This window comes from Schistocerca cancellata, unplaced genomic scaffold (assembly GCF_023864275.1).
Source record: "Schistocerca cancellata isolate TAMUIC-IGC-003103 unplaced genomic scaffold, iqSchCanc2.1 HiC_scaffold_718, whole genome shotgun sequence".
In the NCBI taxonomy this organism is placed as follows: domain Eukaryota; kingdom Metazoa; phylum Arthropoda; class Insecta; order Orthoptera; family Acrididae; genus Schistocerca; species Schistocerca cancellata.
The window spans coordinates 22,382,169-22,454,257 of NW_026046729.1; positions in this window are offsets into that span (position 1 = coordinate 22,382,169).

Below are 72,089 nucleotides of genomic sequence, written 5' to 3' on the forward strand. Positions count from 1 at the left end.
TGACCTCAGAAGTTAAGTCGCATAGTGCTCAGAGCCATTTGAACTTTCACCCGAGTGCCTGTCCGCTCCGGTGTGGAGCCCCAATCACTGCATCAAACCAGTCTCAGGACTGAAGACCACAACAACAACAACAACAACCTCTTCATATACTATGTTAGTAATTTACCAAGTTCTCTACAGCATGAGCATCATATCTTTATGTATGCCGATGACACCTCTGGTGTGTGCTCTGCAGTTCAGCATAACTTAAGATATTCAAAACTTTATTGAAAATTCTGATCCCAGTTTGAAAGAGACAAATAAAAAGTAATCTCACTTGAAACTTCCTGGCAGATTTAAACTGTGTGCTGGACCGAGGCTCTAACTCGGGATCTTTGCCTTTTGTGGGCAAGTGCTCTACCAGCTGAGCTGCCCAAGCACGACTCACGCCACGTCTTCACAGCTTCACTCTAAAGAGTAATGTGACCCACTTTTGACTCTGTGGTCCAGACAGACAAAATACTGTAGAAATGCCATTCTGTCAGAGACCTTTTGGGAATGTACATATCCGAATTTATACAAGTATGAGTGGGTTTCATGGAAGCATAAAAATAATGTCAAGTGTATGTGTATTAACAATATCATGACAATTCCGCAAACCACGTACAATAAAGTCTGTGTGTTTCGGATTAGAAAATCCATTATTATCTTATGGAGTAGCAGTGTGGGGCAGGATCTACCGAACTTATATGGCTCTGAGCACTATGGGACTTAACTGCTACGGTCATCAGTCCCCTAGAACTTAGAACTACTTAAACCTAACTAACCTAAGGACAGCACACAACACTCAGCCATCACGAGGCAGAGAAAATCCCTGACCCCGCCGGGAATCGAACCCGGGAACCCGGGCGTGGGAAGCGAGAACGCTACCGCACGACCACGAGATGCGGGTACCGAACTTATATGAAAAGAGTTTTCACTATCCATAAGCTAGCTGTGAGGATTGTACTGAAAGTGAAACAGGGCACATCTTGTGAAAACCTGTTGATATTTTTTTAAAATTCTCACAATTTATGCAATGTGCATACTGCAAACCATTATGTTAGTCAAATAGGATACTAAGGTCACAAACAGTAACATGTAACTCACAATAATGATGTGAGGCATAAAACAGATTTTCGCATGGTTAACAGAAAAAATGCCTGTACGTCAAAAGAGCTGTGTTTCATAATTTGTTAGAAAGAGTTTTAAACAGCGTCTTGAGAAGTTACTTATCCATAAATGCCGCTATAACTTGGATATAACACGAATAATAATGTAAGCAGTAATCCCCAGAAAGAATAGTCCTAAACTGCGTTAAAATCAATTGTTCGCTATGAAGTGAACTTTTGTCTTATTATTTGAATTCCTTAACTGTGGAATACTTCGTACTTTGGTGACATTGTCTATGGTGAAAAATGACGAGTGACTAGACGAAAAATAGTCGAAAATCTTAAAATTCCGACAGCTAGGAACATCATTGTATGAAGGTGACACCTTCATACGAATCTGACGTTGAAACTACAGATTAAAAAGAAAACAATGTTCTAAATTGCGACAAATATTTAACGGCAGTTCGCCTCTTTTCCTCCGAGGATGTCTCCCGCAGTCGGAGACGAAACGTCAGGAGAGAGTTTTATACTTCGACCACGGCCTATCAGCCCGGAAGTTTTAAGTGAAGACAATACCGGCCGTGAAAGCTCTCGTACATTGTATGATCAAATATTTAACAGTTTTACAACATCCCAAGAATGGTAACATGCCATTAAATCGACTTCGCTCATAAAACCATTAAACACAATAATATAAAAGTAATATTCATCGCGAATGAGAAACTGTAGGGTGATCATAACCCTCCGTGCGCCTCCATTGGTACTGCATGTTGTTCACAAAGACATCTGATGAAGGAGTTTCTGTGGCTCTAACCATGAGAAGAAAGAGACATACGAGCACTCACAGTGTAACGGAATGCACGTCCCACCACGACTGTGATTAAGCGTCTGTCATGGCTGCGAGCAACACGTCCATCATCCCACCTAGGAAACACCTGTACTCTTCGTATATCAGGCGTGAGATATTGCTTCCAGGCACACACATCGTTGATGAAAAATGAGTTCTGGAGCTCTCTACTTCTTCAAATCCACATCTGCGATATTCCCTCCAGGCCGGGCACCCAATGAGTTTTACTTGACGTAGTGGAATACGCTACATCCAACGTCGATTGCAGTATTAAGGAAAGGTTTTGAGTTATTGTTAAATGTAATCCTATTAGCTCTACAGCTTGTTCAAGATAATAGCGGAATCTTAGATTTGCTGTGTATGTTTACTGTTGATTTACCTCTCCGTCTAGCATTTCTACTGAAAGATTCTAATTTTAGTAGAGTGTCAATGTATTATTTTGGTCATTTGTACCTCTCATTATGACTACATATGAGTCTATTCTTTGAGTCGTCTTAAATATGTACATAGGTAGCAGAAGTATTATAACTTTTATACTCGCCACTGTACTGCTTCCTATTCAGTCTAATATACACTTTCTTGTTTTTGTTTCGTATGTTAAGTCCCCAAGGGTAGCGCTGGTACTGCTACCTTTTGCCGCATTACAGCGATTAATTTACCGTTGAGTATCCGCTACAACCTGTAGAGAAAGCTAGTAACTTGGTGATGGTACACGAAACATTCTCTGAATTAAAATACAGAATTGAGGGATGATGGAGAAACGTAAATAAATGTATCATTTTGAAGTAAGGAACCCTGGACCTGAAGCTGCTGAGACAGAAATTACTACCAAAAATGGTTTAGTTACCTCGTACAGTGGACCTCTTCTTTGCCTAACATATTTTGTGAGGAGACAGTACAGACCAAAACAAGAAAGTATCTAGGAAACATGGCTCTAAAATTTATACTTTAGGAGCTACGAACACTTGTTGAGAACCGGCGTGTCTCACAGTATCAAGGAAACAAGTGGTCATAGGATTTGAGGAAAGCACTTCATATCCTTTGGATTCGAAACCCTGGGTCTGCCCTTTTTGTTTCATATTTCATTAGAATGTCGGATTAACTACTCATCTCCTGTGGCGATTATATATATAGAGACACAGTAGTTGACTTAGAAACGCCATTGATATTCAATACATTTCACAAGATATATATATATATATATATATATATATATATATATATATATATATATATGACTCTGAGCACTATGGGACTTATCAGCTGAGGTCATTACTTTACTTAAAGTTTTCTTAATGGCTTGCAGTAGGAGTAGTACTCCAACCAGTAGTTTTATTCATATGTAGTTCTTTTTTACAAGGAAACTGAACATTCTTGGTACTACAATTTAAGAACCAGCAAAATAAATTAATTCACTTATACAGACATTTACACGCTTACAGGTCTAGTATGTCAAGGATCGGACAGGTTGTCGTCCGTGGCCTTATAGTAGGAATCAACTCTCCATTCGCCTGAAGTAATTTAGGGAAATGACGGAAAACCTACATGAGACTGGTCGGATGAAAACTGAATCCTTCACCCTTCCAAAGACAAGTCTGCTCTGCAAAAAACAGTGTTATCTCATATAGCTTATCCCCAGTGCGCAATACTGTTTTACAAATAAGTTACTTAATAATGGGAAAGGCCAACGCTACGCTGTCCATTCGTTTCTAACTCCCTGTCACTTTGCATACTACACACATCATACATACATTGTTTCATAACACGAGGTACACCATCAGCTGACGTCAGGACCATTTTGTGTCCTTGACTTCCCACATGTTAGTCTGAAACACTGATAAATAGTGAGATGCTGAGCTCAGAAAGAGGAGAAGGTGTAAGTATTATATACTGCAGAGGTGTGGGAGTAAGTTTTTCCTAAAAATAAAAAACTGTAAAGAAGGACAAAAATATAGTGTGGAAGTGTTATATAGAACGATAGATCATTTATTGTCGTTATTATTATTCATCTGTTTTAATTTCTTTCTACAAAACCCCTACACTGCGTTATATAAGTAATACTTCAATACATGCAGTGCACTGCATAACAGGTACTTTGTAACTGCTATTTTAGATAAGTTTGTTTCAGCGATTTCTTTAATATCTTTTTACAGTTTATTGTACTGATTTATTTCTTGGTAAAAAAATTCTTTTTTAGTTTCATGTTCGTTCTTTCTTGGTAAGTGTAAGTTCCTTCTAGATCTTGTTCCATTGTCTTGCATAGAAGGGTCTGTGTAGTAATTATCAGTAGTAATTTTAATGTCTACAACTGATGTACTCACATGTTGTATGGTATTGTATTCTATGGTGGTGAATATACCAATTCAAAGGTATTGTGAAGATGACAAATAACTATCGTCTAGTACGTATTTCCTTAAATATGTCTGTCTTTACGCAGATTTAATCAACTGAGTCCTAAACGTACGTCCTTGACTGTATTTGATGCTTTTAAAGACAGAGTGAGCTATTAACCGACTCTGAATTAAAAATGCTATACTTAAAGTAAGTGAAACGGCTATAAAACAGATTAAGGTGAAATATATGTAATTTAATATTTGGATGACAACGCTAAAATCAGCTAGTCCTGAATTTAGCTGAGTGCCAGAATAAACATTATCGTTGATTGTGAGAACGTCGAAGACAGTCAACAACTATATTACGACTATTTGTAGCCCTGTATTCCAGTCAAAAGGAATCAAATATCTAAACAAGTGGTTTTGGACTCACAGCAGTCAACTTTTAATTCAAATCTTTCAGTTACTGTGACGATGTAACATAGTCGTACAGCATTAGCAACGAATAACACTGCACTGGACACATTCCAATGGACCTATAACTTACGCAGCAAACTCATTTCAAATTTATAGTTGGTCGTTGTCATCATCAGCGCTTGACATCTATTTCTGGATGACGACCTCCTCCAGACCCCTCTAATCATTATAGGTAACCGCAAGTGTCTTGCTGATCTCAGGTATTTTCGCACGTTCCCTAGCTAGCTTTGTTATTGTTTGGTACGCATCACTGTTCCTTCTTAGTCGACCCCATATTCATCTACTTGCCTGTATGTCCCGTCCACCTCCATTTATTTTAATGACGGACATATTTTAACAGTTACGTGTTCACTTTCAACCACTGCACTGATCAGTTTGTTTTCTTTTCCTGCGTCTCTTAGTAATTCTCAACAAGCATCCCTTTGTTGCTCGTAGAACAAAAAAGGTTTCTAAACAGTTTCGCATTAAAATTTCATGTCTAGTTACCGTAGATCCAAACGTGTGATGTACGTAGTCATAGACATTTTGTTTCAAGCTCGTTATAATCTTATTTTTTATAAAAATAATTAATCTGTTGAAAACACTCCAGCTTCGTTTGGCTTTTTACATTTTCTGTTTGTATATTTCACTGTCCATTGATACTATTTCTTTGCAGTAATTATTTATTACTTTATCTATATGAGAATTGGTTTTCAAATCTACTTGAACATGCTTATTTATCAATGATAGATCAGTTGTTAGTAATACGGTTGCTCCTTTGTGAAGATTGATAGTAGCTGGTTTGAACCAAGTGAGTTCAGGCAGTCTTTCCTGTTTCGTTTCTCAACATATGTTTCATGATTTATGAGGTTGTAGTTCCAACACGTATACCACAAAAGGAAACATGATGCTCTTTATGACAACACAGCGTTTGCGAGAAACGTCCATTTTTCCAATACGCGTATGTGCTACAGAAGCTATACAGTTTTTCACAGGCATGATTTTTATGCGGTATTACTGTTTACTACCAACGTGTATCTAAACGTCTCTTCCACTGCAGTGTTCAAGTTTTCAGTAACGACAATACACAGATTGTGACAGTTATTATAATAGTATCTGTTCCACTAATTTCGAGGGTATGATAGTTCAGCATATACTTTCTCGGTGAATGGCCTAAGGCAAAATTTAGTAACAGACGAGGCTGTTGTTTATTTCCCTTTGTTCATTATTTATATCTGTAACTGACATTTACGTTACGCATAGTGAATATACGAGTACTGCCATATTGGCTTGATAGATCATGGGTAGTGGTTTAGACGATTTTTGTATTTGAACTCAAATCAAATTGATTCCTTGTTACTGATCCCATAATCACAACAAAACAAAGTTAATCCTCTGCACTGTTCGTAGAACAAAGTTCATAAGTGTATGATATTAATTCTATATCGAATAAATAACCTAAAAGGGTAAAGAGTTAAATAAAATTTCTGTTAAGTCTGTACTGATGTTACACTCATGGTCTCCCACATCAGTTAGAGATTATTACTGATGACTGTTGGAATGTTACTACGTGTAGTTATCCTGTTCTTCATATAACGACGTGAGTTCCAAGAATGGGGCTGAACATGTTAAACGTAATAGATATAACTAACCACAACAATTTACTATACAGAGCAACGTCTGAGTTGGAATTTTAGCACTGCCATTATGTCCCAAGTCATTTAACAGGAGTTCAATTTACAATAATACGCCTGAACGTGACTCACTTTTCACGAAAATTTAAATGTAGGAACACCAGAAAAGCATCCATCTTTTTTCTAAAGTCTGTAACCTTGGGGATATAGCGTACCCTGTGTCCTGAATCGAGATCACGAATTCTTCGATTTCTCAGAAACTTTTGGTTTGGGACCTGATAGTTATGTAGAAATAAAATTTTCTCTTCTCCCAGCCATACAACGATTCCACCAAGTCAGAAACTGATCCTGCGCAACTTTTGACCTAAAAAAAGAAAGAACTTTAGAAAAACAGATGCTTTGTGCCGTAATCTCTTTCACAAGAGCTACTTTCGAGTGGTTCCGAACTTGTCGATATCTGTGGGTCTCAGAATGTGACTGCGCCTTGCAAGAGGTGACAGCAACTTATGTATCGAGATTGTTCTGCTATAGACTACTGAAAACTCTTTTACCTCGTCGGTGACGTAGTGAAACGGTGACACAGAACCCTGTGGACATATTTTGACAGCAATCTGTAATTCACATTTCGTATGACCGACATGTTATTAGCTGACGGAATGAAATATCACAGCAATTCCTGTGCACATGAACAGCGTATAAATTTTCCAACCTCATATTTTGCATATCGAACCTCTCTCCGCGCCAACTGCATAGGTATCACAGATATACACTAGTTGTTCGAAAAATATCGTAACTTCACGGTCATGCCTCTACTAGAATAATTTGCAGCCCATATTTTACAAAACGTGTCAGGCGCAGATAATTTTTCGAAAGGTTAGCTGTATTATGTCTCTAGGCAACAATTGGATCATTTTGAATTCTCTCTCTATTCAGAGATGACGAAATTTATGACTGTTTTTATAGCCCTTAACCGTGCCTGATACTATTTAATATTGATAATTGCTTCTATAATATCTAGTAATGTGGTAATTACAAATTTTCTGTTCTCTAAATATGTTTGTTCGGCTGAATAATATCTCATTTCCCTACAAAATTGCCACTAATGTGAATACTTTAATAATTATTATTTCGTTAATGACTAAATTGGTAGCAATGTTTGTGAAACTGAAACTGTTCTTCAAATTATATATTTATGCTCTGGGTTTGTTGGATATTATCAGAAATTTCATTGAAAGAGAAAGTTAATTTCAGTATACGAATTACACGTTTACGCTGTGTGCATGTTGAATATTAGCAGAAATTTCAATAAAACAGTTAATTACAGTGTAAAATTTTCTTTAGATTTCGTTCAAATATTTCGCTAGGAACACTGAGTAGAAAAAACGAATTATGATAATAGTAAAAATATAGAAATAGAACTAAATTTTCCAGATATTTTAAAAAGCTTCGGATTCACTAGTATTAAAAACAATAAATCGATAAAGGACGTAATACCAGTTGCTTTTCCTGAAGTGATAATTGTTTAACAGGCAAGATTCTGAAGGTTATCCTACAAGAATAGGCATGCATAGTCCTAAATGTACACCAGCACGCTGTTTTTCATGCATGAGTCAGTAGTTATGTACAAATAAAACTCTGATGACTCAGAGAATGTCAAGTCATACAGTGACCAGAGCATAACAACACATGAGGATACCAAATAAAACAAGAGCATAGTCTCACTTGAATGTAACGCAAACCGCAGCTATTAAAGATACTTGAAACGGTTACTCTGTAATTCTGCTAAAATATATGGAGCCGTATCAGGTCCCAAGAAAAGGCGTCGTTGCATGTAGATAATGATGGCAGTGCAAATGGGCCTAAGCTTGTTCGTCTATCAGGATAGAATAATAGAAGTATTCAAAAACCTCAACTATCAAACAGTTGAAGATATGCATCTAATAGAAAGTTCCAAAAAACTGTCTTCACGTCAAAAGTACGATTATTCGTAAATTCTATGCACTGTCGTGAAAATAGTATCGAACTGTAAATGCCTGTCACAGATGCATATAAACAGTAAAACAGTAGTTTTCCCTACGTTTTATTCCATTAAGTAATAGGAGGAAACTTTTGATATAAAATACATTCTCTTACTTTATATACAGGGCTATTACAAATGATTGAAGCGATTTCATAAATTCACTGTAGCTCCATTCATTGACATATGGTCACGACACACTACAGATACGTAGAAAAACTCATAAAGTTTTGTTTGGCTGAAGCCGCACTTCAGGTTTCTGCCGCCAGAGCGTTCGAGAGCGCAGTGAGACACAATGGCGACAGGAGCCGAGAAAGCGTATGTCGTGCTTGAAATGCACTCACATCAGTCAGTCATAAAAGTGCAACGACACTTCAGGACGAAGTTCAACACAGATCCACCAACTGCTAACTCCATTCGGCGACGGTATGCGCAGTTTAAAGCTTCTGGATGCCTCTGTAAAGAGAAATCAACGGGTCGGCCTGCAGTGAGCGAAGAAACGGTTGAACGCGTGCGGGCAAGTTTCACGCGTAGCTCGCGGAAGTCGACGAATAAAGCAAGCAGGGAGCTAAACGTACCACAGCCGACGGTTTGGAAAATCTTACGGAAAAGGCTAAAGCAGAAGCCTTACCGTTTACAATTGCTACAAGCCCTGACACCCGATGACAAAGTCCAACGCTTCGAATTTTCGGCGCGTTTGCAACAGCTCATGGAAGAGGATGCGCTCAGTGCGAAACTTGTTTTCAGTGATGAAGCAACATTTTTTCTTAATGGTGAAGTGAACAGACACAATGTGCGAATCTGGGCGGTAGAGAATCCTCACGCATTCGTGCAGCAAATTCGCAATTCACCAAAAGTTAACGTGTTTTGTGCAATCTCACGGTTTAAAGTTTACGGCCCCTTTTTCTTCTGCGAAAAAAACGTTACAGGACACGTGTATCTGGACATGCTGGAAAATTGGCTCATGCCACAACTGGAGACCGACAGCGCCGACTTCATCTTTCAACAGGATGGTGCTCCACCGCACTTCCATCATAATGTTCGGCATTTCTTAAACAGGAGATTGGAAAACCGATGGATCGGTCGTGGTGGAGATCATAATCAGCAATTCATGTCATGGCCTCCACGCTCTCCCGACTTAACCCCATGCGATTTCTTTCTGTGGTGTTATGTGAAAGATTCAGTGTTTAAACCTCCTCTACCAAGAAACGTGCCAGAATTGCGAGCTCGCATCAACGATGCTTTCGAACTCATTGATGGGGACATGCTGCGCCAAGTGTGGGAAGAACTTGATTATCGGCTTGATGTCTGCCGAATCGCTAAAGGGGCACATATCGAACATTTGTGAATGCCTTAAAAAACTTTTTGAGTTTTTGTATGTGTGTGCAAAGCACTGTGAAAATATCTCAAATAATAAAGTTATTGTAGAGCTGTGAAATCGCTTCAATCATTTGTAATAACCCTGTATATATAAGCGAGGTTTCTACGGCTGCTGCCGCCTCTCGCATCCCAATCTCCATCGTTCACGGTCATTCCAGTCTCTTTCACTAAGACCTTTCGCCGTCATTGCTTCATTGACGTCGCCTTTCCAGCATCTCGCAGGTCTACCGCGCTTTCTTATTAGATGTGGAGCGCATTGCAATACGCGGTTTGGCCATCTTGTGTCTGCCATACGCTGTAAGTGACCACACCAGAGTAGGCGTTTCCTTTCTATGTAGTCTAGGAATGTGCTTTCGACGTTCATAATCTCTATGATCCTGTCATTTGTAATATGATTAAGCCCGTCTCCAGAAATCCACCTCGACAACCAGCAAGCGATCTTTCTGCCTCTGAGTTAGTTCCCACAACTCTGCACCATATGTTCTGATGGCTCAAATGGCTCTGAGCTCTATGGGACTCAACTTCTGAGGTCATCAGTCCCCTATAACTTAGAACTACTTAAACCTAACTAACCTAAGGACATCACATACATCCATTCCCGAGGCAGGATTCGAACCTGTGACCGTAGTGGCCGCGGGGTTCCAGACTGAAGCACCAAGAACCGCTCGGCCATATGTTGTGGTACTTTCAATATTTGTGTGGTATACGGTATGTTTTGTTCTGCGCGACATGTTTTTGTTCCAGAGAATACCATTTAGTTGTTTTATTTCTTATTTCATCCATACTTCTCCCATTGGACGACAGTGTCGCTCACAGATACTTAAAATACCTTTTAACAGTATCAGCACAGAGTTGTGAGTCTTTAACAGCATTTTCTCCCATTTTCAGGTATTCTGTTGTGATTTGGCAGGAGCCAATTCACGGAGTTTGGAGGAAGCCGTAAGGCACGTGATTAAGATCACGCAGGCTGGCGTGAGGTCTGGAACAGGTCAGAGAAATAAGACTAGCAAAACAAGAGTAACTGGTAGAATACTTAACTTTAATCCACTATTGTAGAATATCTCTCGTTACTGTACAACTGGCTTCACAATAATAATTATCAAATGCTATGGCGCCTTGCTAGGTCGTAGCAAATGACGTAGCTGAAGGCTATGCTAACTATCGTCTCGGCAAATAAGAGCGTAGTTGTCAATGTAGCATCGCTAGCTATGTCTGCTGTACAACTGGGGCGAGTGCTAGTACGTCTCACTAGACCTGCCCTGTGGCGGCTCTCGGTCTGCCATCACTGACAGTGGCGACACGCGGGTCCGTCGTATACTAGCGGACCGCGGCCGATTTAAAAACTACCACCTAGCAAGTGTGGTGTCTGACGGTGACACCATATATTCTGTTTTAGATACGTTTATGACAAGACCCCATTTTTCATATTCTTCTTTTAATTTCCGGAGCATGTAATTTGCATCTTCCTCATCTCCAGCTACTAACACCTTGGTCGTCAGCAAAAAATAAAGCGAACAAGATCTTATCGTCTATGGGGATACCCATTCCTCCGCACTTCCTTGTCCAGGAATTTAGTGCCTCCTCTAGGTAGATGTTAAAGTGTGTAGGGGCGAGTGTGCATCCCTGGCGTAGTCCCTTTGTGAACTCAAACTCTTGAGATAGTTGATTTTTCACTTTTACCAATGCCATACAACCTTGGTAGAGGAGTCTGACAGCTTTCACTTTGCACTGCGGTGCGCCATTATCATTTAGACCTGTCCACACCTTGTTCTGTGGAACTGTGTGACAAGCTTTCTGGAGATGGGTCTTAAGGCCCCTTGCTGTCCTTTTCTCCACTGGGTTTTTGAGGGTAAATACTCCATCAGTACAGGAGCGACAAGACCTGAACCCATTTTGTTCTTCAGATTCAGTTATTTCTTCTCCTATCCTCTTTCTTAGAATACGACCATAGACTCTCTCCATGCATGGCGTCGCACTAATACCACAATAGTTTGCACAATTTCTCCTGTTGTCCTTCTTAAATATTGATGTAATTGTTGCCTTTTTCCACTCCTTTGGGGCTTCGTCACCTCTAAGGCATATGAGACTGCCACAGTCTCAGAGTTTTGCCGATCCTGCTTCAACCAGTTATACATAAATTAATGCTGGACCTGGTAACTTTCTGTTTTTCATGGCATTAATTGCATTTTGGACTTCCTTTCGGGTTATCGGTGGTATATTGGCATTACTGATTTCAATGTCTGGTGGGTTCTCAGTGAATGCCGCTCTGTTCTCAGTTAGTATTCCTTGGTAGTGTTGTACACATTCCTGCATGCTAATGAGGTGTATATCTGCCTTATCTTTATTCTGTGTTCTCATTGTTTCTAATACCTTCCAGGCTTGATTTTCTCGTGTATTCGTCATGCTTTTTTCTATCTCTTCACCGGTTTTTTGTTAGGCTTCGTTTTTTTGCCTTAATTACTGTCTTCTGTGCATCTTTTCTCCGCTCTCTGTATTCCCGCCAATCATTTTCTAATCGCGAGTTCATTTATTTTTAGCTTTCAACCTTCTCTTGTAACGAGTGGTTCCATCACTCTCCACATATTCTATTTTGGATTTCTTTTCTTCCCTTCATAAGTTGCGTTATGGATGGCTTCTTTAACCATCTCATACATCTTACCTGCAGAGGTCTCTTCAACGGCAGCAAGTTTCTCTGCTAGCCTTTGTTGGTATAAGAAACGGGTAGAACTATGGTCAAGCTTTGTGCATTATATTGAATTTTATTGGCTTTTCTGGCTCGGTTTCCACTTGAATTTCTATGTCTGTGATAAACCTGAATAATATCTTAGACATTAGCGAAAAATGGTCTGATCCGCACTCTGCAGCTCTCATAGTCCTCACGTCTTGTACTGCTAGCTTTGTTGTTTGCTTCGTTATGACATAGTCTATAATGGACTTGAGGTTAACGCTTTGTTTCGTCCATGTGTATTTGTCGATGTCCTTATGCTTGAACCATCCATTCAGAATTCTTAAGTTATTTTGGATGCAGAATTCTATCAATCTTTCACCATTATGATTTATGGTTTCTTCACCATATTGTCCCACTATGTTGTCATTAGCTTTCCATCCTGTTCTGGCATTTAGGTCTCCTAGTAAAATAACTTGTTGGCGATTCCCTATATTTTCAAGAGATCTTGTCAATTGAATGTAGAATAAGTCTTTCTTCGCTACATCAGCGTCGTCGTTTGGTGAATAGACCACAATAATCACCACAGGATGGCCCTTTAATATGATTTGTACTTGCAGAACTCTATCAATGACACATTCCCAGCTGGTTGGGTTTATGTTGAGTTTCTTCTTTATGGCAATGGCAACTCCACTTCGGGCTCGTTGTTACTTTGTTATGCCACCATAAATGTATATTTAATCATCTGTCTCTTCTGTACCATCCCCTTTCACTTTGGTTTCTGTTAGGCCCAGTATGTCGACGTCAAGCCGCTTTATTTCTTTAGAGACTTCACATTTCTTTGCAGAAATTCCTTGTATATTTCATGTTGCAATTCTCATTGTCCTTTTTCGTGCCTGTTGTCTTCTTCGGTTTGATCCTTTCCGTTCCAAGGCTAAATTCGGAGGTTTTCCATGTGATTTCTTTTGCTAGGATGGAGTGCAGGTCCAACGCCTAAACCCCCAACTAGGAGGACCAGGTGATTTTTAATCGTGGTTTCCTTCCACTAGACGATTGCCTTCCTGGCCTCTGGGACTCTGTCTATCCCTCCCTTGGGTTCCTCTGGGATTGAGGTGCCACTTATGCCAAGTCCGCCGTACCGAAGTCCTTCTTCTTTGCCCTCCTTGCCGATGTGGACTCCACTCGTAACCCTGGGCATGCGTAACGCACTATAACCCGCGATACTGGGTCCCCAGCAGAGCTTTGCCATCAGCACGACGTGGACGCGCCTGCTGAGAATTACCCAAGTGCGCTTAGAGAATTGGGATCTAAGCAACCTGGACCGGGTTAATGTGCGTGTATGGTTCCACGGACAAAAGCTCTCTTACTTCACTTTGCCATATTTTTTCAGGCGAAAGGCTCTCAGGTGATCGAAAATTTCTGAGTTACCGCTTTTTTCTTATTTGTTTGATCATCAGCTTTCTGATCGTTTTTATTTTTTATATTTCACCTCGATTGCTCCTCCTCTACCCGTCTATTCTACTCAGAGTACACTTTGTATCCGCTGCTGATTAATGTATACAGGGTGGTCCATTGATCGTGACCGAGGTAAATATCTCGCGAAATAAGCGTCAAATGAAAAAACTACATAGAACGAAACTTGTCTAGCTTGAAGGGGGAAACGAGATGGCGCTATGGTTGGCCCTCTAGATGGCGCTGCCACAGATATCAACAGCGGTTTTTTTTTAATAGGAACCCACATTTTAATTACATATTCGTGCAGTACGTGAATAAATATGAATGTTTTAGTTGGACCACTTTTTTCGCTTTGTGATAGATTGCGCTGTAATAGTCACAAACGTATAAGTACGCGGTATCACGTAACATTCGGCCACTGCGGAAACTATTTGCTTCGCGATACATATGCACTTTACCACGTACACAGTTCTGAGTGTGGTGCACCATCTCCACGTAGACCTAACAAAACATGCCCTGTCAGATACCGTGCCATAGTAATTTACAACGGCCAGCCAAAGACCCATTCGGGATGTGGGTAAGAGGGACATATGAGCTCAAGCTGTAAGGAAACGTCGCATCAAGCAACTGCCAGCGGGGGAGGAGAATATGTCGCCCGACCTGATGGTGCTCCCACTGACATACGTGGGGGCCCTTGACACTGTTCCATCTGATCATTCAGTTCAGCCGACACTAAGCAACTTCTTATGCCGCAGCAGGACACCACAGACGGAGATTCTGAACTGCCAGTGCAACCTCCAGCATCAGTTTTGTAGTCCGAAGGGGGAACCGCCATGCAGGAGAGGTAGGCCACAGCAGATTTGGTATTGAGAACAGACTTTTTTCCCTTATGGTAACGATCGCCAGTCGTTGTCAGATACCGACACTCACGTCCAAAAACAATGGGCCCCAAAGCGACGGGAGAAAGGTCGACTGGTTGTTTCGATACCAATGTCAACAGGTGATGAAGTTCTCGACAGCGACGACCATCCCCAGCAGAAAGACATGAACGTCACTTCCCCTGAGGGGATTCGATCAGCAACGCATTCGAAGCAGTGTAATGCTTCTGGATGGTGGACAGCAGATGAATTCAGTATCTGACGCTACCACGGACATACTGCAACATTCAGCCGCCCCATTACTTCCGTAGGATGATCGCAACACAGGGTTGACGGCGTGGGCCGACGATCTAGAGATCGTAACGTCAGATGCAGTAGCTAAAACGGTTTGAATTCTTTCACACCATGACTGTTAAATGCCAGTGGACGTAGGAGGGGACCTGTTGTTGACGGCAGGGCCTTCTTCAGGTCTCCCACTTCCATTTCTCCCAACATGCGCCAGCAATACCGCCTCCCCATGGCAGGCCTATCGGATTGGCACCATCAACCCAAGTAACACCAGATGTTTCGTGACCTGTTGCGGGCGGCAGATCTCGATGGTGCACTTCTCCAAGAAGTGCGCCTCAACTAGTTCCTCTCTATATATGGATACCATGTTTATAGGACGCCATGCACGGATAATGGCAGTGGTACAGCCATTTTTTGTGAATGAAGGCCATATGATCAATGGTGTGATCTACCTTATATCACACATCACGGAGTCGGGATTGTGAATATATATGCCCCCTCCAGTTCGAACAACAAGACAGACCAATAGAGATTTCATGCAGAGGAGGTCGCTCCCTTATTCGAGAGATGCTATGATCATATCATGACAACATCAATTGCGTGCTGTCACCATAGGACCAGTTACAACTCTTAAGCACATGCAGGTAACTTCAACGCCTGGTGCAGTACCTCCACCTCATCGATGCCTGGCGGACTACCCACGGAAATAGACAGGGATACAGATGTGTTACCGCGCATTCTGCAAGTCACCCTGGCCGGATCTACACATCCTATGGACTTACGGCAGCAATACTTGATGCTTAGATACGGCTGGCAGCCTTTACAGATCATGATGCCTAGCTTTGCACCATCTCCCTCCCACTACATGGGGTGTGGCACAGCAAGAGCGTATTAAAACTGAATGTAACACTCCTCGAGGATCCGAGTGTCGGCAAATGATGGCGGAGATTTGGACGAGCAGTGAGAGGCGGCATCGACGCTTCCTTCCACCATCCTATGGTGACTCGATTCCGCAAAACCTGCAGTGCGCCATGTGGTGATGCACTGCGATCGAGAGGCTGTGTGTTGGCCTCTGTTTCTTTTTGTCAAGCTGTCCTGTAATGCCCTTTCTCCACACGTTCGCCCTGTTTCTCCTTAAGGGGCTCCGGAAAGGCTCAAAATCATGAAAAGTTCAATTTTTACTTTTTTGCGTTTTCTGAATCTGCAGACTATTACCTTTTAATATATATATATATAATCTATTCAATTCCGAAGACTACAACTATTTTTAAATTTTTTTTTTGAAATGTGTTCTACATGGGCGTGACCCACTGTGGCGCTGTTAAACTGCTGTCAAATGGTGTTATTATTAACGTCCGTGTTCATCAGGTACATTTTAGTGATGTGAGATAAAGTATGTGTTGTGGCTAACCTGTGATGGATCAATATATATATGGCTGGTGTGATTGTCGATTGTTTCATGTTTATTTACTCTGTCGTTATTTCGAAAATATTCGTAATTAATTCTGTTTCTTGAGTCTCTGTTTTGTTGAAGTATAATAATGAGTAAAAGTAAAGTTGCTGTGGCGACTTTCAATGATGGCAACATTGTAAGGTGCAAGGTATTTAGAAATATGGGAATGAAGATAGGTTCTAACATGGTACGAGCGATGCTTGCTTTAGACAAGGAACGCCTTCGGGCTGCAGACAGGGCTGTAAAGATTCTAGAAATACAAGCAAGAGTAAACAGGAGGAGGAACAACAGGAAGCTGGAGGAGGAGTTTGCAGAGGATGAAGATAATCCATCCTATGGACCTGGAATGCACTAAAAAGTTAATCCAATCTTTGTCGCTCGATTCCCAAAACTTTTATTTTCTCATACTAATTACATGTTTCCTAAGGATCTTCCAAACATATTTGTTTCAAACTTTCAGTAAATGTTACACAGTACCTTCTGCATAATTTAACACAGCCTTTTTCCAAAAAACTGTGTATTTTTGAATATATAAATAAAAAATTGCAAAAAAATGTTGTGAATTTTCATTACAATTGAAAAAAAAATCATCTTTAAAAACTGAACTAAAATTTTGTAAAATCCCTGTGTTAAGTTGTAGCCCATATTCCAATAAACAATCTGTAAAAAGTTCAACTTCCTACCTCAAATACTTTGTGAGGAAAGATGTAATTTATAAGCGTTATTTTAACATTGCAAGTATAGGGCGTTCCGGAGCCCCTTAACAGCATGCGTTGATTAGTTACTGCATCTGCTCATCTAGTCTTTACTATTCTTCTATAGCACCCACATTTAAAAACCTTCTTTCTTCTTTTTTGTACTGTTTCACATTCATAAAAATATACTCCAGACAAATACCTTAGGAAGTAAATTCTCTGAACTAAAATCTATATTCGATAATTATAAATTTCGGTTTCTCAGAGAAACACATTTTCCTGTTACCGTTCTGCATTTTATATAGTCTTTACTGAGACCCTTGTCAGTTATTGTACTGTTCAAATAGCAAAACTAGTTAGTCTACCAGTGTCAGTGTCATAGTTCTTAATCTATTTCCCTCAGTGTCACTTGATTTTATTTGATTACACTTCTTTACCCTAGCTCCTGTGGGCGGCTGGTTTTCTTCCAGCCGTCGTTGCGTCTACACCTGTGGTTCTTGTAAACAAGACTGCCCAAATCATCATTGAACCTACACTGTGTTTCATTCCTGGGACGTAAACTGGGTCACAACTTGGAAACAGTCCGCAGCAAGATTAATCCGACCAAACAACTTTCTTCCATAACTCCACAGTCCAGGATTTATGGCTTCGCCAAGACGTTATCTTTTTACGGGCATTTGCATCACTAATGTGTCGTTTCGGAATCCAGCCCGCGTTGCAGTTATCTGTTTATGAAGCTCACTTCGTGTTCTCATGGTACCGATAGGTTTCCCGAGAGCGACATTCAGTTCTGCAGTGACTTTTGCAGCTGCCATCCTCTTGTTTTTCTTCACAATCCTCTTCAACAGCCGTCTGTCACGATCACTCGACACACTGTCGTCGGCGTTGAGACTCAGCGGACGAGGTTTTTCCGCTTTCCCTGTATGCAGTCAGGGTCTTGGGTGAGGTGCACTTCGGCTCTCACCGTACGACCACCATGTTCGAATTCACTTGGCTCACACATAACACACTCACAGTTACAGCGATGACTGTTCTGACCACAATAGACACTACGTATTGAGGACGTAGCACAGGTGCCGTTCGTGGTAAAATACAACAGTACAACATGCAGGCTTGGCCAGCACCTGCATTCAAGTTGAAGCATCCACTTTGTTGTGTACATAGTTCCGCGTAGTCAGTCGAGTTCGCGATGCCGAAGAGCGAGGACGATGCGCGCGCGGCCGGAGCAGCCGCCTCGGACGCGCCGGAGTCGGCCGCTGGTCGGTCGGTCGGTTGGGCCTGGCCCGCCAGACGCCCCAGCGGCCGCTCCACACAGGACGGATCCCAGGTTGACGACCCAGGCTACGGCACCGGTTCATACGACGATCGACAGGCGCTATTCGACCGCAGAAGACTACACACCGCACGACGAAACCGTATTCGGACGTCGGCCATACATCACATCACGACGGACGCAGCAATGAAGACGACCGCCAGGACTACGCCAGAAGACTCGAAATATGTCGGGAGGAGGACAAAGAAACGCTGAAGGACATACAACGCCTTATCCGCTATTCACGGGAAACGCAAGAGCAGGATAACGACACCTGTCTGGCATCTCTATCTGTGGACTCAGATGTCGAATCACAGCACTCCCACCAAACGGTCGACGACGCGGAGATGGCAGCGGCCTTTCCAGCAGAAAACGACAACGACTCCCCACATGCAGAGGGGGACTTTACGCTCGTACACAACAAACGGCACAGAAGCAACGCATTAGCCAAGGACTTAGCCAACCCAGCTAAGAGACGAACGGAGACCATCCCCACAACGAACCGATTCGCCCCACTGACACCTCAAGCTGCGCCTCCATCAACCACCAACAAGCCGCAGGCACAAACTTCTAATGCCGCAGAAGCCGTGGACAGAGACAAGAATGTGCTTCGCAAAGTGCCCCCAGTCACAATTTATTACACAAAGGATTACGTTCACCTCAATGAAACGCTCAACGGACTTCTAGAGGGCACCCTTAAATCTATATACCAAAAGGACCGCATCAAATACCACTTTGAGTCCTTCGAAGACCAAAGGCGTGCAATAAAATACTTCACGAACCACAGCTTCTCCTATTTTACGCATCAAGCACCAGACGACAGGGAACTGAAAGTAGTTGTCAAACGCCTTCCGGCGGAAGTTACCGAAGAACAACTTTACTATGCCCTCAAGGAAAAAGGCTTCAACGTGCTACAAGTCTACCAATTTAAGGAACGCGACGAGAAGACGAAACAATTGATACCGCAACCTGTGTACCGAGTCACCCTCCCATCCGGAAAAGACAGTGACAAGATATATGATGTCAAATACCTGCTCTACACACGAGTGATAATAGAAACCTATAATAGTAAAGAAGGACCAGTCCAGTGCCGACATTGCCAACGTTTCGAGCATACAGCGAACTACTGCAGCATGCCAGCACGCTGCGTCCGCTGCGGTGGATCCCATAAATCATCGAATTGTACCCATCCTAGGACGGCGCCCCCAAAGTGCGCCAATTGTGAACAAGAACATCCAGCAACCTTCCGTGGCTGCCCAAAATTTCAAGAACTCCTACGGAAATATACTAGAAGGACACCAAAGAAGTCGACCCCACAACGGCCTCTAATTGCTAAGAACTCGGCCATGGCAGCGATTCCGGCAACCCAACAACAAGCGGCACCTCTCCCTGTGGAAACAATCGCCTCTCGACCACAACCGGCACCCAGAGTGACTCTCCGACAGACAAGACAACAGCGCTCGTACTCCGAAGCAATAAGTGCCCATCCACCGACGGCAACACCAGCGGAGACACCATCTGCCTGGTCGACCACTTTTACACCAGCGTTAACAGATATTCTTCAACTACTCACCGCCCTCCAGCAGAAGCTGACGTCTATCCTCTCGCTTGTAGAAAGCGTACTGACAGCTTCTCAAACACCCTAAATGGATAGACGGCATCACACGAGGCATCTTAACTTCTGCATTTGGAATGCCAACGGCCTGAAACTGAAGAAAATAGAATTCGCGGACTTCTTACATCGCCACAAGATAGACGTAGCATTTGTCTCCGAAACACATCTCCGCGAGTCAACCGACCTCCGCTTGAGGAACATGCACATCTACCGGACGAACAGACGGGACCAACGGGGTGGAGGGACCGCAGTTCTGATCAAAAAATGTTTTCGTCACCACCAAGAACGTTTACCCCCGCTCCAGACTTTAGAGGCCACGGCAGTAACAATCCACACGACGCTCGGAAACATTACCTGTATTGCGGCTTACCTTAGCCCAAAGTAGCCTCTCCACCCAGAAGATCTTTACTCCGTTACAGAGGGTTACGACAAGATCCTCCTTGGAGGGGATCTTAATAGTAAACATGTTGCCTGGAATTCCCGTAAGACTAACCCAAAAGGACATATGTTGTCTGCACTGGCTGAGAATTTACATATTTCCGTCCATGGACCACGGGAACCGACGAGGATACCTTACGTCCAGACACAAGACCCTGATGTTCTAGACATCGCCATAATCAAGAACATCAACCCGAATCTCCATCTGCGGACGCTGGATGATCTTTCGTCGGACCACAGACCCGTGTTAGGACTCATAGAGAGGGCTACTTTGCAACTCCCACTGCCGACGACAAGAACTTACGACTGGCAGCAGTTCCAAGCGTACCTCAACAACAATGTGCGACCAACCCAGGTTGTTACTACCAGAGAAGCGATTGATGAGGCAGTCGCAGTACTCACAAAGAAGATTAACAATGCGAAACAACGAGCACTCACGGAGCACCTGCAACCAGAAGTCAATTATGACGAGTTTCCACCACCACTGTAGGAACTTAAGGCAAGGCGCAATCGATTTCGGAAACGATGGGTCCGCTACCGCCATCCGGACGATAGACGGGAGACTCACAGACTAACCCGCGAACTCCGGCGGAAGGTTCAGGACTGGAAGCAACACACGTGGGAACTCAAAATGGACAACTTTCTATTACGCACCAAAGATGAATGGCGAATAGTTAAAGTCCCAGACAACAACAGCCCCCCAAAAGGGAAATTCGAGGACCCCACGGCCTCTTGTACGACTCACTTGTGCAGGCGGAGCTGTATGCGGATACATACCAACAACAGATGACTACGCCCCCCACGGAGGATGGAGATGATGCACTCCACCGTGCAGAGGAGGACACAGCGGCGGAATGGGAAGCTATTCGGGACGCCCCGACTACCGCTATGCCCCGGCTGACAACGCCGGAGGAAATTAGGAGGATTATCAAGTATAGCAAACACACCTCACCTGGAGCAGATAGAATCAGCAATGCGGAGTTGAAACACCTCCCGAGAAAGCCTGTTGTGCTTCTCACCCGGATAGTGAACAGCTGCCTCAGGACTGGATACTTCCCAGAGGCATGGAAGATTGCCAGAATAGTGCCAATACCAAAACCGGGCAAGGATCGCTCACACCCTGACAGCTACAGACCCATCAGTTTACTGCCGACACTGGGAAAGGTACTGGAACGTGTCCTACCGAAACGCATGCTGGACATCCTTGTGGCACACAACATCATCCGGCCGGAGCAGTTTGGCTTCCAGGCGAAGTTATCGGCTGAGTTACAACTACTGCGCATCACGGAATCTATCCAAGACAATTTCAACAAGAAACGACATACTATTGGAGTCTTTCTCGATATAGAGAAGGCTTACGATAAAGTATGGCGACGCAACTTGATCGTCAAGCTCCGACGTACCACTCCCCTATCAGACTGCTATTTAAAACTTCTCGACAATTTTCTTCAGGATCGCAGATTATATGTTCGCATTGATGACAAGAATTCAACAACACGGCCTGTCCTTGAAGGACTTCCACAAGGATCGGTCATATCTCCACTGCTGTTTAATTTATATATTAACGACCTCCCGACGGTGCCACATGTTACTGCCAGTTTCTATGCCGTCGACACAGCGCTCCTGACTGCAGGCACCAGAATGGACCACCTCGTCACACGGATGCAGCGCCAACTAGATTTAGTGGACCACTGGACCCACATGAACAAAATAACGGTCAACGCAGAGAAAACCAAAGTTATTGTCTTCACACCTCGGAGACCCATCGTCAATGAACGCCTACGGATATCAGACCAGCCACTCCCCTGGGCAACAACTGTAAAATACCTGGGAGTGCATCTGGATGCCAAACTGTTGTATAGTCATCACATTATGGAGAAGAAGACGTCTGGTCTCAAAATGCTGGGAGCTCTCCTCCCATTTCTGAAGAGCTCATACCTCAGCCAACGCACGAAACTCCAGTTGTACCATGCCACAGTCGAACCATCTATTTTGTATGGATCGACCTCTTGGGGTACTACGTGTGCCACTAACTACAAGAAGTTACAGGTTGTACAAAGCAGATGCCTACGATGGATCACAGGAGCCCAATGGTGGATCCGAAATCATGACATTCATCGAGACTTAAGCGAATCTTACCTCTCAGACAAGGTCAAGGAGAAGGCACGAACCTTATTTCGGAAGTTGGACATGATACGTGACAGTACACCACAACTCACCACAGTAGGTACGGTAGAACCCTTACGCAACCACAAATATAAAGTACCGAAGGCGATAGTATTTGAGCCTCCGTAAATGATTTCCCTACGTACTTCTCCATAATTTAAGGACATATCGTCCTTTAGCACTTCTCCACACATGTTTTCAAATACACACCAAACGCAGCGAGTTAAAGGACCCTTCTGTGTTTCTGTGTGCCCAAACTAAAGCTGAAAGAAGAATAAATAAATAAAGAGAAAATTTTTACCCCTTCCATTCCCTACAGAAGTAAAAATCAACGAAGTTGATCAGATTTCAGCACCACCACACACACACACCCAAAAAAAAGACGCGTAGTCAGCGCGTACACAACTTTCCCACTAGAGCGCGCCCCGCTAAGCACAACAGCGCAGGCGCAGCGCTCGTCCGTCTCCGCACTACGAGATGGCGCTGCCATAGAGACGAACCAAATTCTGCTTCCGCCAATCCGCGTATTAACATGAGATTGCTGCTAACGTAGAACCTTTTCTCCTCGCAGATCACACTCGCGCAGTGATACATGAATGCTCGAGGTATTATAACGAGTGTACGGACCTCCGATTAGTCAGTCTGCATTTGTCTGTACCAGTCTATAGTCAAGTTTCAGTCTGCGCCTAATAAGATTACCATATTCCTGTGCATAGCCATGAAGATAAAGGTATAGACACTTTTGTCAAGTATCAGACATATATGTGAGAATAAGATTAACGTACCAATACCAAAGGAACTTCAGATTGTCAATAGCATCCAGAACCAAGTTAAGTAATTTTTTTTGCTTGTTATTATTTTAATAAATGTGTGTGAAAATTAATCAAGTTCTGTTTAAAGTTGGTCACCGTCAACCTGCTACTCTAAGCGTGCAAGTGGCATTTCTATCGTCTGACCTAACGGCAGAAGATAAACACGCCATGATAAGACCACGAGACATATTGCTGACACTCGCCTACTTCGTTAGAGCGACAACTGAAATAATCTGATGGTGTGTGTACTGAAGGTCTTACAGTTCGCACACCACACACTTCTCGTGGTGTTTCCATATTTTTGAACCACCCCTGATCTTGTCTTGCTGCAAATAAGTGCCTGTTTAATATTGTCACTTGTAGTTCTATCATCATTACTGTCTTCCTTTGGTGGGGTACTGTAAAATACAGTCAGTGCGCGAACGATACTGCTTACAAAACACTCAAACGATCCATCAAAGAATACAGCTCTAGTCTGTCAGAGCCATACCAAATAAGATTATCAGCAGACAGGGAAAGTATACAAAGAAGGGAAGCACCAAAGATCATGTGTTTGTTTGATCACGAGAGTGTCGCGGAAATGCAGGAAAACCTGAGCTGACAATGCCTGAAGTTAGACGCATTTTTTTTTCTTTATTGTGATTTCATTCCCCTGCCCCATATGGGGCAGGGGAGGGCTGTCAGCAGCACAATCCGCCGCTCTTCAGCCGAGTGACACGACAACTAAAACAAGAATAAAATAATATATACATAAGGAGATAAAAAAGGGGAACATAAAACAGTGTAAGGAGAGAATGGAGGTAAAAAGACATGGACATGTAGACGTTCATGGGGGACAGTTAAAAAAGTCACCAGAAAGTTAAAAAATCACATTTGGCGATTCTTAAAACACAGAGAAGACACTGGATGCTCATGCACAGGTTAAAAGTTGGCCACAGTATTAAAAACACTCCGAAACAACACACTTAAAACCCACTTGGAGGTTAGACGCAAACTATCGAGAGAGTACTTACACCGTTTCAAGTACCACTATCAAGTGAGGAATCAAGGAATATACTGCACTCTTCCCTATGTATCGATCTCTCAGTGATCACGGAGATAAGATTAATCTAATTAGAGATTGCACAATGGTATTTAAGAAGTCCTTTTTCCCCCTCACTCCTTACCTTAAGACAGGGTCCAGTCACATTAATGTGACCACCTTCTATGTTCAACGTTAGCTAGCAATAACCACCCACAGACACCAGATGGCACCACTAACAGTCGACGACACATAAAGCGTGCTGATAGGGCTGGGAGAGGGGGACGCGGAAAAAAGTGCAGTCGTTATCGTTATGCAGAAAAGAAACGATTTGTTTGACGTCCAAACATTGATTATTGTCTTTCCGGACAAGATACGAAGCTTCCGAAAATGGTTAAGGTTGCAAACTGTTTGCGTTACGCTATGCTTAAAGTATACCATACATGGCAAATGACACTATCCAAAACTGGCGCAGAGGCAACTATATTGCATCATGGGCCATGGACGACAGAGGTGAATGACGGCTGCGGAGATGTGTACGGGCGAGTAGACGTGCAGCTGATGAGCGTCTGACCTCCCAGATGGACCAAGGGGTTACCAAGAGTGACTCGTCAACGACCGTTCTGCGAACATTTCTGCGGGTGTGCATCCGCAGCAGGCGCCTGGTTCGTGCGCTCACGGTGATTCCCGTTCATCGGCGACGAAGACTGGAATTTGCACCCAGTACCTAACTGGCAACACCTGGCCCTTACGTATGAATCATGTTTTATGCTCCATTGGACAGATGGTCGCTGGTGCGTGCGGTATGAAACCTCTGAAAGCAACCACCCTGTATGCGTTATGGTCTGGAGAATGTTTCCATGTCATTACACGGGTCGTCATCCTGCAAGGTACAGTGGATCAACAAAAGTATACGTCTACCCTTGGGGAGTCAGCATTGTGAATGCGTATCCCCCTCCAGTATGAAAAAGAGGAGAGACCATTTGAGATTTCATGCAAAGGAAGTCGCGCCTGTATTCGAGGGACGGATCATATCATCCTAGGGGACATCAACTGTGTCCTGTCACAACAGGACCAATTAACACTCTTAAGCACATGCAGGTAACTGTAACGCCTGTTGCAATACCTTCGAATCATCGACACCTGGTGGACTATCCTCGGAAATAGATAGGGATACAAATATGTTACTGGGCATTCTGTGAGTCACTTTGGCCGAGTCTACAAGTCGCTGGGACTTACAGCAGCGACGCATGATGCTTAGACATGGCTGGCAGTCTTTACAGATCATGATGCCTATGTGGTGTCACCGCCAGACACCACACTTGCTAGGTGGTAGCCTTTAAATCGGCCGCGGTCCGTTAGTATACGTCGGACCCGCGTGTCGCCACTGTCAGTGATTGCAGACCGAGCGCCGCCACACGGCAGGTCCAGTCTAGAGAGACTCCCTAGCACTCGCCCCAGTTGTACAGCCGACTTTGCTATCGATGTTTCACTGTCTACATACGCTCTCTTTGGCAGAGACGACAGTTTAGCATAGCCTTCAGCTACGTCATTTGCTACGACCTAGCAAAGCGCCATATTCTTCAAGAATGTATTCTGAACAGATAATATTGTGAATCAGGTACCGTCAAGAGCGACGTTCATCATTAATGGATTAAAGTTAAGTATCAAACTAATTACTTCCGCTTTCTGAATTCTAATTCCTCGTCATGTTCCAGACCTCACGTCAGTATAGTTCTTCCCTCCTCACGCCAGCCTGCGTGATCTAAACCGCGTGCATTTCGGCCTCCACTAGTAACACGGTGTTGGCTCTTCTGCCAACACAACAGCCTAGCTTTGCGGCATCTTCCACCCACAACAGACGGCGTGGCAGAACAACATCACATTAAAGATGACTGTAGCACTCCTCGAGGATCCAAAGTGTCGGCAGAGCATAGCGGAGACTTGGACGAACAGTGGGAGGCGGCGTCCAACGTTCGAGAAGCGCCAGGGTGCGTTTGTCGTATTCCCGTGGCCACCAAACTCCCAGGATTTAAAACCGATCGAGAAACTGTACGACCACTTCGATCAGGCTGTTCGTGCCATAGATCCTCAATCGTGCAACCTGTGTGGCTGGATTGAAGAGTTTTTAGCCAACAGAACACAGCATGTTGTTATCAACGGAGAGACGTCTACAGACATTAAAGTAACCTCTGGCGTGCCACAGGGGAGTGTTATGGGACCATTGCTTTTCACAATATATATAAATGACCTAGTAGATAGTGTCGGAAGTTCCATGCGGCTTTCCGCGGATGATGCTGTAGTATACAGAGAAGTTGCAGCATTAGAAAATTGTAGCGAAATGCAGGAAGATCTGCAGCGGATAGGCACTTGGTGCCGGGAGTGGCAACTGACCCTTAACATAGACAAATGTAATGTATTGCGAATACATAGAAAGAAGGATCCTTTATTGTATGATTATATGATAGCGGAACAAACACTGGTAGCAGTTACTTCTGTAAAATATCAGGGAGTATGCGTGCGGAACGATTTGAAGTGGAATGATCATATAAAATTAATTGTTGGTAAGGCGGGTACCAGGTTGAGATTTATTGGGAGAGTCCTTAGAAAATGTAGTCCATCAACAAAGGAGGTGGCTTACAAAACACTCGTTCGACCTATACATGAGTATTGCTCATCAGTGTGGGATCCGTACCAGATCGGGTTGACGGAGGAGATAGAGAAGATCCAAAGAAGAGCGGCGCGTTTCGTCACAGGGTTATTTGGTAACCGTGATAGCGTTACGGAGATGTTTAACAAACTCAAGTGGCAGACTCTGCAAGAGAGGCGCTCTGCATCGCGGTGTAGCTTGCTCGCCAGGTTTCGAGAGGGTGCGTTTCTGGATGAGGTATCGAATATATTGCTTCCCCCTACTTATACCTCCCGAGGAGATCACGAATGTAAAATTAGAGAGATTAGAGCGCGCACAGAGGCTTTTAGACAGTCGTTCTTCCCGCGAACCATACGCGACTGGAACAGGAAAGGGAGGTAATGACAGTGGCACGTAAAGTGCCCTCCGCCACACACCGTTGGGTGGCTTGCGGAGTATAAATGTAGATGTAGATGCAGCTGGCCACGTCACTGGAGTCAGCGTGGCTCTACATCCCTGTCCGTAACTTACAGAACCTCACAGACTCTCTTCCTGCAATATGTGGTTATTCAGGCTTTCGACAGTTGGTCACACTAATGTGGCTTGGATAGTGTATGTAGCATACTTCAGACCAGTTCGACGTTCGGCGCATGACATGCAGGGCCTATAAGACATTTAAAAAAACCCGGAAACTACACATCGGATCGAAAGAAGTTATAATTCCAGTGTGTGTCTTATAGAGCGTCATCTAGTGATACCACGCTCGAGCCGCCACCCCACCCTAAGTGTCGGTGGAGGCGAGGGGGGTAACATTCAAATCTTCAATGGGCGTTTATTGCTGCAGATTAAGATTGCAAGGCAAAATCTAAATAAGTTGTGTGTGATGTCACTGCCAGACACCACACTTGCTAGGTGGTAGTTTTAAATCGGCCGCGGTCCATTAGTACATGTCGGCCCCGCGTGTCGCCACTGTCAGTAATTGCAGACCGAGCGCCACCACACGGCAGGTCTATAGAGACGTACTAGCACTCGCCCCCAGTTGTACGACGACTTTGCTAGCGACTACACTGACGAAGCCTTTCTCTCATTTGCCGAGAGATAGATAGAATAGCCTTCAGCTAAGTCCATGGCTACGACCTAGCAAGGTGCCATTAACCATTTCCAGAGAGAGTCTCACTTGTATCATCAAGAATGCTGTGTACAAATGAGGGATTAAAGTTAAGTATTCCAGCAGCTACGTACTTTTCTTTATAGCATTCATTACGTATCCTGTTCCAGACCTCACGCCAGTCTGCGTTAGATTATAGCGTGCATTTCGGCCTCCTCGAACTACAAGGTGTTGGCACATCTGCCAACACATCATTGTGTCTGAAGCATTTTCTTCGTTTCGTCACAAATGGCGCTGAATCGGAGGAATAGAAATGTGTACACAGTCGTAATTTACTACATGCTACTCAATGGTCCTTGAATACCCAGTGGCACGTGGGAATCTACCTGTCTCGCGGTTCTAGGCGCTCAATCCGGAACCGCGCGACTGCTACGGTCGCAGGTTCGAATCCTGCCTCGGGCATGGATGTGTGTGATGTCCTTAGGTTAGTTAGGTTTAAGTAGTTCTAAGGTCTAGGGGACTGATGACCACAGATGTTAAGTCCCATAGTGCTCAGAGCCATTTGAATCTACCTGCATTCCGCGCGGCTAGGACACGCCAGTATTTCATAACTTTTAATTGGAAATTCCGTTCGCAACTTTGTATTCCTCGGCCATATGGAAGTGGGGACTATTCGACGCGCCACTGTGGCCCTGGCTCGAGGCAATTGCTACTCTGCCTTTCCAACTAATGTAAGACTTCAAACATAGCACCACCAGCTCCAATATGCTCAATGATCCACTTTTCAAAAGACCGTGCACAGGACAGAAACATATCTGCGGGAATGTCAGCACAGGCGTTTCTGGTGAGGTCGACCATGTCTTCATGGCCTGTTGGTACTGCTGGTAGTCCGACCGTGGTAGCTGAGTGGTCAGCCGGCATGGTAGCACAGCGTGTTCGGTCAGAGGGTTACATGCCCTCTGTAATAAAAAAACTGAGTCAATCGATCAACAACAAACATCAATGGATGTCTTACGACGTCCGCCCCGAGCAGATGCAACGAACAAAAGCGAACAAAATGAGAGTAAAATTAATAATAATAATAATAATAATAATAATAGTAATAATAATGTGGTCAGCGTGACGGAAAGTCAATCCAAAGGGCCTGGGTTCGATCCCCGGCTGGCTCGGTGATTTTCTCCGCTCAGGGACTGGGTGTTGTGTTGTCCTAATCATCTTCATTTCATTCCCATCGACGCGCAAGTCGCCGAAGTGGCGTCAAATCGAAAGACTTGCACCAGGCGAACTGGAGGCACTCGTCACACGACATTATTATTATTATTATTATTATTATTACTTGCTGGTACAGGTACACTATCTTTTAAATATCCCCACAGAAAGAAATCCGGCGACGTCAAATCCGTACACCTAGTGGGCCAATTAATAGGACCAACTCTGCCGATCCACCGACCCGTGTGGAGGCAGTCTAATATCTGATGTTCTTCAATTGAGTAATGCCCTTGTCAACAATCATGCTTAAATAACATACGCTGTCGAATGTCCACGGCAACATCCTGCAGTAGCGCACGTAGTTTCTGTTCTAAAAACGTTCCGCATTTCCATCCACTCAACGTGCCATCGATAAAATATTGAATAATGTGTTTGTTCCCCATGATGTCATACCATACATTAACCGTCCAAGACCGTCATGGTCAACTTTCCGTACCGCAGTGGTCTAGCGGTTCTAGGCGCTCAGTCCGGAACCGCGCGACTGCTACGGTCGCAGGTTCGAATCCTGCCTCGGGCATGGGTGTGTGTGATGTCCTTAGGTTCGTTAGGTTTAAGTAGTTCGAAGTTCTAGGGGACTGATGACCACAGATGTTAAGTCCCATAGTGCTCAGAGCCATTTGAACCATTTGAACAAACTTGCCGTAACCAGAGGAGATTGTCTACTCTCCAGTAATGCGTGTCATGCCGATTAACGCTACCCACGCTACTCACCAGAGAATAGTATCTCGGCAAAGAATGTGGGTATCGTTTGCATTTGTTGATGTGCCCATTCAAAAAACACTAAACAGTTACGGAAATCGGCGCCATGAAATTCTTGATGTAGTGACACGTGCTATGAATGATACTTACAAGGATACAGCATTGTGACAACACTACCCACGGACATACCGCAATCACTATGCAATTTCCTGGCACTTATCTGTGGGTTGTGGTGCACTGCGGATAGTACAGCTATTGCATTAGCTTCTCATGTAATACGTTTGCTTCGTTTTCTTTTGCGGGTCGGACATAAAGACGTTCAAAACCTTGTAAAAGAACTAACGAGAACTAGGTTACTCGAGAAAACGCTCAGTATACAAGGCAAACGCTGCCTCAATATTTCTCTTACATTCTCCCCAAACGAAGATCATTTCAGTTTTTTCCTCTGCCGTTGCAACATTCATTGTCCACCTGCTCGTTTGTTCTCCAAATGATAGGTACGAGTGCAGGCAACAAACAGTGCTTACGTATTGCAATGTTGGGAACTGCTATCTGTTCTACGTTGCACGATACGTCAGGTGTGGTCGCAGTGTAACACCTCTTACAATACGTCGCAGTTCGCTACACGGCCACGGTGGCGCGTCGAGTAGTCCCCTGTTCGATATATCGTAGAAATGCAACGTTTCGAATTGGGTTTACGATTACATTACTAGCCATTAAAATTGCTACACCAAGAAGAAATGCAGATGATAAACGGGTATTCATAGGACATATATTATACTAGAACTGACATTTAATTACATTTTCACGCAATTTGGGTGCATTGGTCCTGAGAAATGAGTGCCCAGAACAACCACCTCTGGCCGTAACAATGGTTTGATACGCCTGGGCATTGAGTCAAACAGAGCTCGGATGCCGTCTACAGGTACAGCGGACCATGAAGCTTCAACACGATACCACAGTTCATCAAGAGTAGTGAGTGGCGTATTGTGACGAGCCAGTTGCTCGGCCGCCATTGACCAGACGTTTTCGATTCGTGAGGGATCTGTAGAATGTGCTGGCCAGGGCAGCAGTCGAACATTTTCTGCATCCAGAAAGGCCCGTACAGGATCTGCAACATGCGGTCGTGCATAATCCTGCTGAAATGTAGGGTTTCGCAGGGATCGAATGAAGGGTAGTGTGGTGTCACCGCCAGACACCACACTTCCTAGGTGGAGCCTGTAAATCGGCCGCGGTCCGGTAGTATACGTCGGCCCCGTGTGTCGCCACTATCAGTGATTGTAGACCGAGCGCCGCCACACGGCAGGTCTAGAGAGACTTCCTAGCACTCGCCCATTTGTACAACCGACTTTGATTGCGATGGTTCACTGACAAAATACGCCCTCATTTGCCGAGACGATAGTTTAGCATAGCCTTCAGCTACGTCATTTTCTACGACCTAGCAAGGCGCCATTACCAGTTAAATTGATATTGTGAATCATGTACCGTCAGGAGCGACGTTCAGCATTAATGGATTAAAGTTAAGTATTCCACCAGCTACGTCCGTTTTTCTAAATTCTAATTTCCTTGTCCTGTTCCGGACCTCACGCCAGCCTGCGTGAGCTAAAACGCGTGCCTTTCGGCCTCCTGTAGTAACACGGTATTGGCTCTCCTACCAACCACAACAGTAGAGTCACGGGTCGTAACACATCTGAAACGTAACGTCCACGTTTCAAAGTGGCGTCAATGCGAACAAGAGGCGACTGAGACGGGTAACCAATGGCACCCCATACCATCGCGCCTGGGGATAGCCAATATGGCGATGACGAATACACGCTTCCAGTATTGCGTTCACCGCCATGTCGCCAAACACGGATGCGACCATCATTATGCTCTAAACAGAACCTGGATTCATCCGAAAAAATGACGTTTTGCCATTCTTGCGCCCAGGTTCGTCGTTGAGTACACCATTGCAGGCGCTCCTGTCTGTGATGCAGCGTCAAGGGTAACCGCAGCCATGGTCTCCGAGCTGATAGTCCATGCTGCTTCAAGCGTCGTCGTACTGTTCGTGCAGATGGTTGTTGTCTTGCAAACGTCCCCGTCTGTTGACTCAGGGATCGAGACGTGGCTGCACGATCCCTTACGGCCATGCGGATAAGATGGCTGTCATCTCGACTGCCAATGATACGAGGCCGTTGAGATCCGACACGGCGTTTCGTATTTCCCTCTTGAACCCACCGATTCTATATTCTACTAACAGTCATTGGATCTCGACGAATGTGAGCAGCAATCTCCCGATACGATAAACCGCGACCGCGATAGGCTACAATCCGACCTTTATCAAAGTCGGAAACGTGAAGGTACGAATTTCTCCTCCTTACACGAGGCATCACTGCAACGCTTCCCCAGGCAACGCCGGTCAACTGTTGTTTGTGTATGAGAAATCGGTTGGAAACTTTTCTCATGCCAGCACGTTGTATGTGTCGCCACTGGCGCCAACCTTGTGTGAATGCTCTGAAAAACTAATCATTTTCGTATCACAGCATCTTCTTCCTGTCGGTTAAATTTCGCGTCTGTAGCACGTCATCTTCGTGGTGTAGCAATTTTAATGGCCGGTAGTGTAAAAGTTATGAAATACGACCTGTCCTACCCTCACAGCATGGACGTGGGGTCCCACGTGCCATTGTATACTCAAAGGCCATTGAGTAGCATGTCGTAAATTATGATTATCTTCCCATTTCTGTTCCTACGATTACAGCGTCATCTGCGGCGAAACGAAGAAAATGTTCCAGACAAAACGTATTTACAATCGTAATTTGCAATACAAACTTTGGGTTCCCATTGAAGATACCAAGGTTGCCTCCCTAACCCGTCACTATGTACTCGTATAGTGGCAGCGCGAGTGTGGTATTGTTGGATGTACCCCTATTAGAAAAACAAGTTGGAAATATAACTTTTTGATCGAATATGTAATTTCCTGAATTTTTCAATGTCTTCAGTTAAAAATCAATTTATATAACTGACTGGGCATTCTGCAGTATCATACCATGTTGATTCATCTGCGGCGCTGTGGATTTCGTGGAGTATATAGGGCACTCAATTTCCCCTGATGATAACCTAACAAAGTGAAAACCCATTTGTCACAACAAAATAAGGAGAGGATTGCAGAACATCACGAAAAGTCTGTTTCTTTATTTTTCAACTGATATTACGTCCCATGAAACTTAACGAAAAGTTCCATTAGTTCTGCTGCAGTCTTACATCAAGACACCATTGGTACTTACCAGGTTATACTTTTGTCAGCAGTGAATTGATAAAGCGTTATTACATTCACCTGCCTTAGCAAAAATACAATTCAATCCTTCTGCACACACGCTTTCATGTCTATAGATACGTAATGACACTGCGTAAGTATATTTCTCACTTAGAGTCAGTGTATTGAATATGAATTAATCATTCACTCTTCCAGTACCAACTATGAAACATATGTCGTCCTGTAACCGTTAATACATTTTCCTTGCCGCTGCAGCGTCACATTGGCAGCGGAAATTCGTTGTGTTGGTAGGCTCGGAAAGAAAATAACATTAACGCTAAACAGAATTACGTGCACAGTATTTCAAATTCAGAACAGTCATCGAAGTGTGGAGCTTTTGCATGCTCATTTCGCTGCACTCTCGCTACTAAAAGCGTTCTGCAGTATCATGCCATGTTCATTCATCTGCGTTGCTGTGGATTTCATAGCATCATAAAGACTAACGGTCATTTTTTCCTCGATTTTTTAATGTAGAAACAGGTTTGTTAACCATAATCGACTAGGTCTTATGTTTGTTTAAAATCATGAAATTTAATGTACTGAAATCACGTAAAACTCGGTTATCTATAGATGATATGGAACATTTAGTTTCAGCAGTTTCGACATAATTGTGAAACGGTGTAACGGAGAAGACAATGACAACTCGTAACTACAATTCCTTTGCGCAAAACAGCACAGTAAGATGTCAGGGCACATTACTATATGCTACTTGTGCCTAAATATATATTGTGTGTGTGTGTGTGTGAGAGAGAGAGAGAGAGAGAGAGAGAGAGAGAGAGACTGTGTGTGTGACAGAGAGTGAGAGAGAGAGAGAGAGACAGACAGACAGAGAGAGACACAAAGTATAAGTCAGAATAGGGTAACGATGCAGAAAAGCGTATGTGTGTAGACTCCACACAGAGAGCTAAAGAAGGGGAAGTCTGAACTGACTTCTTGCGGTTAACGTGGCTGACTTGCAAATTAGGATTTCTGGTGACATTTAGTTTTTGAAGTTTTCTCCCTATAGTTTTATGTCGTGGCGTGCCATGGATTTGAATCGACTAGGCATTGCGTCAGTAACTACTCCGTGGCATTAACGCAAAAATAACCAAAGCGGCAAGACACAGGGATTTATTTACAATTACGACTTACTGCGCGTCGTATAGGATACTGAATAAAGAAGAGATTCCGGTTTTAGTTTCCTATGGTGCGTGGCGGAGGGTACCTCGTACCACAACTAGCATCTTCTCTCCCTGTCCCACTCCCAAACAGAACGAGGGAAAAATGACTGTGTAACCTACCCCTCACTTATCGACCTTAATGACAGTGAAAAATTAAACCGCGTGCACCTAATGGAAATTTGGGAAAAGCAATCTTCACCGAAGTTAATTTGTCGGTAAAGAGGGAGGAAAGGGTTACATCTAAGTGAAAGGAAAAATGCAAATGAAATTGGTGGAAATTAATTTTGAGAAAAGGGTAAAATTAATAAAGAAAGTAACTGCGCGGTCGTTACGTTAACAATTAATTGGCGTTAATTAGATATTTGAGATTTGGGAAAAATTACGGTCGCCAGTCCTATGGACAACTACTATAATAACTGAAAATGGAAGATTAATGCACATATAATTAGCACTAAAAGCGTGGCAACTGAAGGTTGACACGTGTAGTGTGAAAACTGAATGTTTGTCGGAAGTAATAAATTTCGCTAAATTCTGACTGAATTTAGCAAAAGAATTAATAAAACCGGAAAACTGAAAATTAATTTAGTGACTGAAATTATTAGTGAAATTTGTTTCTGAAGCACTACGAAATTCAATAAAATAAGGTTAGTTAAATAAAATAAGGTTAGTCTCCCCCCGTGAACCATGGACCTTGCTGTTGGTGGGGAGGCTTGCGTGCCTCAGCAAACAGATAGCCGTACCGTAGGTGCAACCACAACGGAGGGGTATCTGTTGAGAGGCCAGACAAACGTGTGGTTCCTGAAGAGGGGTAGCAGCTTTTTCAGTAGTTGCAGGGGCAACAGTCTGGATGATTGACTGATCTGGCCTTGTAACATTAACCAAAACTGCCTTGCTGTGATAGTACTGCGAACGGCTGAAAGCAAGGGGAAACTACAGCCGTCATTTTTCCCGACGGCTTGCAGCTTTACTGTATGGTTAAATGATAATGGCGTCCTCTTGGGTAAAATATTCCGGAGGTAAAATAGTCCCCCATTCGGATCTCCGGGCGGGGACTACTCAAGAGGACGTCGTTATCAGGAGAAAGAAAACTGGCATTCTACGGATCGGAGCGTGGAATGTCAGATCCCTTAATCGGGCAGGTAGGTTAGAAAATTTAAAAAGTGAAATGGATAGGTCAAAGTTAGATATAGTGGGAATTAGTGACGTTCGGTGGCAGGACGAACAAGAATTTTGGTCAGGCGATTACAGGATTATAAATACAAAATCAAATAGGGGTAATGCAGGAGTAGGTTTAATAATGAATAAAAAAAATAGGAGTGCGGGTAAGGTACAACAAACAGCATAGTGATCGCATTATTGTGGCCAAGATAGACACGAAGCCCACGCCTACTACAGTAGTACAAGTTTATATGCCAACTACCTCTGCAGATGACGCAGAAATTGAAGAAATGTATGATGAAATCAAAGAAATTATTCAGATAGTGAAGAGAGACGCAAATTTAATAGTCATGGTTGACTGGAATTCGGTAGTAGGAAAAGGGAGAGAAGGAAACGTACAACGTGAATATGGATTGGGGATAAGAAATCTAAGAGGAAGCCGCCCGGTAGAATGTTGCACAGACCACAACTTAGTCATAGCTAACACTTGGTTCAAGAATCATAAAGGAAGGCTCTATACATGGAAGAAGCCTGGAGATTCTGACAGGTTTCAGAGAGATTATATAATGGTGAGACAGAGATTTAGGAACCCCGTTTTAAATTGTAAGACATTTCCAGGTACAGATGTGGACTCTGACCACAATCTACCGGTTATGAACTTTAGATTAAAACTGAAGAAACTGCAAAAAGGTGGGAATTTAAGGAGATGGGATCTGGACAAACTGACTAAATCAGAGGTTGTACAGAGTTTCAGGGAGAGCATAAGGGAACAGTTGACAGGAATGTGAGAAAGAAATACAGTACAAGAAGAATGGGTAGCTTTGAGGGATGAAGTAGTGAAGGCAGCAGAGGATCAAGTAGGTAAAAAGACGAGGGCTAGTAGAAATCCTTGTGTAACACAAGAAATATTGAATTTAATTGATGAAAGGAGAAAATAAAAAAATACGGTAAATGAAGCAGGTAAAAAGCAATAGAAACGTCTCAAAAATTAGATCGACAGGAAGTGCAAAATGGCTAAGCAGCGATGGCTAGAGGAGAAATGTAAGGATGTAGAGGCTTATCTCACTAGGGGTAAGATAGATACTGGCTACAGGAAAATTATAGAGCCCTTTTTAGAAATGAGAACCACTTGTATGAATATCCAGGGCTCAGATGGAAACCCAGTTCTAAGCAAAGAAGGGAAAGCAGAAAGGTGGAAAGAGTATATAGAGGGTCTACACAAGGCCGATGTACTTGAGCACAATATTATGCAATTAGAAGACGATGTAGATGAAGATGAAATGGGATATATGATACTGCGTGAAGAGTTTGTCATAGCACTGAAAGACCTAAGCCGAAACAAGGCCCCGGGAGTAGACAAAATTCCATTACAACTACTGACGACCTTGGGAGAGCCAGTCCTGACAAAACTCTACCATCTGATGAGCAAGATGTATGATACAGGCGAAATACCCACAGACTTCAAGAAGAATTCCAATCCCAAAGAAAGCAGGTGTTGACAGATTTGAAAATTACCGAACAATCAGTTTTAAGCCACAGCTGCAAAATACTAACGCTAATTCTTTACAGACGAATGGAAATACTAGTAGAAGCCGACCTCGGGGAAGATCAGTTTGGATTCCGTAGAAATATTGAAAAATGTGAGGCAATACTGACCCTACGAATTATCTTAAAAAATAGATTAAGGAAAGGCAAACCTACGTTTCTAGCATTTGCAGACTTAGAGAAAGCTTTCGACAACGTTGACTGGAATACTTTCAAATTCTGAAGGTGGCAGGGATAAAATGCAGGGAGCGAAAGGCTATTTACAATTTGTACAGAAAGCAGATGGCAGTTCAAAATGGTTCAAATGGCTCTGAGCACTATGGGACTTAACTTCTGTGGTCATCAGTCCCCTAGAACTTAGAACTACTTAAACCTAACTAACCTAAGGACAGCACACACATCGATGCCCGAGGCAGTATTCGAACCTGCGACCGTAGCAGTCCCGCAGTTCCGGACTGCGCGCCTAGAACCACTAGACCACCGCGGCCGGCGCAGATGGCAGTTATAAGAGTCGAGGGACATGAAAGGGAAGCGGTGGTTGGTAGGGGAGTGAAACAGGGTTGTAGCCTTTCCCCGATGTTATTCAATCTGTATATTGAGCAAGCAGTGAAGGAAACAAAAGAAAAATTCGGAGTAGGTATTAAAATCCATGGAGAAGAAATTAAATTTTGAGGTTCGCCGATGACATTGTAATTCTGTCAGAGACAGCAAAGGACTTGGAAGATCAGTTGAACGGAATGGATGGTATCTTGAAGGGAGGATATAAGATGAACATCAACAAAAACAAAACGAGAATAATGGAATGTAGTCGAATTAAGTCGGGTGATGCTGAGAGAATTAGATTAGGAAATAAGACACTTAAAGTAGTAAAGGAGTTTTGGGGAGCAAAATAAGTGATGATGGTCGAAGTAGAGAGGATATAAAATGTAGACTGGCAATGGCACGGAAAGCGTTTCTGAAGAAGAGAAATTTGTTAACACCGAGTATAGATTTAAGTGTCAGGAAGTCATTTCTGAAAGTATTTGTATGGAGTGTAGCCATGTATGGAAGTGAAACATGGACGATAAAGAGTTTGGACAAAAAGAGTATAGAAGCTTTCGAAATGTGGTGCTACAGAAGAATGCTGAAGATTAGATGGGTAGATTACATAACTAATGAGGAGGTATTGAATAGGATTGGGGAGAAGTTTGTGGCACAACTTGACTAGAAGAAGGAATCGGTTGGTAGGTCATGTTCTGAGGCATCAAGAGATCATCAATTTAGTATTGGTGGGCAGTGATAAGGGCAAAAATCGTAGAGGGAGACCACCAGATGAATACACTAAGCAGATTCAGAAGGATGTAGGTTGCAGTAGGTACTGGGAGATGAAGAAGCTTGCACAGGATAGAATAGCATGGGGAGCTGCATCAAACCAGTCTCAGGACTGAAGACCGCAACAACAACATGGACTATTATTTTATTTTAACGTTGTTATCAACTGATAATAAGCTGTACAAGTCTTCCCTTAGCCTAAGAACAACAAGGCACAGGTAACGGAGGAGTCAAAAGTCTCATGCCCACTGACAAACCTATTACCAAAAAGTCAGACAGGGTAATAAAAACTGGAAATACTTACTTGATATTCTGCAAACCAGGTACACAGTATCTTGGAAGTGATCACATTTCTCGTGTTCTCGACATGTTCTGCCAAGCACGGACGGGTAATCCAATTAATGTTACACAAAGCAATTTATTACTACCAGTCTTAGTACACACGCAAGTCAAATAATGTACACAACAACAGTTGTATCATGTTTCTTAGTTATAGAAAAATTCAGTTTGTAACTATTAAGGGAAACTATTGTGGCATTACTGATTATCATATCTTTCACATTCAGTCTATTATATGTCAGCGTCATGAATCTGCACTATAACTGTTTCGCCCAAAATGTAACAGGTTGCAATGTTCTTACAGAAGGTCAGAAAATTTGGAAGAACAGCGATGTTGTTAGCACAGAGCTCTATAGGATAAATTTGGCAACCCAGCATTCAAGGTAGACATCGCATCAATATTTCACTGCTGCATTGTACATCTCGCCCACACACACTATCACACAATATATACATGAATTATAAAAATGGATGAACGTACAGGGTTATTACAAATGATTGAAGCGATTTCACAGCTCTACAATAACTTTATTATTTGAGATATTTTCACAATGCTTTGCACACACACATACAAAAACTCAAAATGTTTTTTTAGGCATTCACAAATGTTCGATATGTGCCCCTTTAGTGATTCGGCAGACATCAAGCCGATAATCAAGTTCCTCCCACACTCGGCACAGCATGTCCCCATAAATGAGTTCGAAAGCATCGTTGATGTGAGCTCGCAGTTCTGACACGTTTCTTGGTAGAGGAGGTTTAAACACTGAATCTTTCACATAACCCCACAGAAAGAAATCGCATGGGATTAAGTCGGGAAGGCGTGGAGGCCATGACATGAATTGCTGATCATGATCTCCACCACGACCGATCCATCGGTTTTCCAATCTCCTGTTTAAGAAATGCCGAACATCATGATGGAAGTGCGGTGAAGCACCATCCTGTTGAAAGATGAAGTTGGCGCTGTCGGTCTCCAGTTCTGGCATGAGCCAATTTTCCGCGGGCTACACGTGAAACTGGCCCGCACGCGTTCTACCGTTTCTTCGCTCACTGCAGGCCGACCCGTTGATTTCCCCTTACAGACGCATCCAGAAGCTTTAAACCGCGCATACCATCGCCGAATGGAGTTAGCAGTTGGTGGATCTTTGTTGAACTTCGTCCTGAAGTGTCGTTGCACTGTTATGACTGACTGATGTGAGTGCATTTGAAGCACGACATACGCTTTCTCGGCTCCTGTCGCCATTTTGTCTCACGGCGCTCTCGAGCGCTCTGACGGCAGAAACCTGAAGTGCGGCTTCAGCCGAACAAAACTTCATGAGTTTTTCTACGTATCTGTAGTGTGTCGTGACCATATGTCAATGAATGGAGCTACAGTGAATTTATGAAATCACTTCAATCATTTGTAATAGCCCTGTATGTAAGTATGTACACACAACAAAATGAAGTTTTGCATCACCCTGGTTTCCAGAACTACTGAAGATAGACGTTGACTTTGGATATTGTACTATAGACAAGGTCCCTTTGACTGTTCAGAGATGTCACTAACCCGGCCCAAAGATGTCAACAACAACGCATGAGCAGCGCCTATTAGACGGAAGGGATCCGACAGCCGAACACTTCAGTCATTCCACCAGGAGGGAGGTACACGGCTTGTGTTGTCTGTAGTTCAACCATGCCTAGACGATCAATAATACCGCGGTTCGATCGCGTCCACATTGTTACTTTGTGCCAGGATGAACTCTCAACAAGGGGAGTGTCCAGGAATCTCGGAATGAACCAAAGCGATGTTGTTCGAACATGGAAGAGATACAGAAAGACAGGAACTGTCGATGACATACCTCGCTCAGGGCGCCCAAGGGCTACTACTGCAATGGATGACTGCTTATGGCTCGGAGGAACCCTCACACCAACGCCACCATGTTGAATAATGCTTTTCGTGCAGCCACAGGACGTCGTGTTACGATTCAAATTGTGCGCAGGAGGCTGCATGATGCGCAACTTCACTCCTTACGTCCATGGCGAGGTCCATCTTTGCAACCACGACACCCTGCAGCGTGGTACAAATGGGCCCAACAGCATGCCGAATGGACCGCTCAGAATAGGCATCGCGTTCTCTTCACCGATGAGTGTCGCATATAGCTTCAACCGGATAACCGTTGGAGACGAGTTTGGAGGCAACCCCGTCCAGTGAATGCAGCAACGTGGAGGTTCCCTGCTGTTTTGGGCTGGCATTTAGTGAGGCCGACGTATGCCGCTGGTGGTCATGGAAGGCGCCGTAACGATACGTAGTGCAACTACATCGGCAGCATATTGACGAGGCATATGTTTTAATGGACGACAATTTGCGCCCCCATCGTGTACATTTTGTGAATGATTTCCTTCAGGATAACGACAGCGCTCGACTAGAGTGGCCAGTATGTTCTGTATGTTCTCCAGACATTAACGCTATCGAACATGCCTGGGATAGATTGGAAAAGGACTGTTTATGGACGACGTGACCCACCAACCACTCTGAAGGATCTACGCCGAATCGCCGTTGAGGAGTGGGATAATCTGGACCAACAATGCCTTGATGAACTTGTGGATAGTATGCCACGACGAATACAGGCATGCATCAATGTAAGAGGACATGCAGATGGGTATTAGAGGAACCGGTGTGTACAGCAATCTGGACCACCACCTCTGAATGTCTAGCTGTATGGTGGTACAACATGCAATGTGTGGTTTTCATGCGCACAAGAAAGGCCGGAAATGATATTTATGCTCATCTCAATCACAATTTTCTGTACAAGTTGGCAACTCTCGGAACCGATATGATGGACGACTTTTCTTGATGTGTGTATGTTTTTTCCACATCTCGTCCTAGTCCCTGGATTGATTACAATCAAATTTGGGATACATATTAGTTACAATCTGGAAACAAATACTGTAGGGGTAGGCTTCACTAAACTCCTATTGGGGCGAGTGTGGCAACAAGGAGAGGGAAGAAAGGAGATGGACAGACAACGAGGGGTAAGAGGGAGATAGGCATGGAGAGGTGGAGGAAGAGTTGGATAGAAATAGTGGAAGAGGATATAGACAGAGATATGAGAGGAGGAGATGAACAGGGAAAGCAAAGAGAAGGAGATGGAGAGAGACAGAGGTAGGAACAGGAAAGCATGAGAGGAAATGAAGAGAGGGAGAGGATGAAATGGACAGAGAAAGGAAAGAGGAAGAGACGAACAATGAGAGGGATGTGGGAAGATGGAAAGAGGAGGAGATGAAAAGGGAGATGGCGAGGAGCAGATGGACAGAGAGGGAGGAAGGAGGAGATGGAATTAGAGAAGGGAAGAGGAGATCAACAGAGGGGGAATAATGATATGGATAGATGGGGAGGAGCAAATTGATAGAGAGAAGGAGGAGGAGGTGGATAGGGAAAGGGGCAGGAGGAGATTGGCAGGGAGTGGAGGGTGGAGGAGGTAGATGAAGAGAGGGAATGGTGGAGATGGGCAGAGAGGGAGAGATGGATGTGGTGGACACAGACAAGACGGGAGAGATTGAGAAAGCAGAGAGATCAAATGGATAAAGGATGGACAGAGAGAGAGGGGAAGAGGTATATAGAAAGAGGATGAAGTAGGAGATAGACAGAGAGAGGGGCAAGAGAAGATAGACAGTGGGGAAAAGATGAGATGGACAGAGAGAGGGGAAGGAGGAGCAGAGAGAGGGGAAGGAGGATATGGACAGAAAGAGGGGGCTCCAGAATCGGGAATATGGACGTAGGGAGCAGGAAGAGGAGAAAGACAATCATTAAGAGGGAGAGATGGATGAGTTGGACGTAGAGAGCAGGAAGATGAGATGCAAGGTCGTAGATTTATTGACAGTCTATGGTCATTTGTGTGGAAATACACAGATCTTGCAGTATGAGTTGGAGGTGACTTTAACTTACCGAGTATACACTTGGATGTCTACGGATTCATTGCAAGGGGGACAGACAGTCTTGTGAAGTTCTTTGAAAGACGTTTCCTGAAAACTGTCTTGAGCAGCTAGTTCGATAGCCCACAGGAACTGGAAATATTTTAGGCCTTACAGCTACAAACAGGCCTGAGCCTTTCGACAGTGTCAGTACAGATACAGGGATTTGTGACAATGATGCTATCGCAGTGACTTTGGTTACTAAAGTTAATAAATCAATCATGAAGGGTAGCAGAATATTTCTGCTAGAAAGAACGGATAGACAGTTGTTCGAAACACACTTAGGCAATGAACTGACTCATTTAGTTCCAGCGCGATAGAAGTAGAGAAATTATGGACAAAGTTTACGCGGATTTTAAATCATACTCTGGAGAAATTATGTGCCAAATAAGTGGATTAAGGATGGAAAAACGCACAGAGGCTTAACAATGAAAATCGAAAAATGCTGAGTAAGCAAAGGCTGTTGCACTCTCGGTTCAAAAGAGAACGCGCAAATGTCAATAGAAATTTGTGCGTCCTGAAAACGATCGATGCGTGAAGCTTGCAACTACTACCACCGTCATACCATAGCAATAGATCTTTGCCGAGAAAATTGTCGTCCTACGTAAAATAGCGAAGTAGGTCTAAGCCTTCTATTGAGCCACTCGTTGACGAATCTGATGTGGCAGTAAAAGACATTAAAAGTGAAGCCCAAGGTTTCAATTTCGGATTTAAGAAATCGGTCACGCTTGAGTATCGGACAAACATACAGCTGTTTTACCGTCGCACAGACTCCAAAATGGTTCAAATGGCTCTAAGCACTATGGGACTCAACATCTTAGGTCATAAGTCCCCTAGAACTTAGAACTACTTAAACCTAACTAACCTAAGGACATCACACACACCCATGCCCGAGGCAGGATTCGAACCTGCGACCGTAGCAGTCCCGCGGTTCCGGACTGCAGCGTCTGAACCGCTAGACCACCGCGGCCGGCCGCACAGACTCCCGTATGGAGGAAATAGCAATAAAAATCGCTGGTTATAGAAACAACTGAAAGAGTTGAAAGCAAATAATCCGCCACATTCTGATGGAATCCTAATTCGGTTTTACAAAGAGTAATTTACAACATTGACCACTTTCTTAGCTTGAATTAGTCGTGAATCTCTCGCCCAGTCCTAAGTCCCAAGCGATTGGAAAAAAAAAACGCAGGTGAATCCTGTATAAAGAAAAGCAAAAAACGACCTACAAAATTGCAGAGTAGTATCTTTAACATCGGTTTGCATCAGACCAATATATTCTCATTTCGAACATAATAAATTTCCACGAGAGGAAAAATCTTTTGTCCAAAATACCAGCACGGTTCCAGAAAACATTGCTCAAGCGAAACTCGGCTTGCCTTTTTCTCACATGAGATCCTGCCGAACCATGGGTAAAGGGCAACAGGCGGACTCCACATTCCTTGTTTCACGTAAAGCATTGGACACGCTGCCAGACTGCCGACTGTTAACGAAGGTAGAAGCATACGAAATAGTTCTTAAGTTATGTGAGTAGTTAGAAGAGTGTTCATCAGAGACATAGGTATCGTCTAGAGTGTCCCACGGAAGTGTGATAGGACCGACATTATTTTCTGTATACATAAATGATCGGGAAACAAGTTTAGCAGGAGTCGGCGGCTGTGTGCTGATGGGAAGATATGGTCGCTGCACGACTGTAGAGAGATACAAGATAACTTACACTACACTTCCAGTTGGTGTGTTGAAAGACAGCTAGCTCTGACTGCAGAAAAATGCAAGTTAATGCAAATGAGCGGGAAAAACAAACCCGTAAGGTTCGCGTACTGTATTTGTAGCGTGCTGCCTGACACAGTCTCGTAGATTAAATAGCCATGTGTGATGTTACAAAGCAATAGGAAATGGAATGGTCGAGTGCGGTTTATTGGCAGAATTATAGGAAAGTGTGGTTCATGTGTAAAAGAGACCGCAGGTAGGAAACTAGTGCGACCCATTATTGAGTATTGCTCTAGAGTTATGCGCCCACATAAGGTCGGATTAAAGGAAGAAGTCGAAGCAATTCAGAGGTGGGCTGCTAGATTTGTTGCCCGTACGTTCGTACAACACACAGATATTACCGAGATGCTTCGGGAACTCAGTTGGAAATCACCGGAGGTAAGGCGACGTTCTTTTATAGGAATCCTAATGAGAAAATTTAGAGAACTGGCGTTTGAAACTGACTGCAGAGCAGTTGTACTGCCGCCAACGTACATTTGGCTTAACGACGATGGAGATAAGATTAGACAAATTAGGGATATTATTGAGGTATAAACACAGTCATTTTACCCTCACCCTGTTTGCAGGTTGAACAGAAAACGAGATGAGTAGTGGTGGTATAGGCTACTCCTGCCACGCACAACACAGTGGCTTTCGGAGTTTGCATGTAGATGTAGGTAGATTTAGACAGAGAGAGGGCGAGGAGGAGATGGGCAGAGAAGAAGGGGAGGAGGAGATTGAAATAGAGAATGGCTAGGATGGTGAGCTGCAGAAGGGCAGTAGGCAGGAGGAAAAGGAAGAGGCCGCGGGGTGGCAGTGGAAGAGGTGGAGTGTGTGACGTGGAAGAGAGACAGCGTGTGATGAAGCAGGTGGTCAAGGGGACAGGGAAATAAAAGGTGGAAAGTAGCAGTGGTTGGGAAGGGACTGAGACAGGGTTGTAGCCTCTCCACGATGTTACTCAATCTGTATATAGAGCAAGCAGTAAAGGAAACAACAGAAAAATTCGGAGTAGGTATTAAAGTCCATGGAGAAGAAATAAAAACTTTGAGGTTCGCCGATGACATTGTAATTCTGTCAGAGACAGCAAAGGACTTGGAAGAGCAGTTGAACGGAATGGACAGTGTCTTCAAAAGAGGATATAAGATGACCAAAAGCAAAACGAGGATAAGGGAATGTAGTCGAATTAAGTCGGGTGATTCTGAGGGAATTAGATTAGGAAATGAGAGTTTTGCTATTTGGGGAGCAAAATAACTGATGATGGTTGAAGTAGAGAGGATATAGAACGTAGACTCGCAATTGCAAGGAAATCGTTACTGAAGAAGAGAAATTTGTTAACATCGAGTATAGATTTGTCAGGGAGTTGTTTCTGAAAGTATTTGTATGGAAAGTAGCCATGTATGGAAGTGAAACATGGACGACAAAATAGTTTGGACAAGAAGAAAATAGAAGCTTTTGAAATGTGGTGCTACAGAAGAATGCTGAAGATTAGATGGGTAGATCACACAACTAATAAGGAGGTACTGAATAGAATTGGGGAGGAGTTTGTGGCACAACTTGACAAGAAGAAGGGACCGGTTGGTAGGACATGTTCTGAGGCATCAAAGGATCACCAATTTAGTACCGGAGGGCAGCGTGGTGGGTAAAAATCGTAGTGGGAGACCAAGAGATGAAAACACTAATCAGATTCAGAAGGATGTAGGTTGCAGTAAGTACTGGGAGATGAAGAAACTTGCACAGGATAGAGTAGCATGGAGAGCTGCATCAAACGTCTCAGGACTGAAGAACACAACAACAACAGATTACGGAAGGTATCTAAATTTTTCCTGATTATTTTGATGAATCCACAGCTAACATCTACCATTATGGATTTACGAGTGGAAGACTTTATGAGTGTGAAGTGAAATTTGCCTCTTATTTGTGCCGATCAGTATGCCAACTATATCGCGAGGATGGGCACTGGAGCGAGTCAAGGTTTTGCCAACTTGTTTCGGGACTAAAGATCTTGACGCATGGCTGAATATCTCAGTTAAATTTCACATCTTGTCTGAGGTATGGTACAATACAACAGAGTTCCAGACATACACTGTACCGCACATGTACGAAGCAGACCCTAAAACCTAGCGTACGGGTAAACAGAGAGAAGGGTGCCCGGAGGCGACGCATTACGTTCTGCTGTTAATGGGAGACTGCCGATGACGCGTGAGATTGCTGTAGATTATCCGCCAGGTGCTCTCATGTTAACAATGCACGTGCGTGTGAGCGGTTGTTGATAGCGATACAACAGGAGCCATCAGCGAAGCTGTCAGCCAGCGGACAGCTGAAAGGCGGGTCTGTTGGGAGCAGGCGGGTTAATCGAGGCTTACCAAAGATATCTGGCAGATGTGAGCGCAAGCGCAACATATCCTACCGCTGATACAGTGATTAATTTAGGTATGATTAGCGACCCCCGCCCCGGCTTCGCACAGGCCGAGTGACTTATATTGCGTAACAGTGATAAATTATACACACAAATCTTCCCCGTGAATGTCTCTCTATCAGTGAAAACCGTATCAAAATCTCTATAGTAGTTTCTGAGGTTAACCCCCTCAAATACGGACAGAAAAACCCGGATGAGGACTTGTGTTCACCACAGTTCGTCCACTTTGCACAGAATATTTATAAATTATAAACGCAAAACTTTGTCGTGAATCAGTCTGTGTATTATTGAAAACCGTATGAAAATCTGTACAGTAATTCCTGATGGTATTGGGAACTTTAATTTAAAATATGTGTATGTGTAGATCAAGGTCGCCTTCATGACGGGTGCCGGCCGCGGTGGTCTAGCGGTTCTGGCGCTGCAGTCCGGAACCGCGGGACTGCTACGGTCGCAGGTTCGAATCCTGCCTCGGGCATGGGTGTGTGTGATGTCCTTAAGTTAGTTAGGTTTAAGTAGTTCTAAGTTCTAGGGGACTTATGACCTAAGATATTGAGTCCCATAGTGCTCAGAGCCATTTGAACCATTCATGACGGGTGGTAGGGACAGAGCAGAGAGTGACATTATACTGAGTGCACTATCCGAAAACTAACTCGAGCAATTACACTGAGAATCGACTCGTGGAGATAACATCATGGACCTGCTGATAACAAACAGACCCGAACGTTTGGACTCTGTAAGCGCAAACAGGGAATCAGTGATCATAATGCCGTTGCAGCATCCCTGAATATGGAAGTAAATAGGAATATAAAAAAGGGGAACAACAGAAGGCAGATGTCAGACTACCTAACATATCAAGACGAAAATTTCTGTTCCGACACTGACAATGTTGACTGTTAATGGAAAAAGTTCAAGGCAATCGTAAAATTCGTTTTAGACAGGTACATGCCGAGTAAAACTGTGAGGGACGGGAAAACCCACCGTGGTTCAACAACAAAGTTAGGAAACTACTGCGAAAGCAAAGAGAGCTTCACTGCAAGTTTAAACGCAGCCAAAACCTCTCAGACAAACAGAAGCTAAACGATGTCAAAGTTAGCGTAAGGAGGGCTATGCGTGAAGCGTTCAGTGAATTCGAAATTAAAATTCTATGTACCGACTTGACAGAAAATCCTAGGAAGTTCTGGTCTTACGTTAAATCATTAAGTGGATCAAAACAGAATATCCAGACACTCCGGGATGATAATGCCATTGAAACAGAGGATGACACGAGTAAAGCTGAAATACTAAACACCTTTTTCCAAGGCTGTTTTACATATGAAGACCGCACTGCAGTTCCTTCTCTAAATCCTCCCACGAACGGAAAAAATGGCTAACATCGGAATAAGTGTCCAAGGAATAGAAAAGCAACTGAAATCACTCAACACCCGAAAGTCCACTGGATCTGACGGAATACCAATTCGATTCTACACAGACAACGCGAAAGAAATTGCACCCTTCTAACAGCCGTGTACCGCAAGTCTCTATAGGAACGGAAGGTTCCAAATGATTGGAAAGAGCACAGGTAGTTCCAGTTTTCAAGAAGTGTCGTCGAGCACATGCGCAAAACTATAGGCCCATATCTCTGACATCGATCTGTTGTAGAATCTTAGAAAATGGTTTTTGCTCGTGTATCATGTGATTTCTGGAAACCCAGAATCTACTCTGTAAGAATCAACATGGATTCCGGAAACAGCGATCGTGTGAGACCCAACATTTGATTTGAAGTGGAATGGTCATATAAAATTAATTGTTGGTAAGGCTGGTGCCAGGTTGAGATTCATTGGGAGAGTCCTTGGAAAATGTAGTCCATCAACAAAGGAGGTGGCTTACAAAACACTCGTTCGACCTATACTTGAGTATTGCTCATCAGTGTGGGATCTGTACCAGTTCGGGTTGACAGAGGAGATAGAGAAGATCCAAAGAAGAGCGGCGCGTTTCGTCACAGGGTTACTTGGTAAGAGTGATAGCGTTACGGGGATGTTTAGCAAACTCAAGAGGCAGACTCTGCAAGAGAGGCGCTCTGCATCGCGGTGTAGCTTACTGTCCAGGTTTCGAGAGGGTGCGTTTCTTGATGAGGTATCGAATATATTGCTTCCCCCTACTTATACCTCCCGAGGAGATCACTAATGTATAGTTAGAGAGATTCGCGTGCGCACGGAGGCTTTCCGACAGTCATTCTTCCCGCGAACCATACGCGACTGGAACAGGAAATGGGGGTAATGACAGTGGCACACAAAGTGCCCTCCGCCACACACCGTTGGGTGGCTTGCGGAGTATAAATGTAGATGTAGATATGATAGTTTGTAGTGATAAGTTTCCACCCTACAGTATGTTTAATATTTAGGAAGATGAATGGCGACATGTAAATAGCCATAGAAAAGTTCCAGTTACGACACAGTTAAAAACCGATATATTACCGACTTTTAAGTCATTTCCTGATTTCCTGAAATTAAAACACCTGATTTCAGAAAAAAAAAATTCCTTTGTCCGAGAGCTAGTAGGAGGCGGGAGCGGGGGGGAGGGGGATGGCGGCCCCCATGGGTGCCCCTCTGGTATAGATAGATACATATACATTCGGATCATGATTTTCTGCTGTCTGGAGTTGCGGTGGATGTTTACTTTACCGCTTTTGCTGCCAGATACCACCTCTGTAGCTGACCAGGTACTGGCTCCCGCCAGTACTACGAAATATCAATCCAAAGGCCACTTAAATATGGAACAGGTATCAACAATTATCAAACACACCTGAGTCTATATATTAATAATAAAACTGTAAAACGGCCGTGTCTGTCTGTCTGAACACGCTAATCTCCAAAACTACTGCAAGAATTTTCATGTTGTTTTCACAAGTAACTTGAGCACAGTTTGGGACAACGTACAGGCATTATTGTATTAACATCGGGAACAGGAAAAAAATCATAATTTAAAGTTTCATCTAATATAATCTTGTCAGCTTAGTAGTTCAGATGTTCTATAATTACAGCGTGTAACAAAGCAGGTGGATTCTTTCCTGCCGTTACATTTTTTCCCCGGCAATTTTTATTCCTTTTTCTCCTTCGCAAATATCTTCAATAGTGTTATTTATATGACAATTGCACAGTATCTAAGAATCTCAAACATTGACACAGGCTTTTTCTTAACTAACTTTAGCATTTATTACATTCCATCGGTTATCAAGATTTAATCAACTAATTAGTTTGCCTCAAATCATGCGAATTACCGACACCATTAATTTCATATTTCGTTCTCATTGTCTCTCTGTAAACATATGCCCCATTACCGCCTTCCTCATAAAGCGCATCAAGTATATATTTTTTTTATTTATTTATGAATTTGGCCAGCTATGGACCGCATACAACTCAACACTTAATGTGTTTCTTTTCCTTCCTTTCTTCCCAGTACTTCTTCATTTTCTCTCCAACTGCTCGTCTCTGCTCTTCTGTCCACACTCTTTTGGTCGAGGTTTTGGCTCATCTTCTTCATAGTTTGCGTTTTATATCAGTAGCCTGAAGTGATTCCAGCCACGTATTATTTCTTCTGTAAGACCTATTTTGTTGGCATCTTTCTTTACTGCTTCTATCCATCCTACAGTTTTTTTTCCAGCTTACTAACGTAATTAAAAATCTTCTTTGTAATCCGTGTTTCTTCCATTCTTTTTAAATGTCCATAAAATTTTAGCCGTTTCTTCCTCATTGTATCTGTGATCATTTCTGTACTTTTGTATAAATCTTCATTTCTCCTTTTAATTCACATATTTTCAGGACCTAGAATTTTTCTTAGTACTTTTCTCTCTCTTTTCCAGTGCTCTTAATTCGCCTTTGTTATTCAATGTTAGGTACTCTGATCCATATGCTGCTTGGGTCCTAATAACTAAATTATAAGGTCTAATATATATATATATATATATATATATATATATATATATATATATCATCATCATCATCAGCCAATTCAATCATTAGATGATGTGGCCTCTTCGAGTCGTGGATTCAGGTAGGCTTTCAGCAGTCTTCTCCAAGTGGGACGGTCTTGGGCAGTTCTCTGCCAGGTGTTACCAGCGATCTTCTTGATGTCTTTGTCCCATCTGTCTGGTGGTCTTCCTCTAGGCCTCCGGTGCTCTCTCGGACTCCACTCCAGTACTAGCTTCGTCCACCTGTTGTCTTTTCTTCTTGCGACGTGGCCAGCCCACTGCCATTTCAAGGAACCTACTCTTTCTAAGATGTCATTAACCTTCGTCACAGACCGGATGTCATCTGCCCTTTTCCTGTCCTTTCTTGAATAGCCCAGCATTGATCTCTCCATGGCTCTCTGTGCTGTCCTAAGTTTCCCTTTTGTGAATGAGTTCAGTGTCCATGTCTCGCATCCGTACGTCATCACAGGAAGAATGCATTGATCAAATACTGCTTTCTTCAGAGTTACTGGCATTTTTGATCTGAATACTTTTGAATTCTTCCCAAATGCTTGCCAACCAAGCTTGATGCGTCGATAGATTTCTGGTCTTATGTCTCCCTTCATATTTATAATCTGGCCAAGGTAGACATATTCACTGACCTCTTCTAGTAGACTGTCCTTGACTTTCACATCTCCAGATGGGACCCATTTGTTGGATATTACTTTTGTTTTGGAAAGGTTCAAGTTCAAGCCAACCAGCTGACATTCCGATGCAAGATCTGTAACTAAGTTTTGGAGCTCTGCGAAGTCTTTGGCCAGTAAGGCAATATCATCAGCAAATCTCAAGTTGGTAAGCCTTCTTCCATTAATTCTGATTCCCTTACCTTCCCAGCTCAGCTTTGACATAGCCATTTCCAATACAGCAGGGAACAGTTTTGGGGAGATGGGATCGCCTTGCTTGACACCCCTCATGATGCGGAATTCTTGAGTTGATTCGCCGATGTTAACATAAGCTGAAGAATTCTCGTAGATTTTCCTGAGCACTTCAATGTATGCTGCTCCCACTCCTTGCTCACTCAAAGCTTGGAGGACAGCTACATGGCTAACGGAGTCAAATGCCTTTTCAAAGTCAACAAAGGCGATGCAGAGAGGCAGTTGGTATTCATTCGCTCTGCTTATCACTTCACTAACGGTCAGAATGTGGTCAATAGTGCTAAAATTGCTTCGGAATCCAGCTTGTTCTATAGGTTGGGCTAAGTCTAGGGTGGAACTAATTCGATTTAACAAGATCTTTGTAAAAATTTTGTACAAAATTGAGAGCAAGCTGATAGGACGGTAGTTTTTAATATTGTGAATACTTCCTTTCTTGTGTATCAAAATAATCTTAGCCTTAGCCTTGTTCCACGATAGTGGGATTGAAGCATAGTGCAGGCAGGAAGTAAATACTTTTGCCAAGTGATTTGTTGTTACCTCTCCTGATATATATATATATATATATATATATATATATATATATATATATATATATATATACAGATAATGACGAACATATGTCATTAATTTTGCGCTCATTTAATTCCAAAATAATTAGCATTTTAAACTAAAAACTTGTTACTGAAGTAGAATTCCATATCTTGGCCAACTAGACATCGTAATTCAATAGCAATTATTGCTGTATCAAAATGTTCACATTCAGAAGCTCCTTCCTTCACTACTGAGTTAATCAGAAATGTAAACTTTTACCTCTAATTTGTAAAACTCCAGCAAAGAGCAATAATTCTAATTATTGCAGACATAAAAAGAACATTTCGGAAGTCATTTTAATTAGCTTGAGGGAAATTATGAAACGAGCAAGCTCTGTGTCCAGTAATGTACCGCAGACGAGATAGCACTAATTACAACTCGTACAATGTGCAACTTTTATCTAAATTACGCATCCAGGAGTTATCTACATGATTAAGGGACTGCTTTCTTGATCAATGCTGTGCACTTGCAGTTAATTTGATGAAATATGTAAGACTTCAGTAATAAGAAATGCCAACTGTGACAGTAGATTCCGACTATGACCTGCGTTATTTGCAAATGATACTTACTGTGTACTTCGTTTTCTTATTGAGATGACAGTTGTACTTTGAGAACTTTATTCAGTGCCTGTGTTAACCATTTACATTCCGCGTGATAATAATTGTGTTTAATTACTTCAACGTTACTTTACTGCGCTCGACAATCATGTTATAAGATATCAACCGAGATAGTACGTGGCTAACGAGTTATGTGTGCATAAATTATGTAAGGTGGTCATGTCATATTGATTTTTGTATGTCATCGATGTGGACGTCACAGAGACAGCAAGTTACGTTACTGTTAAACAGTCTTTGGTCTTGTCGTGCCACAGCTTTTTCTCTGCACAGTCAAATACATTCTTAGTTGAAGTGTGGCAGCTGATGGACGTATTTAGTAGGTATGTGTTGACTTTTGATTGTATTTGTTAAGTGGAGAAAGGACAGCAAGGATGAGTATTATGGTTACATTGAAAAATGAAAGAAATATAAATTTTGAATAATATCATTATTTTTTAATAAAAGAGGTATGAGATAAGACTGCAGCACTGCGCAGCTAGGAATGTTCATTGTCAGCTAGTTAAATTCCTCAGAGCTCAGAGAAAGATCACTCCACTCTCCAGAATCACGGATTTGCATATTAATTAATTAAGCTGTTTGATCTTTATAGAAATTGTCTGTGAACGTCATACCCTTATTATATTATTGTTCATTTTGTTAAGCTTAGTGTTGTTCAGATCAGTGATATGCGTAAAGATCACTATAATTATTACTCAGTCGCTTAGAACACATATTTCATTCTGAAATCGTTGTCTTGGAATATCATTTCATAGGAATACTTACTCTTCCCACTGCACTGTATATCATTACTCATTATCGCATGCAATAGTTCGAATATGTATTTGGAAACAGAAATCTAGTTTAGCCGCTGCCTTCTTGCTGTCTGCTGTTGTGCTTTTCAGAAATCTGCAATAATGTTGTCAAGACGCTAGGTAAGTGGAAATTTTAGTTAGGGCCAGATAACTATTTTACTTCCTTTGCGCATTTAACTCAAAGTCAATCTGCATTCAGGTCAGTTACAGCTCAATTCATATTAGATTCTGTAATGCTGGGCTAAATTACAGACAGAAACAAATACTGAGAGCAAATTACAATTATTATATATGAGATTTGATCTGGCCACTACAGTAGGTTATTTAGGACACAATTTTGTGAACCGCAAACTTGGTGTAGGCCTCATAATTTAAAAAAAGCCAACTTTAGACACCCATTTTGCAACAGAGTCTCTGGAGGCGCAGCTACCAGTGGCATATCTGCGCAGATAAATACAGTTATGTTAAATTTGGTGCCTCGATTGAGGATTGTACCGCCTAGGCGCTTGCGGTGAAATAGTAGACAGTGCCTGTGACGATCACAAGTGAGAAACAGGGGTCAGGGACAGTGGAAATACAGCTTTGTGTCGCACAGATGAACTGAAACTACGTGAGAACAGTGAATAAGACAGTGAACAGAAAATTAATTAGAACCGCGAAATTTTAATTGTTTGGAATTACACGCATAAGTGATGACAATACGGAGAAAAGTTTCACCAATGAGAAACGTAGTGCTGTGACCGTAACTGTGACAATAAGTGACTGGGACAATAAGAAGTGAGAGACAGAGAAAAGGGACAGTGTAAACACTGTTTTGTAAGGCATAAATGGGCTGTGTTGTTTTTCCCAGAAAACAAATAAATTGTGGGTTATCGGCTTGCTATTAGAATACTGCTACAGGATTAGAATTTCCCATAACAATAAAAGAGACTCACGGTCAGAGACAGTAGGAAAGAGGAGGTGGATGATGTGGGGGATTAGTAGAATGCAGGAAGGAGCAGATGGACAGAGAGAGTTGGAAGGACGGGATGGAGAGAGGCAGGATAGGGGTGGGTAGACAGAGAGAGAGGGCGGAGGAAGTAATGGATAGAGAGAGGGGGAGGAGGAGGAGATGGACAAAGAGCTGGTGAAGAGCAATGGGCAGAGAGAGGGGGCAGAAGTAGATGGATAGATAATGGGGTAGGAGTGGACAGACAGGGGGGAGGGCGGAGGACATGATGGACTAAGAGGGGGGAGGAAGAGAAGATGGGCAAAGACCGGTGGAGGAGGACGAAGAGAGAGGAGAAGAGAATATTATGACATATGTCCGAGTCCATACATATTTAACAATCGCAAAACATTGCTAGGCTCGCTACTATTCTATATGTACAAGAGCGAACGTTAAGGATGTAAGACCAAGAACAAAGTGTTCAGATTAAAAACTGTGAGACGGGGGTGGTGTCTTTCAGTCTATAAATCGAATAAGCGATGATGGAAAAAAATTAAGGTCCAAGAGAGGGATTAAAAATTCAGGCTGACAGGATATCAATGCTAAGGTTTCCTTATGGCGTTGCTATCCTCAGTGAATGTAAATAAGTATTACAGGTCCCGCTGAATGATACCAACAGTCTAACAAGTACAGAATACGGACTGAGAGTAAATCGGAAAAAGGCAAAAGGTACTAAGAAGTAGTAGAAATGAGAAAAGCGAGAAACCGGTAGTCACAAACTAAAAAGTTCAGAAATTCTGCTAAATAACCCACGACGAACGAAGGAAGGACATAAGAAGAGGACCTGCACAGCCAACGAGGACGTTCATGACCACAGGAAGTTCAGTGATGTCAAATATACCTGTAGGTCTTAATTGAGGAAGAAATTTCTGAGAATGTATGTTTGGATCGCAACATTCTATGGTAGTGAATCATAGACGGTGGGAAAACTGGAACAGAGAAGAATTTAAGCGTCCGAGATATGATGCTACAGAATAATGTATAACATCAGGTGGACTGATAAGAAGTGAACAAGCTCTCCGAAGAATCGGCGAAGAAAAGAACATACGGAAAACACTGACAAGAAGAACGGACAGGATTATAGGAAATGTGTTACGGCATCAGGCACTAACCTCCGTGGAGCTAGAGGCAAGACAGAGGTTTGAACACATCTGGCAAATAACTGAGGACGTAAGGTGCAAGTACTACCCTGAAATGGAGAGAAATTTGTAGCGGGACAAATCAAACCAATCAGACTGATGTCTCAGATAAAAAAGAGTGTCGATGATACCCCACCCCAGAGTTGCAGGTGCTTGCATGTACTACAGAGAGTGCTTGCTACTAAATTACTTGTTGACTATACTGAATTTATCCGTGATGTTCCCTGCTTTAGAATCGCACGAAATTCGGTCTTCATCCAGCGTAACAAGGCTACATAATAATTTTCTGAGTATCAAACCGCGTCATAATTTTAAAAAAATCTATCCTCGACAAACCAACATTTTGGCCACGGTTGTGGGGCTAAAGCATACCAGTAGACCCAGAAGAGGGCCACTGCAACAATAGGCTAAACATTTGTTTGTGACGTGGTACGATACTAAGAATACTATTATGTCAACTCATACAGTGTAAGCTTTCACGGCTAGTCCTGACATCACATAAAAGTTTCAGGCTAACAGGGCGTGGTCGATATACAGGATGGTCCATTGATAGTGATCGGGCCGAATATCTCACGAAATAAGCATCAAACGACAAAATTACAAAGAACGAAACTCGTCTAGCTTGAAGGGGGAAACCAGATGGCGCTAGGGTTGCGCTAAAGATCGATATCGTGTTGATGTATGGCTATTGTGATCAAAATGACCAACGGGCGTGTGATATGTATGCTGCTCGGTATCCTAGACGACATCATCCAAGTGTTCGGACCGTTAGCCGGATAGTTACGTTATTTAAGGAAACAGGAAGTGTTCAGCCACATGTGAAACGTTAACCACCACCTGCAACAAATGATGATGTCCCAGTAGGTGTTTTAGCTGCTGTCGCGGCTAATCCGTACATCAGTAGCAGACAAATTGAGCTAGAATAGGGTATTTCAAAAACGTCGGTGCTGAGAATGCTACATCAACATCGATTGCACCCGTACCATATTTCTATGCACCAGGAATTGCTTGGCGACGACATTGAACGTCGTGTACAGTTCTGCCACTGGGCACAAGAGAAATTACGGACGATGACAGATTTTGTGCACGCCTTCTATTTAGGGACGAAGCGTCATTCACCAACAGCGGTAACGTAAACCGGCACAATATGCACTATTGGGCAACGGAATTCCACGTTGGCTGCGACAAGTGGAACATCAGCGACCTTGGCGGGTTAATGTATGGCGCGGCATTACGGAAGGAAGGATAAGTGGCCCCCATTTTATCGATGGCAATCTAAATGGTGCAATGTATGCTGATTTCCTACGTAATATTCTACCGATGTTACTACAAGATGTTTCACTGCAGACAGAATGGCGATGTACTTCAAACGTGATGTATCTGAGGCACATAGCTCGCGTGCGGTTGAAGCGGTATTGAATAGCATATTTCATGACAGGTGGTTTGGTCGTCGAAGCACTATACCATGGCCCGCATGTTCATCGGATCTGCCGTCCCCGATTTCTTTCTGTGGGGAAAGTTGAAGGATGTTTGCTATCGTGATCCAACGACAACGCCAGACCACATGCGTCGGCGCATTGTCGATGCATGTGTGAACATTATGGAAGGCGAAGTACTCGCTATTGAGAGGAATGTCGTTACACGTATTGCCTAATGCACTGAGGTTGACGGATATAATTTCGAGCACTTATTGCATTAATGTGGTATTTACAGGCAACCACGCTGTAACAGCATGCGTGCTCAGAAATGATAAGTTCACAACGGTATATGTAACACATTGGAACAACCGAAATAAAATGTTCAAACGTACCTACGTTCTGTATTTTAATTTAAAAGAAACCTACATGTTACCAACTGTTCGCATAAAATTGCGAGCCATATGTTTGTGACTATTACAGCGCCATCTATCACAAAACGAAAAAAGTGGTCCAGGTAAAACATTCATATTTCTTTACTACACGAATATGCAATAAAAATGGGGGTTCCTATTTAAAAAAACGCAGTTGATATCCGTTTGACCTATGGCAGCGCCATCTAGTGGGCCAACCATAGCACCATCTGGTTTCCCCCTTCAAGCTAGACGAGTTTCGTTCTTTGTAGTTTTTTCGTTTGACGTTTATTTCGTGAGATATTTGGCCCGGTCACGATCAATGGACCACCCTGTATGAAACTTACTCCTAACGTTTCCTCTCCAACTGCGGGAGGCATCCTCAGAAGTAAAATGGCAAGCTCCAACCGGATCTCGAGGGAACGCTGAATATATGGACAGTGTAGAGGGCAAGGCGACATCCTTGTTAATTTTGATGTTGTGTCCTTGTTTAGGATGATGCCAGTAAACGAAGTTCTCATGTATAGCGGATACTTTTCAAAAAATGGTTCAAATGGCTCTGAGCACTATGGGACTCAACTGCTGTGGTCATAAGTCCCCTCGAACTTAGAACAACTTAAACCTAACTAACCTAAGGACATCACAAACATCCATGCCCGAGGCAGGATTCGAACCTGCGACCGTAGCGGTCGTGCGGTTCCAGACTGTAGCGCCTTTAACCGCTCGGCCACTTCGGCCGGCAGGATACTTTTCCAGCAGATATTGTTGAGTTACTCAGATACTGCCTCACGACGACCTACTTTCAGCATAATAATGATTTTTATGAACAGATTGACGGGGTGGCTATGGGCAGTCCTCTTAGTACGGTTGTGCCCAATTTGAGCCGGCCGAAGTGGCCGTGCGGTTCTAGGCGCTGCAGTCTGGAACCGCGAGACCGCTACGGTCGCAGGTTCGAATGCTGCCTCGGGCATGGATGTGTGTGATGTCCTTAGGTTAGTTGGGTTTGACTAGTTCTAGGGGACTAATGACCTCAGAAGTTGAGTCCCATAGTGTTCAGAGTCATTTGTGCCCAATATGTTTATGGCGAACATTGAACAACGGGCGTTGCAGACTGCCAGAAAAAGACCAACCAGGTGGTACCGCTACGTCGGTGATACCGTCGTAGCATAGATACCCGGTGCAGAATAAGTGGCTGCCTTCATGATACATCTCAACAGTATCAACCCAAAAATACATCTTACGATGGAAACGGAAAATAATGGTCACCTGAATTTCTTGGGCGTGTCCGTTATCAAGTTAGGGGACGGGACGTTGGGCTAGAGGGTATACAGAAAAGCCACGCATACTAACCGCTGCCTGCATAAAGATTCTAAGCACAATCCCAGACAAAAAAGAGTTGTGAATAAAACCTTAGTGGACAGGGAGCAAAAAATTTGTGAGCCTCCTTATTTAAAAGATGTTAACATTGCAACGCAAGAATGACGATCGATTGCCTTCAGTCGAGAATGTTGGCGCTACCACAGATAATCTTGTAGCCGGCGTCACGTGATGTACTTTGGTGCGTTCTACATAGCCCATATATTCGGCACTCTCTCGAGTTCTGGTTGCATTTCGCCATTTTACCTCTAAAGATGAATCCCGCAGTGGGAGAGGAAACGTTAGGAGGATTTCTACACTATGTGATTAAAAGTATCCGGACACCAGGTTGAAAATTACTTACAAGTTCGTAGTGCTCTCCATCGGTAATGCTGGAATACAATATGGCGTTGGCCCACCGTTAGCCTTGAGGAAAGGTTCCACTCTCGCAGGCATACGTTCAGTCAGGTGGTGGAAGGTTTCCTGGGGAATGGCAGCCCATTCTTCAAGCAGTGCTGCACTGAGGAGAGGTATCGATATCGGTCGGTGAGGCCTGGCACGAATTCGGCGTTTCAAAACAGCCCAGAGTAGTTCTATAGGATTCAGGTCAGGACTCTGTGCAGGCCAGTCCACTACAGGGATGTTATTGTCGTGTACCCACTCCGCCAGAGGCCATGCATTATGAACAGGTGCTCGATCGTGTTGAAAGATGCAGTCGCCATCCCCGAATTGCTCCTAAATAGTGGGAAGCAAGAAGGTGCTTAAAACAACAAATTGTCCCGTGCTGTGCTAGTGCCACGCAAACAACAACGTGTGCAAGCCCCCTCCATGAGAAACACGATCACACCATAACACCACGGCCTCCGAATTTTACTGTTGGCACTGCACACGCTGAAAGTAGTTCACCGTGCATTCGTCATACCCACACCCTGCCATCGGATCGCCACATTGTGTGCCGTGATTCGTCACTCCACACAACGTATTTCCACTGTTCAATCGTCCAATGTTTACACTCCTTACACCAAGGGAGGCGTCTTTTGGCATTTATCGGCGTGATGTGTGTGGCATATGAGCAGCCGCTCGACCATGAAATCCACGTTTTCTCTCCTCCCTCCTAAATGTCATACTATTTGCAGTGGATTCTGATGCAGTTTGGAATTCCTGTGTGATGGTCTGGATAGATGTCTGCCTATTACACATTACGACCTTCTTCAACTGTCGGCGGTCTCTGTCAGTCAACAGACGAGGTCGGCCTGTAGGCTTCTGTGTTGTACGTCTCCCTTCACGTTCAAAAATTCACTATCACATCGGAAACAGTGGACCTAGGGATGTTTAGGAGTGTGGATATCCTGCGTAAAGACGTATGACACAAGTGACACCTAATCACCTGACCATGTTCGAAGTCTGTGAAATCCGCGGAGCGCTTCATTTTGCTCTCTCACGACGTCTAATGACTACTGAGGTCGCTGATATCTAGTACCTGGCAGTAGGTGGCAGCACAATGCACCTAATATGAAAAACGTTTGTTTCTAGGGGTGTCCGGATACTTTTGATCACATAGGGCCTGTTAGCCCGAAAGATTTAAGTGATGTAATAAGTTAACTATGCTAAGCAGGATTAAGACCAAATGTCGTACGATTCTAAAGCAAGGAACATCACGGATCAATACAATATAGTCAACAAGTAATTTAGCAGCAAGCGCTCACCGTAGTACATAAAAGCATCTGCGACTACGGAGTGGAGTATCATCTATACTTTTTTTCTGAGTCATCAGTTTTCTGACTCCTTTGATGCGGCCCGTCACGAATTCCTCTCCGCCGCAAAGTTTTTCATTTCAGAGTAGCATTTGCGCCCTACGTCCTCAATTATTTGCTGCATGTATTCAAACCCCTGTGTAGTGGCCACAACATGCTGGTTCTGGTGTCCGATAGGAAGGCATCGAAAATAATACAGAAAGTGAGATAGCCGAAATTCTGAGAAGAAAAAAGGAAAACGTGTAGCCTGACTAATCTGTAACAATTGCAAGGACGTGCTGACGAAAGTGGATAGTTAAGACACATCAGTTCCTTATCGCCTTTATTGTTTACTCGTACGCCGAAAAATCTGTGTAGAATGAGAAAGTTCCATAAGAGGTACATCATGGTTAGGGGAACAGATATAAATGCTAAGCTTTGCGGGCGACATGACCTTTCTGACTTCATGTAAAGAAGGTTTAGAAGAATTGTGGAATGAATTCGGTAGACTACTTGGGATAGAATAAAACATACCGATGCCAAAAAGCGTTTCCTGAAGAAAGCTAGAAGGTAGAACAGAAACAAGTGATTATCGGAGTAGGTATGAAAGCAACGTGAAATGCACAGTAATTTTCCCATCTGTGCGGTGAGAGAAGAGAATCCTACATTAACTAAATCCCCTGTTCATGGTTGGCTTAAAATAACAATAGGGATAGTTTCGGCTTTTTGGGCCGTCATGAGGTAACAAATCACTATTGAAATGGCATATAAAATTATTTGCGTGATCCAGAAGTGTTAGCCGAAACGGAAGTTATGACATTATGACTGTCATTGATAGTGAATATACGAGGCGTGTCTTTTAAGTAAGTACCGTTTTGAAATTAAAAAAAGACGTGCTTAGATATCCCAATAATTTTATTTTTACATGAAAGCCTGTACCTTAATCTAAGTACTGACGCCATTACAGTCTGAGTCTTCCTTGTTTACGTTATGTAACGAGTGTTTAAGATGCCTCCGACAATCGTGAGTCCCGCCGACTGTGAAGTACGGGCTGTTACAAGATATCTTAGTGCTGAAGTCCTAAATGTGATCGATATTCATCATGAGATCTGTGCAGTTTACGGAGAAAACATTATGAGTGATGAAATGGTAAGAAAGTGGGTGAGAGCATTTAAACATGGCCGCGCAAATGTGCATGATGAACAACGGAGTGGGCGTCCTTCGGTCGTTAATGACAGTTTGGTGCAGGAATTGGACAATAAGGTGAGAGAAAACAGACGGTTTACGATCTCCTCCTTGCGAGATGACTTTCCTAATGTTTCTCGTAGTGTCTTGTATGGCACTGTGACCGAGCACTTGAATTACCGAAAATTGTGCGCACGTCGGGTACCGAAAATGTTGACGGATGCGCACAAAACCAAACATTTAGACAGTGCATTGGCTTCTCTTGAGCGGTACCACAACGACGGTGGTGATTTCTTAAGCCAAATTGTTACTGGCGATAAAACATGGGTGGCGTACGTCACACTATAATCAAATCAACAGTCCATGGAAGTTGAGCAAGGGCATCGTTTTGCTGCAAGACAATGCCCGTCCGCATGTGGCGAATCAGACCAAAGATCTCATCACATATTTTCGATGGGAAATTCTAGATCATCTTCCGTACAGCTCCGATCTTGAGCCCAGTGACTACCGTCTGTTCCTGCACTTGAAGAAACACCTGGGCGGTCAGCGTCTTCAAGGCGATGACGAAGTAAATTGCATGTGGATGAAGGGTACTGTAGTTATGCAGAGATGAAGAGGCATGGACAGGATAGAATGACTTGGAGAGCTATGTCTAATCAGTCCTCTGAATCAAAAACCATAACGACAACATATTTAGGGCACAGGAGACATTAAATACATACATACTATCGTATTAAAAGAATCCGCAAAGCTGTATGTTATGCGGAAGAGACCAGATGTCACGAGAGTCAGGCCGCCAGCATAACAAAAGTTGGGGAGAACTTTGTTGTCAGTAGAGAAGCAAACAGAAGAGAATGTGTAATTCAGGGACGCTCAGAGGCTGGGATAGTGGCCAAGTCACTGTATATCACCTCAGTAGCGCATCCAACAGCAACATTTGTATCTTCTAATGTTACTCAAGTCGGACGTTAGTGGTGTGACTCTGAAATGGAAACACGAAAGAACAACCACACATAGAACAAAATCAGGCAGATCTCATGTGCTGATGGACAGGTATCGTTGAGCATTGTGGAGAGTAGTTCTAAAACATCTCATGAGACGAACAGGAGGAACCACTAATGAACTCCAAAGTGCTGTGAGCGGTCCTGGTGGCACAATGCCTGTACATAGCCAGTTACAAGGAATGGGGCGCACTAGAAGGGAAGTGTCTCATGAGCCACACTTTTCTTTAGTGAATGTTAAGCCACACTTCAGATGGATGAAAGAACAACGGCAATGGGCAGTGAATGACTGCAACGGGTCATTTGGGGTGATGAACCACGCTATAACTTGTGACTATCCTATGGAAGGTTTTGGGTTTGGTGAATGCCTAGAGGACGCTACCGGCCATCATTTACAGTCATTCCACTGAAGTATAGAGGAAATGATTTTATGGTATGTGTGTGTTTTCGTGGCTAGAATGTGCTCTTCCCTTTGCGCTTTACAAACAGCTAAATTCGTAAGGATGATGTAATGTGTGGTGTGTACAGTAGAGGTACAGTGACTGTATCAGCATGCTAATGCACACTGTTGTAAGACAGCGTCTGTGAGACAATGGCTTGTGAGAGCTAACATTCCTGAAGAGGACTGGCCTGCCCGCAGTCCCGACGTGAACCCATGGAACATCTCTGGGACGGCTAAGAACGTCGACTTTGTTCCAGACCCCAACATCCAACATCAGTACATACTCGGGCTTCGGTCTTTGGAAAAGAGTAGACCGTAGTTCGTCCAAAATCGGAAACTCCACTCAGAGTGTCCTCAAGCTGTCATAAAAGCGAAGGATGTTCACACCCCTTATTAATTCCCTCTAATAAGCGTACTGATGATTTAGATCAGTAAGTATAGGATAAACGAATGTGAACCACTATGCCAGTTCGACAGGTAAATTTCATGAACTCGAATATGTCTGGAAGGGAGCTTAAAACTGGGAAACTCGACCTAACAATGCAGCTGCTATAGTCGAGACAGCGTAAGAAGATCCCTGACAGCTCGTAGCGCTGTTGCCAGTTTTGAACTGCGGAACGCTAACGGTTGCAGGCGGCAACAGTAGCTATCTACAGAGCCGTGACAACATTAAACCGTTCCCACAAAGACCCATATAAAATCTTGCTACGTTACTTGTTAAGGCAGACCCGCGAAACTGTTACTCCAAGCCCAATGCATCTGTCAGGGATCAACTTACGCTGAATTTACCACCGGTAACCACGAAACAGCATAAGTATCCAATGTTCCAAAACGCCTCGTATAAAAACAGAATTTTCCGGTGCTCATCAATCGGGTTCCGCTAGTGATAAAAAGGTAGGGTCAAGTGTTTTGGATAAACCTTGGGCTATGATGCATTTACATAGCCAACAGAACGACCGTCTTGATGTCACTACCCTACAGTACAGGGTCAAAGTATGAATACAACACACTTCCTTCTACTTAAGGAAATGGAGCAAAGCGGTTGTTGTTCTTGACGTAGTCTATAGTGATCTTGATGGAACTTATGGAGGCACAATTAATTCACGAGCGGTACCTCGGAAAACCCCATAAAAGGGATATTTTACTATATTTTCGCCGTCACCAGCGGACCAAAACAACGACAAGGCTTCTAAGAGAACTATGCACAGAAAATGACTGAAATTTTTACGACATTCCTAAGATCCCGAACTCGAACAGCCTTGAAAATTTCCTTGATTTTTCTATCAGTTTCCAGGACAGACAGGTTCAAAGTTACCCTTCTCCTACATATAAAATCTGGTGTAAGGCCAAATCTACATAATAAATAGCTCAGGTTTTAGCGGTATATTCTCTAGGCATTTTTTTACCAAAATTTTTACGATGTATTCCTAAGATCCCGATCTCGGACAACGTTGAAAATTTTCCGCGTATATCTTTCCGTTTCAGAGATAAAGAGGTTCAAAATTACCCTACTGGTAGACGTAAAATAGGAACGTAAAATCCTGTCTGAGGTGGAAACGTAGATTTAAAGTGACGTACCGCGGAGAGATATGGTGTAAACCGTCTCTGTTATGGTCTCAGAACCCCATGTTGTAGTACTAGAGCACGTGCAAAAATTATTTTGCAGGTACAATGTAGTCTGAGGTGAAAAGTTAGTTTTGCGTTATTTAAGTATCATGTAAGTGAACTACCTAAATTTTTCTGACGAATGCATTTCTTTTCATATGAGTTACATGCCCTGCTGCAGCAAAGAAAAGAAGGAAACGAATACAAAAACGTTCCTGTCGGAAAAAAGTGCGAATATGGTCCTGTTTTGGATAAAATAATTTAGGGTATTGGTCATTGTAACTACGTGCATGATTATAATCCGGCAACCTACCTTATGCATCTAGCTCCCCCCCCCCCCCCTTCTATTTTGTTACACCACCAAAAGACAATTTGTCACCTAAGACGGCTCTACTGCATATAGGTGTGGTATATACATTACTATGTGTACTTAACCCACTTCGTTTGACAATGAACATTAATTTCACACCACTAAAACACTGTAACCATCTGCGATTTTTCTATCCGCAGCAACGCAGAAACTATTATACCCAGAGCAAAAATGATGAGTCTTTTTCGTAGGAAATTTAATTTAGTTTCCTTTCGTACTGGTGGAACCTTTCTCTCTAAAGCTGCGGATTTCGAATTACTCAAGACAAACTTAAGAAAGTCACATTTAGTCGCCCTCCCACCACCTCACTCACATCCCACCAGTGAGGATTATATTAGTATTTTGTTTACGACAGTTCCTCCTACCACTATACAAAGATTTGCGGCGACTCAAATTTTCCCCTTCTATTCAACCTGTTTTAGCCTCTGTCGAGTGCGAATTTTTGCTGAAGGTGGTCTTAAACCAGTTGCTATTGAATAAATCACGCAAGGTGCAATGCACATGAGCATGCCTCAAGTTACATGACTGTACAATGCATGTAAGAATGACTGAAGTGAGTAAGCCTCCAGTCATCAAACGGAAATGTGTAATTTCTGTGTACAGAGAATCGAATCCTATTCCAATCGAAAGTTCTATCACAGCTCAGGAAACATTCAGTTAAAGTATTCCAGTTTCGTTTTGAATGAAGGCTACAAGGCTTTTCTAGACATTGTCAGTAACAATCATGTGGACGTAAGTATGGAACAGAAAGATATATTAATACTTTCAATCGTTTTAACAGAAACCCTGTTCCTGTTAGGTACACTTAAAAAGGGTGAAGGGTGATATATTGAATTCCTGAGTCTAATTATGGTAATCGTAAAATAGCTGACCAAACAATATTCTGTTAGTCTTGAATTGTATTTCTGCATCATGAGCCACGAAATGAAGAATATTCACGAAGATATTTGCAATGGAAGCAAATGAAAATGCGTTACCTCATTCAGCATACCCCGAAATGCAGGAAACGGTATCACTAAATTAAGTCTCCGCACTATCACAGCCAACAGTAGAAGCCGAATTCCAAAAGCGTGTCTGATTATAAGCAAACAAACAACTGTTGCCATTTGCCTTAGCAACATTATCTCTGGTACCGCTCCATCCATGAGCTCAGGAACAAGACTCCCCGTGACAGAGATTACAAAATCTACTGTCACTTCTCCTCATACAGACGCCTTGCAAAGACACTACAGCGACAAGACAGCTCGGGGAATGTCTCTGATGTGATAAAAAAAAATCAAACAAAAATGCACTGTGTACAAAACAACACGTTGACAGCAAAATATTCAAAAATATAAAATGACAGGATAAAAGCGGCATTTGGAAAGAAATATAAAACAAAAGAATTAAGTAGGGATGACCCAAAACCACGAAGCATTAAACAACGCAAAATCTGAAATATGGCAACCACACAAGGCTGTATAAAATGTGATTATAGATAGAACATGATATAGATTGTATGTCCCACAGTCAGAAGTCCCTGGAGAATGTAAAACACGTCATAAAACAAGAATGCATCACACAGATTTACAGAAGAATGAAATATGCTGATTTCCCTTATACACATCGCACCGTAAGTGATCCACATGGATATGAAACAAGTAAAAAAATATTAAACATTTCAGTTAAGGGGTAACAACAATAATGTCACAGAAACTATAAATGTACAGTATACCGAGATGCATATTACAACTCTTAGGCTATTGTACCTATGAATTATCAAAGATAAAATTATTTGCAACACATATACATTGACCAGTTTAGTGAACCGAAGATGTGCAGAAGTCATATTTCAAGTAACAGTCACGTTATTTGATATTATTCATAATGTGTAGTAAAGAATTGGACCACTAACACATCCTTTACTGTCAACACAACTGTATTAGTGGTTAAAAATCTTTATTTCTGACAGCAAGTTATTGAAAATGCGTGTTTTTTAATAATGGACATATTTCCGTACTGAAGCAAGTGACTTCAAAACATTAGGATGATTAGGCTTATTTATAGCATTGATTCCATGATATAAGATGTTGAGTTGGAAAGGAGATATATTGTTTGTGACGAGCTCCATAAAGGAATAATCGTACTGGAAGCGGACCTTCTCTAGTTCACACTATAAGTAGTTAGTATTACACTCTTTCAGACTGGGGAAACGTCAGCTTGGCTATATGAATTACCGAGGAAAATTATCCTCTATGACATTACATAATGAAAGTAAGTGAACTACGCAACTTCTTTTACTTCTACATCACCTAAATCCGACAACATCCGCGTTTCAAATAAATATTTGTTTGGTCGCTTTATTAATCTGTCGTATGTTTTTCTCAATTGAATACACTATCAACATGTAATCCGAAAAACACAGAAAAGATAATAAACTGCTTATACATTAATGAAACAGCGGAACAGAGATATTGCCAAACTAGGCATTATTCCTTAATACGAGGTATGTCCACAAAGTAAGTTCCGTTTGGTTATATAAAACAAACGTGTACAGATACAGAAAAATATTTATTGTACAAAAATTTACAGCTGTTAAACTACTTTTCTACATACCTTCCGAAATTTTGTAAGCACTTGTTATAGTAGCGTGGCACATGTTTTGTATGGGTTCTTCATAGAAGGTTGTTGACTGTGTATTCAACGATGTGGTAACATGTTCTTTCAGCTCGTCATCATCGATGAAGTGTTGACCACCAAGGACAGATTTTAGGTGTAAGAAGAAATGAAAGTCGCTTGGAGCGAGGTCCGAGCTGTACGGAGGATGATCAGACGCGTCCCAGTGAAATTCCCGTAAGAGTGTTTGGTCACATTGGCCGTGTGAGGTCGGCCATTATCGTGAAAAAAAAACGGCACCTGACAGTAATTCTCGGCGCTTCTTTTGTATTGCGCGGCGCAATTTCTTAATGGTCTCACAGTAACCATGTGCATTCATTGTTTGGCCTCGTGGTAAGAAATCAATCAGCAAAATGCCTTTTCTGTCCCAAAAAACGGTGCACATGACTTTTCGAGGTGTCAATATTTGTTTAGGCTTAACCTTCGTTAGGGATGAAGTGTGACTCCATACCACTGATTGCCGTTTTGTTTCAGGGGTGTGGTACAATACCCAAGTTTGACCCCCATTGACTATCCGAGAAAGAAAACCATCGCCTTCTTCATTGTAGCGAGTCAAAAACTGAAGTGCACTACCCATCCGTTGCTTTTTGTGTTGTTCAGTAAGAATTTTGGGCACCCAACGTGAGCAAAGTTATCGAAATTTCAGTTTATCAGTGAAAATTTCATGAATTAGTGATCACGAGATTTGCGGAACTTCCATACCAAGGGCACTAAATGTAAACTTACTGTTGTGCTTAATCTTCTCTTCAATTATGTGAACCAGTTCATCAGTAACCACAGAGGGGCGTCCATTTCGTTCTTCATCGTGCACTTGATCAAGTCCTCCATTGAACAGTCTGACCCATCTTCTAGCCATTGAATCACTCATGGCATTTTGTCCGTAAACCTCGCAGATTTGCCGACGAATTTCCTTTGGGTTAACTTTCTTTACATTTAGAAAACAAATCACCGATCTGATTTCACAGGTGGCGGCATTTTCAATTACGGCTGACATTATAAAGAAGCGCTAGAAAGCACACGTCGGCAGCAGTGATCTGAAAATGGCCGTACATGTCTTATCCTGGAGTCAGAGTAACTGCCGCGGTAGCTCGGAACTGCGATCGTAGCGCTGCCGCAGATGGAAGTAGAAACGGAACTTACTTTGTGGACGACCCTCGTAAAATAGAGGATCCTACGAACTGCTGTTTTATAATAGGAAGGTGCTAACAAACTGAAGGTTAGAATATCTACGGATAACAGTGGGCTTGAAAACAACAGACTCTGGTACTTCATGGCCAAAAGAAATGATTAGATAGGCATAATTCCAGATTTACTTCATATGTCCCTAAGTTAAGTACGGTAAAGTAAAATTTTGAATCTCACATATTTTCATTCCACATCAGTGGAGGTATAAAATACGTGGATACTGAGATACAGAGAAACATATTTACTCATAAGAAAGGAATCCAGTAATTGTAGAAATGTTATAATGCTCTTTGCAAAGTGTATAGAAAAAACACTGACAGACCCCTATAGTTGGAACGGTGGTCTGATCATTTAATATTAAAAGACTACGACCAAGGTGTGGACGGGGCCAAGGAATTGACATATCAGTCGTGATTTAACACATAAATAATTTATTCATAGCATACAATACATAACACCAACTACGTAAATCTTGCTTCGATGCTTACAATTGCCCAAAATGGGAGGGCCACCACTTTCGAATTGGAAAGGCTTTAATTTAAGAAACTAAAACGCCTATTATAATTTTTTAAAATAATAATAACACAACACATAAGTAAGCATTAAGTGAATGCACTCTTAAATCTTTAATTATTAATCACAAAGCGTGGGTTTCAAAATGGCTCTGAGCACTATGGGACTTCACATCAGTGGTCATCAGTCCCCTAGAACTTAGAACTACTTAAACCTAACTAACCTAAGGACATCACACACATCCATGCCCGAGGCAGGATTCGAACCTGCGACCGTAGCAGTCCCGCGGTTCCGGACTGCAGCGCCAGAACCGCTAGACCACCGCGGCCGGCAAGTGTGGGTTTAACACATTTAAATTCTCATATAATGTAAAACATAAATACATGAATTCACAACACAGCATGGCTTCAAAATTTCTACCTGGACAACCTATGGTCCTAAAACTTTCGTATTACATTCCAGCCAATCACATTAATAACTTATAAGCACGGTTGGTAAAATACAAACGTTTGCACTATAATCAATTTTAATAATCCACAGTCACTCAAAAAACAACATCAGAAGTTCGATACGAAGCATGTAAGCCTGTTTATACAATCTTTCGGACCAAAATGGCACGAGGGCCACCATAACAGAAGTGCGCTAGTTGCTTTTAGGATAGGTGCTCCCATTAGCTTAATCACTGAGCAGATATTTATTTAAGTGACAGGTAAGATAGTTAATGAAAATGGAAGGTATTTCTGAAGTTTTTTTTTCCTTCCTCCCTCTTAACAAGGGGGTTTTAGTAAGGTGGAAATTACACTTTGAGGAGACGCAATAGCGATCTAGCGGGCACGCCTTCACAAGGAAGCCATACCACTACACACGTACTAAACTAGCCGCGTATCGGCTGTGAAAGCCAAACATTAACAACACAGTTCCATATTCCTGACACCCAAATAGTCGTGATCAAAACAAAAGCAAAAATCCCAAGAGCGTAAGATCCAGCATAGCTTCAGAACAGATCTTACTTCATGCGGTTGCCTTCACAAATACAGGTATCGAAATGAAAACAAGAACGTGTAACAACATTCCCTAATCAGCACAATGGTCTTCTTTAGGCCCCGGTAGGGCTAGACAACGCTGACATGCCAATGTTAACAAACCTCTAAGGCAACACCCACCAACTGACAAGCCGAAACCAATGTGACCCCTTATCAGCTCCGTGACAGGACTCTAACCCCCAACTAATGTCAGTTCAACTCACTTGGTATAAATACAGCGCAAATAGTATGGCGGACACATATACCCAGGGATTAACAGAACACTAGACTGAACTAGAATTAACCTTAATAATACAACACTAGATCTTGGGAAACAAGGAACTAACTCCCCACCCGAAATTCTGCAACCACAGGGCGGGAGGATGAACTACCAAAACACAGAAGTGCAAACGTATACAAATAACTACCCAAATACACCACTACACCGGTTAGCAACGATGCGTGGAGGAATCTGGTCTGTCATAATTGCACCAGTGAACAGAACAGAGGATTGCCACAGCGGCGGCCACAAGACGGGAAAGACGACTGGATGAACTCAATCCCAAAGGTCGATCAACTTGAAACATTCACACTTAACTTCTTTTCTCCTTTCCCTCGGCGCACTTCGTCGTTTGTCCGGGACTGCTGTGCACAATTCTGAGCCCGGCAGACACCGACCCAGCCGAACTGCTCCCGGACTCGAACCCTCGCCGAACGGTGGCTCCACCGCCCCATGATGGTTACTGTTTGTTTGCTTTCGTCGACGCAGGCGATTATTAGACTGCCATCCGCCTTCCGCGGACAACCAGTGAAGAGCGGACAGAGGGGCCCAACCAGGCCGGCGTTCCTCCACGCACGCGGACGGCAGGATGTCGACGTCACCAGAACAGACACGAAGGCCACTGCGCGACTACCTCCTCTGGAGTGATTTTTTTTTCTTTATTGTGATTTTAAACACCTTATACAAAGGTGGGCTGGCAGCAGCACAATACG